General features: G+C 38.2%; 3 protein-coding genes across 7 annotated transcripts; 1 reads left to right on the top strand and 2 right to left on the bottom strand.

The window, feature by feature from the left end:
* The first annotated feature begins 9,531 nt into the window (after window positions 1–9,531).
* On the top strand, window positions 9,532–12,472 carry LOC137744663 (two-component response regulator ARR17). 3 transcript variants are annotated; one of them, XM_068484434.2, is made up of 6 exons: window positions 9,532–9,670; window positions 9,925–10,112; window positions 10,518–10,636; window positions 11,298–11,378; window positions 11,652–11,719; window positions 11,915–12,472. In XM_068484434.2, the coding sequence occupies exons 1-6, from the start codon at window positions 9,588–9,590 to the stop codon at window positions 12,243–12,245; spliced, it is 870 nt and encodes a 289-aa protein (XP_068340535.2). In that variant the 5' UTR covers window positions 9,532–9,587; the 3' UTR covers window positions 12,246–12,472. The 3 variants fall into 3 exon arrangements, with proteins under 3 accessions (XP_068340535.2, XP_088542247.1, XP_068340542.2); XM_088686121.1 differs by having other exon boundaries at window positions 9,667–9,795; XM_068484441.2 differs by lacking the exon at window positions 9,532–9,670 and having other exon boundaries at window positions 9,727–10,112.
* Window positions 12,473–12,607: 135 nt separating this feature from the next.
* Window positions 12,608–16,985, bottom strand: LOC137744652 (protein disulfide-isomerase). Its single transcript, XM_068484426.2, has 11 exons — window positions 16,381–16,985; window positions 15,879–15,909; window positions 15,480–15,767; window positions 15,199–15,387; window positions 14,976–15,101; window positions 14,496–14,633; window positions 14,264–14,383; window positions 14,053–14,167; window positions 13,408–13,520; window positions 13,088–13,298; window positions 12,608–12,951 (listed from the first exon to the last, which is right to left on the bottom strand). Exons 1-10 carry the CDS (start codon window positions 16,554–16,556, stop codon window positions 13,092–13,094), a joined length of 1,503 nt encoding a protein of 500 aa, XP_068340527.2. The 5' UTR covers window positions 16,557–16,985; the 3' UTR covers window positions 12,608–12,951; window positions 13,088–13,091.
* A 46,799-nt stretch (window positions 16,986–63,784) lies between these two features.
* LOC137716457 (uncharacterized) lies at window positions 63,785–69,817 on the bottom strand. 3 transcript variants are annotated; one of them, XM_068455921.2, is made up of 5 exons: window positions 69,441–69,817; window positions 67,552–69,179; window positions 66,446–66,657; window positions 65,897–66,120; window positions 63,785–65,170 (listed from the first exon to the last, which is right to left on the bottom strand). In XM_068455921.2, exons 2-5 carry the CDS (start codon window positions 69,005–69,007, stop codon window positions 64,375–64,377), a joined length of 2,688 nt encoding a protein of 895 aa, XP_068312022.2. In that variant the 5' UTR covers window positions 69,008–69,179; window positions 69,441–69,817; the 3' UTR covers window positions 63,785–64,374. The 3 variants fall into 3 exon arrangements, with proteins under 3 accessions (XP_068312022.2, XP_068312028.2, XP_088542228.1); XM_068455927.2 differs by having other exon boundaries at window positions 67,552–69,127; window positions 69,441–69,774; XM_088686102.1 differs by having other exon boundaries at window positions 67,552–69,127; window positions 69,347–69,549.
* Between the last annotated feature and the right edge of the window lie 2,272 nt (window positions 69,818–72,089).

Below are 72,089 nucleotides of genomic sequence, written 5' to 3' on the forward strand. Positions count from 1 at the left end.
ACATGTGCAAACGTAAGAGTGAAAAACAATATTTAGAGCACAGAAGACCTAGTGCAGTCCGGGGGAAACAAACACTAAATAAACACACCCAAAGGTGGTCATACTCTGGTGATAATCTATCAGATATGCCAAATTTACCTCAAGAGCCACCAACAAAGCTATCCAAACAAGAACCTGGAGGGGCGCAAAACAGAAAAAGTGAGTGGGCAAAATCAAAGCTTTTCGAAATCATTTCAATTTCAATAGTACTAACCCCTTGCCGTAAAACCCGTATAGTTTCCCAGAAAATAGAGTATGCACATATATATATATATCATATATATATATATATATATAAACATGCTCAGAAATATGCCATGTCGAATGCCTCTAAACAAAATGCAAGTACTCAGGTAATGTCAATCAATGCTATGTAATCTGTCAGCCGGAATCACCTAACATGACCTGTACAGTTGAATCTAGAGCTCAAATCCCCAACTCACTAACTATACCTACACACGAGTCGGAACCACCTAAGTGGTCTGTACGATAGGACTGGGTGTAAATAAATACGCTCGAGTGCTACGATCACGTGAAGACTGGGCGAATAATCGCAGGTCACCGACGAGTCGGAACCACCTATAGTGGCCTGTACGACAATACTGTGCACCTAACTTGGATCCAAGATGAGCGTGTGGTGTGGGAGGTGAACATCACGTCAAGGACTGTGCCCTACTCTGGGCGGGAGTACTAACACCGGGGGTGCAGGTTATGAGCTCTCTATGCATCTCAAATCACTACTAAACATAAATATAAACCATAACTTACCTAGCACCTACCTATGCGTCCGCATCACCAAACATATATATATATATATATATATATATATATATATATATATATATATATATGCAACTAATAATGCATAATTAAACGAGAAAACATAATGCATGGCATATAAAACATATAAATGTTTAATTTCATTTTCTGGGAAAATCACAAGTATATAGGTATATACGGAAAACCAAAAGCCCACTCACTGGTATATAGAAGGGTCGTAACCCCCTTGCCTTGAGTGACTGCGCTCGTCTTCGGGATAGGTCTCACCTATATGCGAAACAACTATAAAAACGTTAATTTTAAAGCACATAACCCAAACTAGGTAAAAACTTCACATACAATGCTCAAATGGGGTGTGTGAATACACCAACGTGATCTACTCAACCTCACGAACATCCCCATATTTTTAAAATAATTTTCTGACACCTCACGCGCCCCCACGCGCTGGCCAAGGCACGGCCACACACGCCGCCCACGCGCAAGCACGTGCCTGGCACACTAACGACGTCAGGAATATTCCGTTAAATCTGACAGATTCTGTTAACGCCATTAGGAATATTCCGTCCAAACTGACGGAATATTCCTTCATCTTCTCTGGCCAATCTCAGGCGCCGTCGCCGTCGCCGGAAAACTGGGAAAATTTCTACACTTAATCACTCACTCGTTTTTCACCCAAATTTCACGAAATTGGTACCAAAATGAAGCTTACAACTAGATGAATAAATCCTTACCACTTTCAAGCACTAAAACCAACGGAATCTCGCCAGGAAAACTCCACCAAAACCAGCCAAACCTGTAACTCACGATCCCGACGTCCAAAACTTTCAAACGAACCACCCCGAGCCTCCTAAGGACCTCACCAAGCTTCCTACAAACTTGAAATTCCTAAAAACACATGAATTTACGTGTGTATGAACAGTACCCCGAGTTGAACATCTCGGGTTCGATGTGAAAATGAAGGTTCCCTTACCTGAAATGGGTATGGTTGAACTCATAAGGACCTCACGAGCACAAATATGTAGTTTGCTTCCTCGATCTACCACGTTTTCGAACACTTTGGTTCTTGTCCGTACAAGGAAGAAAGGAAAGGGAGAGAGAAACAGATACAGGACAGGGAAATGGTGAGGATGAGTGTGGGTGTGTGTGTGTGTGTGTGGTCCAAAACAGCCAACCAAAAATAACCACACAACGAAACAAAAATACTAGGGGCAAAACCGTCATTTTACCCTACAGTACGAAAAATCCAGGACGGGCTGTCACAATTTACCTACAAAATAAATAAATATTTTTTATTCAAAATTAATTAAATACAATATTTTGAAATATATATATATATATATAAAACAATTTACCTACATGAAAAATAATTTACCTACAAAATAAAAGAATGTTGATTGATTGCACACTCTATATAATAATAACAAAATGTGGCTAGTATATATGTAATATCACATGAAAAATAATTTACCTACAAAATAAATAAATGTTTTTAGCCAATTGATTCAAGATTAATTAATTACATATTATTTTACATAAAAATATAGATAAATTATTTGCACGCATATATATAATTTTAACAAAATATGCCTAATACATATATGCAAAATAATTTACCTACAATGATCGTCAAACAAATTAAAGAAATGAAACATATGATGGTAAGAGAAGTATAAATTAGATAATTTTATAATAATAAGGCACTTATTTCCCACAATTATGGTGGATAATTAAATTCATTAACATAATTAGAGTGTTGTGGCATAATTGTAAATAGTTTGAAAATAATAGGTATTTATTTGTTTACATGGCAGTCTACTTCAAATTTAGGTTTTATTTAGATGTTTAAAATGAAATGGATTTTTATCAAGGAAATAAGTGTTGCATGGGCTTATATCTAAAGAATCCTAAAATTTAATGGTTGATGATACCAGTTTATTATTATGCTTTTTAGTGTAAATATATCTTTGTATTAAATTTGCGTGGTGGGTTTTTCGTCATCCATTGTATTAAGAATAGGCCATTTCCAATCGAAAGAGAGCCAAAGGGCCATTTTTAACGAAAATTTGGTCACCGCATATAATGGGAATTGGGAGTTGACTCATGCTAACACACTCAGTAGAATCTGAGACAATTGACTCATGAAACAGATTTGACATGATTTATCACAGCATACTCCAGAAATCATCTCCTTGTCGACATAACAATCTCACACAGCCGAGAGATCCTAGGTCGTATCCCACTTTGCTTTTGCTTGCCTCCGTTCTGCACTGATGAAGTTCCGGCGCCGTCAGAGAACCGTAGGTCGCGAGAATGAAAGTTTTGCGTTCTTTCCTATCGCGTGTGTGGAGCGCGTTCCACCTAGTTTCATCAAAAGATTAATTGTTGCATCACTAAAACACACAAAGGAATCAAGCCACTCTGGTTTATGTGTGTGATCGGTCATGAAGCCACATTATGTTAATATGTGTTATAAGTAACATGGTTTGTTAGAGTTTTAGAATTGGTCTAGCAACTCACTACTAATCAATATAGAAAGTACGCTCACCTTAGTCGGATGGTTCAAGAGAAATGTCTGAATTTCGTGTTTTTTTGAGAAAAAACTAACATCTAAATCCTAAAAAGTTGCGGATATTCACTTGTTCAATTTGTGGGTAGTTTGAAAAACTATATTGTCCCCAGTATAATCGATTGTTCGGTCTAATGGGCATGGGTATATACAAAATACCATGATGAAACTTTTTGAAAGTCCAATCAACTATTCAATACATTGGAGCTAGCACTGTTTTTTGAAAGTCCAATTTAAGGAAGTGAATTCAAGCCTAGTCAATCAAGTCGAGACGTGTCAAAGAAATAACCTGCTCTAGACCAAGTTAAACCATATTCTAGAGATTTCTGAATATTCTAGACCAAGTTAATCACGCACTCCATATTCAACGTGGCTTTTAATTTGCTACACCTTCTTCTCTTCTTATGGGAGACTTATGAAACAACGTGATTTATGCTTTACAGGAAATACTTGATGTTTGCACAACAGAAGTGAAAAGAACCATTTTTTGTTTTCCATTCTGGTCCCAGAAAAAAATATTCAGCATGCTGCATGCATGTTTTCTTGGGTTGGAAAAGAAGATGAGGAAGGGTGATTCGAAGCTTTGAATGGAGAAGGAAGATAAGGGCAGCGTGAATCTGATTGAGACAAAGAGAACAAGAAGAAGAAGAAGAAGAACGACGGCAACAAGAACACAGACCAGGCTAGATTCGTGAGAGAAGGGCGGAGATAGCAAGCATATTTTTCCCACCCAACTATTAATACATAAGTTTTGGGGTGTATAAGTTCTACAACGTAAGCCATATAAAATAGGTGAGCCAGCTTAATAATCTGGGTACTATTTAGTATATAACTGCACCGAACAATTGGATTCATATTAGATATTCTATCCAATCCATATATAAGCCGCCAAACGAGGCCTAAATATTGGTTGGACCATTTAACACAAAAGAAAACACACATTTTCAGCACATTGGCCTATTACATTATAATAGCTCTTGGACCAAAATCATTTTTCGGAGGCCCCTGATATTCTGGGGCTTGTGCATGCACACACCTCGCACTGTCCATGGTCGGCATTGCTCATGTCAAACTATACACCAAAACAGAGTCGATAACTTCAACAAATATATACATGGGAGTTCGAACAGAGATTCGGAGCTCCACCTTTGTGCTCGCTTGCCAATAGCCCGGTTTTTGACGTATGCATGCTATAGAAGTTAGAACTGTGTATTCTCGCATGCAGAGAAGTGCATCCGTGTACGAGAATTTTTATTGAGAAGTGCAAGTGGGACCCACGTCATGACAAACGTAGGATCATAAGATCATGCGTGAAGTGTTACGGGATCATATCAGATCATGCGTAAGTTGGTAAAAGCATATATGCTGTCTAAAGAGAAGTTTCAAAATCTGATTTGAAATAAAGTCACTCTTCCACACGAACATTCATGCAATTGCAAGCTGTTTTTTTCTTCTCTTGACCATGTTTCCGACATGGCTCAAGGATTTTCTAAGCAGTGGGGGATCCATAAAAAATATTTGAAAGGTCATTAAAAGTTCATAAACATTTATTAGAAATATAATAACTTTAAAAATTAAACCAGAATTCTATTGTTCATAATTTATAGAATAAAGAACAATACAAGTTATAATTGTCCGCGACACTTTTTCATATTTTCAAAACGTTGCATTATAACTTCATTATCAATTAAAGAAAAAACATTGCTTTCAGTACAAACAATCATGTTGTCACTCAACTATTGATCTCTCATTCAGTTACGCAATAAGTTTTTCACAATATTCATATCGTAAAGGCTCTTTCCACTAAAACAGTAGCAACCAGTAAAATCAAAGCCAATGTAAGTAGCAAATACACAGAGTTATATACTTTGTTCTTCCCCGTTTCTCCACCATTTTTTTTTGCAAGACTATCAATTCCTTTCAATGAGAAGATTCACTACTTGAACGCATATCAATAATATAATGGCCAAGTTAATGTTTTTAATAAAATAAAAAGAACGGTAACTCCTCTTTGAGGCATTTTACCAAGTTGTTGGATGACATGTATGAAAGACAACTCCAACCTTCAAAAGGTCAGCACCATGTCATCCATGGAGATTCACCGAAGTTTGGGAGGTCACATGACCCCCCTTGCCCCTCAATGGATCCGTGAGTGTTCATAACAATTCGTAATTAGGCCAAGTTTTATTTTATATATCGTATGTATATGATCATTAACAATTTGATAACATAACATGTTAAACTCTTTTAAGTTTGATTCGAATTTAATTTTTTTTTGTTTTCCTTTCCATTGCGATCATCTTAAATTGGCACATTCATTTTATTCAATTGTAATATGTTACATACATTTGGTATTATATATCCATTACTGCAATATTATGTCCTATAGATATCACTTAATTTTCATATATAAATATGACATTCTTAGCTTGTGTTATATTTTATTTGTTTGTTTGACTAAGAACCCAAGGGTAGTCCCAACTCCCAAGTGAAAGTTGTAAAACTATAATGCTGCCTTGCATGTATGCGTGTGCGCGTGTGTGTGTAATGGAGGCTTTTAAGGGAAGAAATTTTTATTTTTTTTTAATTTATAAAAATAGTGATTAGTTGTAGAGTTCAAGCCACATTAAATTTCAACGATCTAAATCGTTTTTTTTTTTTTTCAAGTTGCACCCATAGATCATCTTTGCAATATATTAGCCAAATTGAAAATAATTAAAGCGTCTAATTGAGTTTAAAGGAATCGATGCACACTTTGTTTTCTAAGAAATATTGAAATTTCATCGTGATAATTAAGTAGGCAAACAGTTTCAGATTGAATTGAATTTTTGCAAAGATGATCTATGAATCGAGACTAACGAAATAGATGTTTTAGATAATTGAAATTCAACGTGTAGTTGGCACTATAACTAATCGCTATTTTTATCCAAAAATAAAAATTTATTTGAATAAAGAGCCTGCGTATGTGGGTCCATCACTCCATATTCCTATAGGAAATATCTTTACTTTGAATACAAAAGTAAACACATTTTTGTGTCCTTTGAAGCAAGATCTAGTGAAAATCTCACATGATTTCTGATGAAGGAAAATACTGGAACGATGGTCAATAACATCGCATCCTCTTAGTCAAAGCAAGTAAAAGACACTTTAAGAACAGTATATATATATGGACACAATCAAATCTTAGGACGACGAATTTCTAAGTTGAAAGACAGAAAAAGATGGCCAACAAACACGCTTTGCTTTTTTATAAATAAGAGAGTGGGATTTAGGATTTCTAGTTTTCTAACATGTATACATAGGGCTGCATTTAACCGTTTGACAATGGTATCTTTGACACAAAAGAACGTGACCAAAAGTTGATGATTAGGGTATTTGTGACAGAAAATTTTGGCTAATACACTAATCGTGACCTTTTTTATGGATATTTATGAGATGGACCCACATATGCCAGTTAGACGTTCATACAAATAAGCGTTGGAAATTGAATAGTTCTTGGCATTGCTATTGAAATTAGAGCGATTAATGCAAAACAAATTGTCAACAGCAAACATGTGCTCGTGACACAAACGTAGTACTACAAGTTGAGGTTTTCATGGCCAACAAACCATGCTCGCTGCTTTGGTTGCTTCTTTGGTGATGAGTTGTCTAGTTGCAAACATCAATAATCAAGAGTGCCTTGTGGATATCTAGCTTAAATATGTAGTGCATGTCATGTTTCACTTTTGTCGTTTAGTTTTCTATTTTTTCCAATTTTATATTTCTTAAATTGCGTTACCAATCTATCTGAAGGCTAAATTTTTTTGATAAAATGGCGAGCAATGTATTTCACTTTGGTCGTCTAATGTTCAATTGTTAAATTATATGCTACTCCAACTGCATCATCACTCACCAATCTCAGTTTATCCTTCCTCAACACTTCCATTTATCTGCAAATTAATTTGAGGTATAATTATCAATGCATATGTGCTAAATTAGCCAAAATCTAAGAAAAAATGGATACGTAATTAAATCTTATGGGATATACAATAATAAAAAAAATGTTTACAAAACTAAAAAATAAAAAAAATAAAACAAACGGTTAAACGACCAAAAGGGAAAATTTAGAGTGAAGCAAAGTCACACAATTAAAACGAAAAACGTTTTAATCGACAAATTTGTAAATTAAAAATTTGGAAGATGCATGAAAAAGGAGCAAAAAATTTAAAAACTTACGGGTTCAGACAGCCTCCAACAATTGACGAATTTGTAAATTAAAACCTAAATCTTCAACGATCCAAGTGCGCATAAAAACAACATGTCTTTCCGGCCATGGTTGCGCAGCGATTAATTCAGTGCCTATATGAAACGTACGACAAGGGGAAGCACATGGCGAGACCAAAGACTAACACTTGGAATTGGCAGACAAGGTTTGGGGAGGTGGGGCCCACACTCAAGCGTGAAAAAGTTCAAAAATCTTGAGCAATAAAGATAAATTAAACTTTCTGCTTTGGACACCCTCGATGGAAACAGATTCGAAATTTGGAAGATATTACCACACAAGGGAAAATTGGACCCCACAAAAGATTATATTTTCAGGCCCACATAAGATCTCCCAAAATTTTCTCTGTGGGCCCCACCCACCCATAAAAGCCATTTTAAATTTCACGTCCTGGCAGGCTGGCCCCCACCCTCTGCCCTCCTCTCTGGTGTATTGCGCAAGCTTTCATTATTCCAGTCCCATTTTCATGCCTCTGTAGCTACATAGGCATGAAAATTAATCTCATAGGAAATTTATATGTTATTTTTGTTTCCTCAGTTCGGATTGTAGACCGCAACTCGTCTACTTAAAGTCGAAATTGCTAGTAATCGTCAATCATCCATATAGCGGTGAATTCGTTCTCATTACGGGAGTTTATATTGCTTTACAACTCGTAATCAGATTGTTTTTATTTTCTTAATTATTTATGCAATTCGAATTATGTTATGCACGAAACGTTTGACTGGAGAATCTGACTCTTTATCTTTAATTACAAATTTCTCACAAAGAACTTGTAATAAATGGTTAAGAACATTTACTCCGACTTCAAGATTTTGTTTTTAAATTAACCTCTCCTTGCATATCATTTTCTTTAACTTAATGAGGTTAGAAATGTAACCAACACTTAGTATATATCATGAATTTAATAATTGACCAAGAACTTGCAAGTGGTCCTTTATAAGCGTACAGCATACTATTAATTGATTCATTTACTAAAATTGCAAATTAAGTTGTACAAATTAATAAAGTAATTAACTACGTTTAGGGTTAGGGTTTGCAATGACTCTGCTATGTGGTTGAATATCTCTATCCTCGATCTATTTTAGTATTATGTGGTCCCTTAATCCTTACATACGCATAATTTTATAGCAAGGTCGGATTTTGTGCAATCTCTTTTTGCCCTTAAACTTGAGTCTCAAGTATAGTGACACAGCAAACTGATCCGATTTGAGGATCCACATCTTCTCCCATGATCCTACCAAATTATTTGGCACACTAAATGTACATAAACTGCAGAAAAAGAAATTCAAACTCGAATACAACTGATGGATCACACTGTTTTTAGCCAACTTAGTTAAATATAAATGTGTTTCGTGAATCACATCCTATTTTTCCTACGCAAATAACTAGGCATGCATGCAGGATGGATAATAACTTATAAGTAACTTACCAACTGTTAGTTGAAAACAAAACCCTTTCCACAATTTTTTTAGCAACCTGGATGTTGCGAGGGATACTTTATTTATAATTAAAGAAAAAAAAACATGAGTATGAGTGAATACATGCCCCAATTACATTTATCATAAAAAAAATAAATAAATAAAACATCCTGAGTAATATCAGGCGACTCAGCACACGACTTCTCAAACCGTTGCAAATACTTCTCAAGATTTATAATTAGAAAGAAGAAAGAAAAGAGAAAAGCCAAATATAGCAACTTAACAAGCAAAGCTAACCACATTTGTCTTAAGTCCCTAATTCAATCCAATTTTCACCCAAAATCAACTCCTTTTCATCATTATCTTGACCAAATGGGAAAAAGGATCTCCGGATTTCCCTTGGCAATCAAACAAAATCTCAACAAAGAAAATAAAGAAGATCTTGGAGAGAGAAATATGAGTGGTTGTACCAACGCGGTGTAGAGAATCTAGTGAGAGATCACAACAAGAGTAGTACACATGCATGATACATCATACAATATCAACGACATCTCTCTCTCTCTCTCTCTCTCTCTCTCTCTCTCTCTCACTATCTTGCAAAAACAGGTTTGGTCGCTCATTCTCTTCTCATCTAATATATAAACTCATGCACCTAATTGCTTAGAACACCTTGCACCTGTGGAATAATCACACATCACCTCACACTCATCCATTCATTCATTTCCCCTAAGGCACGCCTATCTCTCTCTCTCTCTCTCTCTCTCTCTCTCTCTCTCAAAAATATAAAAGGTGCACATTGACATTGGTACAAAGAATATACAGCAGCAGCAGCAGCTCACAGAGATTTCTGTGTTCATCAGGCACTTGAAAAGGGTAAATTTTGAGTCATCCGTTAGTTTAACAATGGAGGTGGTAGTGAAGTCAGATGTTGCAGACTTCAAACAACAGCAGCAGCAGCCACAACAACATTTCCATGTATTGGCAGTGGATGATAGCATTTTGGACAGGAAGCTCTTGGAGAGGCTCCTCAGAGGCTCTTCTTATGAAGGTAAACCACTCCTAAGCTCCTTAATTAATTAATACAGACATGAGCGTAGCTAATTTGATTAGAGCAATATGTCTCTCTCTACCCCAGGTTCGACTTCCCCTCCCGTAATTTAGATGAATTCAGTGTATTCGTATAAAAGTTATTTAATTAATTGATTAATGACCTTCCTCTCCACACTCACATATTTTTGGGTTCTTAATTTTCTTTTTCATATAATTTTAAATATAATCAAAATTAAACAGATAGATAGGTGTATATATATACATATATATATATATATAGAGCCCATTTGTTTTTTGGTTTCTTGGATGAACTTGCATCTAATTATTTGCTAGCTTGCTTTCTGGTAGTCTTATATTTTTAATCATCTGTGTTTTCATTTGTATATATTTTCTGTGGTAGCAGTGACTTGTGTGGACTCTGGGGATGAAGCACTAAAATATCTGGGTTTGCATGATGACCTAAACCAAAGTAGTACAATTTCCTCCTCATCCACTTCCCCTCAGTCATCAGATGTACTGGAGGTGAGATTTCATGATTATCCTTCCACACATAGCAAAAATATATTATTACATTGTCCAGAATTTAGCCAAGTTGCAACTTAGAGTGGAATATCATGTATAGGATATATAATCTACTGTAGAATTTTTAGAAAGACAAACCAAAGATCCACTTCCAACAACACCGATATTGTCTATTTGTCCCCAACTTTTTTTTTTTTTCAAAAATATTGTCTTTAACTTGATAATTACATCCTACACAATCCGTCAGATGTGAGGCTTTATCACAAAATACCTTAGTGTTAGTTAAAGTGGGGTTACAGTGTTTAAATTCTTTTTTTTTTTCATAAATAGAGTCGATGTGGGATATTTCAACCGCTAGTACTGAATTTTGTGCATTAGGGCCTTTGAAATTAGGCCAAGTGGTAAGACAGAGCAGTAGAGAAATGAATTAAAATTAGGTTAAGTCAAAAGTTGAAATTTGTTTAAACTGCACACAATATTGAAGAAGAGTTTACTAGTTCCCAAAATATAACAGACAGATAGATATAATATTGATTTTAGGTTTTAGAATTAAAGTTTAACATTTTCTTACGTTGATGAAGGTTTTTGTACTGATTTTTTAGGTTATTATCTATGTGGAAAATAAGGTTTTTAATTAATTTCTCAATTGAATGGAATGCAGGGAGCAAAAGTCATCAATTTGATCATGACAGACTTCTGTATGCCCGGAATGAGCGGCTATGATTTGCTGAAACGCGTCAAGGTCTTCCACCATTACCGACTTAATTACCATATATATACTTTCTTGTACTATTTTAAATTTTTTGTGAAAAGAAACCACTTGCACATGCTCAAGATCAAATAGAAAAGTTTTGAAGAAGAGTAATACAACGTGACCTGATCTTAGCCGTCCAAATTTTGTGATTCTAACAAATATATATAGCATTTTAAATTAACTCTAGCGTATGCACGATTAATGTTATCAATGTAAATTGAAATAGTCATTATTTATTAATTAATTCCTAAATGTATGCAGGGATCTTCTTGGAAAGATGTACCGGTGGTGGTCATGTCATCAGAGAATGTTCCTTCTAGAATCAACATGTGAGCCAATTGCTGTAATCATTTTCCTTTCTTTGTTATTATATATGGGAGCCTTTAAATGAAAGGATTTCAACTTGTCAAAAATATGAGAATTAATTGTGGAGTCCACGTCACATTGAATGAGCTCGCAGATCATACATATGTAATTGTTTTGTTTGGAAATAATGTGAGTGTGCATTAAATTATTAATTGCAGGTGCTTGGAAGAAGGGGCAGAGGAGTTTCTGTTGAAGCCACTCCAGTTTTCAGATTTGAAGAAGCTTCAGCCTTACCTGCTCAAATCCCTCCGTCACTATTCTTCAATCGACAGCATTGACAACGGCGACGACAACGACAATGCCTCGGTGAAGGAGGAGGTTGGTGGTGGTGAGAATGACCAAACTGACCAAACCAAAAGCACTACTGAGACTAATCATGCCAGGGGTAATACCGTCAACAACAATATTGTTGGTATTAGCAAGAGGAAGGCCCAAACAATACCAGAGAGATCAAGGCCCACGATGAAGGGATTAACTGTTCTAGTATAATTAATCAAGATTAATCAGTTCTAAGTCAATACACATTTAATTTATTACTAGCGGTGAGTATGCTATACATACTGTAATCAGATTTTCCAAGGATTGAGTGTTTTACGACGCTCCCTCTTTTGAAGATGTGGTTTGGTTTTGGCAAAAGAGGGGCGTCGATTCGGTTATCTCGAGTTTCAATCCCATAAACTCTCGGAAGGGTTGTCCGAGCGTGTTTTGGTTTCAAACGTTTCGCATCTATAAAGATCATCTCTATAAAAAATAATTAATTAAAACTAAGGTTGTTTAGCATTGGTTCTGTGTGTCTAAATAGAAAGCAACCACAAGAAGGCAAGAAAGCATACACAATTGACTGGGAGAGATGATGAAAAATTACGGTAACTGGGATTCAGAGATATATAATTAACTTGAGCATTTGTAAATTAAACTCCTTCCGAGGGTTTCTTCTACATTAACAAAACTGCACATTGTAACACTTACTGCTATCCCTGAAACTAGTGTGCCGGACGACGAAAACACCTCCTGCTTTATTCAAAGGGAAACCCAAAAACTAGGGAAGACATAACTACTGATAGGGAAGGAGGGATATGGGAGGTACGTCAGACATTGCTTCCCTTTATGCTCTACCGTTCTCAAAGAAAAGAGTGTATCTCGGCCACCATAATATCCAACTAGTCGCCTCAATGTCTCTCTTCTCCTTGTACAGCTGGTTCAGGAAAAGAACATTTTGAGACCCAAGTCCGGACTAACAACTTCATTCAATTTTTGAAGAATGTAACTATGCTTCAAGAACTTTGTCAAGCTGCGTAAACTAAATACAAAGCTATGGAACAGGCATTTACCTATTTAGAGCTCATCTTTTCCGGATTCTTGTTTCTCGGCCTCTACTTGTTTCTCAATTTTGTCCCGGTTCTTTTCAATGAAAGCAGCGATGGCTTCCTTAGTTCTATCTTCCTCATCATATGACAAGACCTTTCCACTTGCCGTCTTGAAGTACAGAGTCGGGTAGTATTTGACATCGAAGTCACTTGGTACATCATTTGCAGTGGCATCCTAAAAATGATAGCAATGAAGAACAATTAAGAAAAACTCCTTACAAACTAGAATGAACAGCATCTGTAGAAAAGGCTGATAAAGCAACTAGCAGGGTAATAAATCTTACAAATTTTGCAATAACGACATCGGAATCCTTTTCGTATGAGACTGCAACTTCATCCAAAATTGGAGCAAGCTTCTTGCAGTGTCCACACCAAGGAGCATAGAACTCCAGCAACACTGCAGAGTTAACAAAATCACATTATACAAACCAGTCCTGAGAGCAACCATGTGAAGACAACAGCGGAAAACATAAAAGTAGACGCTGAGTGGCTATGTGAATTAAATATGTATCAAGTTTAATGGTCTGGCCCAAACAACCATCTGCCTTATTTGAATTTATATGATAACAGACCCTACCATTGCATACAATAACAACAAATAACTGAAGAGGGTGATGACAGAACGAAACACTTGGGATACCAGAAAGATGTGTGGTATAATTAACTCAAAAGCAACTTGTGGAATGCATCGAACCATAGATGATCCCAGCTTAACACTTCAATATAATAGGCAGTTTTTATGTTCTAATGTACATTAAACAATTTGCCCTTGGTCATAGAATAAGATCGTATTTGGAGAAAGTGCTTGTTCTGATCAAGGTATTGAGACTCAAAGGTCTTAAGAAAATCAAATAATTAACAGATAAGCAAAGAAATACTAGTAAGAAAAGACACTTAATAATACAATGCAAGAGTTTCTGTTTGCGCACCATTTTTCCCAGACTTGATGTACTCCTGGATGTTGTCAGCGACTACGACCTTGACAGGCTCATTGTTTGGCTCGGGAATAGGTTCAGACTTCTTGTATGGTGATACTTTCCCATCCTGAGGTTATGTAATTTAGTCAGTAAGTGTCAACAAATATAGCTTTAATCAAACTTCACTGCAATCAGGTTATAAAGAAAGAGGCAGAAGCCTCACCTTATATTCCATCACCCATGATGTGATGTGATCTGGCTGCAAATTTGGTTTCAAAAACTTTTGGCCATCAGGGGTCTGGATGATGATGAGAGGCACCTGGTCTTCTTTAAGTCCAAAATACTGTTCACAAAAACCAATAGAACATTTAACATGGCGTAAAATATAAATGATAAAACGAATCTGGGAACATGAAGACAATTGCAAAGGGTAGTCCAAATGAGAACATTCTAACCTGGAAGGCGCCCTGACTAGCCTCAAGATCTCCAATGAGAAAGCTTATGCCTTCTTTCTTATATTTCTCAGCAACTTCACGATATGTTGATTTAAAAGCATCAGAAGACTCGCCGCTGAAGTTCAGAAACAACATGGCCTACCAAGTTCAAAACCGGTGCATTAGAAGACTGCATCACTTATTTTGGGAAGAGAAAAAAGATTGAGATAGAGCATTAGGCTACAACAGAATTATAAGTGAACATGTCATGACTTAACAGGACATACCAAAAGGAAAACAAAAACAAGCTACGATAGAGCATTAGTCTACAATAAATATTTTTTAAAAAATACAGGAACATGTGGATAGAACTTGAGCAACATTGAAAGGGAGATCTGATAATGTAAAGAAAAAACATGATTTTTCCAACACGAATCAACAAGAAGCATCAACTTAATAATAAATAGATAAATAAATCCAAATCATGTCCATAGGATATACCTTCTCATTTGGATTGTTAAAGAATTTGACAACAAAAGGGTGATTGGTTGGGTCATTGTTGAATTCTGTAATAACTGGCAAACTAGATTCTTCAACAAACTTCTCTAGAGCATCCACATGAAAATCCTGCAAGCATGATCACTTCGGTATTACATTTACTGTCCATAATACCTCAAAACAAAGCATGACAAACTGAATCCAAACAGGAAAAAGCCGAATATACCTCAAAATCAACAAAAAGTTCATCAAATGGCTTGAACAGCCTAACTACGGGTCCAGACACTGATGAATCACCACGAGGAAGGAGTTTAGCATCGAGAGTGTGACCAAATTCATAATCAGAACGCAATTTCTCAGCCAGAGCTGAGAAGTTATTATACACCTCTCCAGAGAACTCCTTGAACACACCAACCTACAAATATACGAAATGAGTAGTTATGCCATCTGATACTCTTCAAAAGATTACATCGAGCTAGGAAACATAAACAGACATTGAACACTTACAATAACGATCTTCTTGTCGCCAACAAGAGTAGTTGCCTCATCAGTTGTCTTGATTTCGGCAGAAGCCGGACCACTCTGCTTCTTCAAATATTCAACAATACCCTCAGCTTCACGAGGACCCTTGTATTCTTGGATGGTCTTCCCACCATTTCTTAGAATCTTAATTGTGGGAAATCCCTTCACCTCGTAATCAGATGCAAGTCCTTTGTTTGCCTCTTCATTGGCATCAACCTTTGCTAGAATGACTGGTGGGTCATTTTTACTCAAAATCGACGCAGCTTTTTCAAACTACCCAAACATTAAGCAAACCAAAATGTCAGAATAAGCAGAAGATACATGGTTTCTTAATTGAAATGCAGAATTGGTGACAAATAAACATTCAACAGCTTAATTTCGTACCTCGGGAGCGAGCTTCTTGCAGTGGCCACACCTATAAGAAACATAGACAGCAAAATTAACACAACAATCTATCAGAAAAGTACCAATACAAAAAAAAAAATCAAATCGAAAACTGAAAAGCATATCGGTATCTCATTTCTTCAGCACAGATAAGCACTTTCCGCATGCATGTTGCTCCGATATAATTTTCGCAATTATAATTCGAAAATTAAATAATAAAACGCTAAATCGACCATTAAACCACTGCATGCAGATGCAATAAGCTCCAAATTCACCAGCATAAACAAGAATTCACTTATATAACATCAATTTCAACCGTGAAATCAAATCCATAGCAATTCCTCATAAATCGCCTAATCAAAAAAGTCGAAAACATGAATTCGGAAAAATTTCAGATCCAATCACAAAACGCCAAACACAAATCAAACGAAGCAAGAGAAACAACGAAGATCGATCAAATCATAATCAACGGTGAAAACTGAGCGCGATGCGAATTGCATACCAGGGGGCGTAGAACTCGACGACGATGAAGTCGTGCTTGCTGACAGTGTCATCGAAGTTGGAGCTGTCGAGAGTGAGGACGTACTCATTCGATTCCGCCTCCTCGGCGCGGATCGCGGTGGCGAACACGGCGAGGAGCAGAAAGAAGCAGAGCGAAACCCTAGAAGACGACGCCATTTCCGTTTAGCCTTTTCTGAGAGCTGCTTTGGTCTATGGAGGTCTCTGAGAGTCACTTTCTGGGCGGAGGGGGATTAGATGGGGCGTGAAGTGAGAGAGACAGAGAGAGAAAACGTGAGATCTCGGGTTAGAGAGAGAACGAGACAAACATGGTAGTCACACGTGACAGTCTCTTGGATATTTTCCTTCTCTGTACTCACGCGTGTGGGTATATGGAGTATGCTCGCACTACATGCCGTCAACTTAACACGTGGAGGACACTGACTGGTTAGACATTGTCACAGGGAATACTAATTGGAATTTGCCTCGCAAAGATGGCAACTACATCTCCTTTTTCAACCGGATTTGGTACGGAATTAAATGGTAAAGATGAAGAAGAATTTGAAACCTCAGAATCATTTAATTCTTGATGGAAAAGATTCGGAGCATAAGGATGCAGCCAGGTATACTGTAGTGACAAGATTCGACTAATAGAAATGGCACACGTCAGAGAGAATTCTAGGTCACGTGAGAACAATGGACATCTTAAGTATTAAATCTGGGGAAGAGATTTCATCCAGATCTCTCGTATCAAATCCTAGGAATTTGGAGATCCAAATCCTTGAAATTTGATCCAACAATTAAAATTATTATAACTTTTAAAAGGATCCCTACTTATAACCGTTTAATCAAATTTTAAGGATCCCAATCTTTTGATCTCTAGAATTTGGTAGGAAAGATCCGGATCGCTTCCCTTAAATCTGCGGGCTCGTTCGTATACGATAGAAAATGGTATCTGATTAGGCACTGCTTTAATTGAATTTTTCCTGATTTTTAAGTTTTTATTTTTTATTTTATTTTATTTTATTTATAACAAACAGTTTAGTTGACACACCCCGTCCCGAAGGAGGGCATGCTGGCCGTCACGTGAGAGTGACGTAACCATTTGCACAGTTCGGAAGCTTTAAAGATATACAACTTCTAAAATTAAACACCCGAAGGTGAGTCCTTATTTGGTCCATTCTGTCAGAACACCGTTGAACTTCCTCGTAGTCACCACACCTTTGCATTTCCTTAAACCTGGAGGGGCGCAAAACAAAATTGAGTGGGTCAGCAAAACGAACGTATTCAAAACCTTCTTTTCTCTTTTGCATATACTAACCCCTCGCTGTAAAACAAGTATAGTTTCCCAGAAAATAACATATATACGTATGTACAAATATGCCAAACATGCTCCAAAATATGCTATTCATGCTTGAGAATATGCCATTCATGCTTGAGAATATGCCATTCATGCTTGAGAATATGCCACATTAGAATCTCATAATAAATGTAAATGCTCAAGCATAATTCACATCAATAACATATAATCTGGCAGCCGGGAGTCACCTAACGTGACATGTACCGCTGCATATAGAGCTCCAATCTCAACTCAACATCTGAATCTGCACACAAGTCGGAGCCACCTAACGTGGTCTGTACGACAGGACTGGGTGTAATATATACGCTCTAGTGCTACGATCACGTGAAGACTGTGCGAATAATCGCGGGTCACCTACGAGTCGGAACCACCTAATGTGGTCTGCACGACAAGGCTTGCACCTAACTTGGATCCAAGGCGAGCGTGTGGTGCTGGTGAACATACACGTGAAGGACTCTGCCCCTCTCTGGGCGGGAGCACTAACACCGGGGGTGCAGATTATGAGCTCTCTAAGCATCTCAAACTACTAATGAAATACAACCATGAATACCACTTACCTGGTACTTACCTGTGCGTCCACAGCACCAAATACACATATATATAAATGTATGCCACTACCAATGCATGCGATGATAGTAGTTCAATCGTAGCTTACCTGGGCCTCCTCAGCACCATGCAACAGTATGCATAATTATGGTAATGCACATATTAAAATATGATGCATATATGACAGGATAATTAATTCGTATTTCTTTTAAAATACGTTTCTGGGAAATACGTCAAGCATACGTATATATATATACTGAAAAAAATAACTGCCCACTCACTGATCACATCGACGTCTCATAGGTCCCTGAACCTCCCCTAGCTTGGTTACATTCTTCCTCTGCATAATTTTCACCTATACAAAAAGTAACCAAATTGACGTTATTTAACGCGCATACACCAAACATTTGTCCATAACTTTCTCATACGTTGCTCAATTTGGGTGTATGAATATACCACGGTGATCTACACGACGTCACGAACGCGTGACAATTTTCAGAACTCAATTTGGAGCTCTCACGCGCCCCCACGCGCACTGTTCACGCGCTGCCCACGCGCGCGTCTTCTTCCTCGCGTCGCCGGACTGGTTTCGCCGGCGGTGGGTGTTTTGCCGGAATTTCTGGGTAAACTTTAAAGTGTCATAACTTCTTCATTTCTTAACCATTTTCGACGTACTATATATCAAAATGAAGGTATTGACGAGACGAACACATCCATACTTGTCTCGACCCCTGACTCGCCGTGGTTTCGCCGGAAAACCCCTCGAAAGTTCCGGCCAACTTTGACCACGATGATCCCGACGTCCAAACTTCTCCAACGAAGTACTCCGAGCTTCCTTAGGACCTCACTAAGACATCTACAAGCTTCAAAATCCCAAAAACATGCTAGTTTAAGTTTGCATGAACAGTACCTAAATCGGGATGTCACATTAGTGCATTATTATTGTTTTTACCTTTTAGCTAAAATAGTATTTGAAATTATCATAATTTCTCACTTTAGTCTTTAAGATTTAAAATCGATAGAACCGGTTCCTAAGTTTGTCCACCGTTAATCATTTTATTCATTATGTTTAAACAAGGAAAAAGACAAAAATAGCTTCAATTTTAGTCAAATTATATTGATCCATTATTTATTATATTGAGGGTAAATTTGCCGATTTGGTCCTTTTTTAATAGAGATTTTTCACGAAATGACCAAAATAATAGTGGACAAACTCAGGAACCATTAATATAGATTTCAAATCTTAACGACCAAAGTGAAGAATTATGTCAATCTCATAGACCATTTTGGCAAAAATGCTTTTTTTTTTTTTTTTTTGAACATACAATATCGTTTACACTAAAGGGAGGGCCTCACAATGGGTTAGCAATAATGTGGTTCAAATTCCTTGTGGATTTGGATTGTGCAAAGTCTTTTCAGAAATTAATTAGGTTTTGACCCTTTTCTTGAGGCCCAAGCCTTGTGCTGCACCCTAGTCCTTCTCCCACTTGATTTCTACCAAACCCTATAACTAATTCCGATTTTCCTAGGGTTTTGCCGTGCATCATACATATATATACAATTATGCCACACCAAATATGGGGAGAACTTAGAGAGAAAATCAGAAAATTCAATATGTGCCGCAGCAAGGAGAAAGAAGGGAAAGATGAGCCTTTGTGCCGTGCCTATGCCCAAGCTTTGGGGAGTGTTGGAGCGTCTTTGGGGTGTCTTCTATACTTGTTTTAGTTTTACAATTACGTTGATTTCGTTGTTAATTTTTGCAATCATGTGGAACTAATTTCTTTATAATTGGAGGTGAATTCGAAGCCATGATTATAAGTTTTATATGAAATTGATTACATCCAGTTATTGTTTCTTGAGTCTTGAATATGATTTGCTTATCTGAGTTATCAAAACTTGTTTATGTATGTTGATTAAGGATCGATACTTGCTTTGCATGCATGAATTTGATGCTAGAATATAAGGGAGTTTCACATAATAGTTATTCGCTTATATTCACATGTAGTGGAAGTCACTAGTCATGATTGTGTTAAGTGAATCCTTGGCAGGAATCTTATGCATTTGATAGTGATGAATGCCTTGTCAATGCTTATGATTTTCATAGAACTTAATGACTTTTGATATGTATCTCTGTCATGCGTTTCATATAGAGAACTTGAGAAAGATAATTTGATTGTAATGCGTATTCATTATATTCAATGAAATAAGGAAAATCTGATGGTTGGTTGTGCGATGCAATTAACTTGGGGCATTGTCATTCATAGTCCAAAGAAATAATAACTGGAAATTGGTTTGTATGCATATATCATGTGTGGAGAAGAACCCTCTAACTAGCCTTTCACCCATTCAATTCACCTAATTTCGTGTCTAACCTGTTTAGTTTGCAATTTGATTAGTTTAATTAATTCCGTCCAAAGCAATCCCCCCCCCTTTTTTTTATTAAGTGTGTTAGATTAGTTAGAAAAGTGTTTGAATATGTCCAATTTAGTGTTTTGAGTCTTACTAGTCTAAAATTCATCCAAATAACTCCTTAGAATATGTTTTGAGTCTATTTGCTAGTACTGTGTTGTTTAGAGTCTGGTTAGTGTGTTTTGAGTTTTTAGTGTCTAGTTGAGTGTTTCTAAGTCTAGTTTAGTGTTATTGAGTCTAATTTGAGTAGATTAGCATCCCTAGTTAATCCCCAGTCTAGAATGATCCCTACTTACATATATACTACAATTGTCAACAATAGGGTTTAATTTGTGTGTCAAGTTAATTTTCACATCAAATTTTGGCGCCGTTGCCGGGGATTAGCAAAATTGATAATCTTTCCCTAGTTAGTGTCGTGTGTTTCTCTTTGTTTCTGTCCGTGTGTTTTTGTTTTCTTTTCTAATTTTATTTTGTTTTGTTTGCTTTGTTTTAGGTACTAGTTTATGACTCATAGTTCTCAACCTGTTCGTGAGCATATATTGGAGTTTGACGACGATTTTGATTGAACGTTGAGAAGAAAGAGGAAGCGTCCAGAACCTAGTCCACCTAGTTCTGAAGCCGAATCTGAAGAAGAAGAAGTGGAAGAGGAAGAACAAGTCATGGCTGCAGATAATCGAACAATCAAGGAACTTTCAGCCTCGGGATTAGACAATGCCGTGCCTTTATGCATTCAATATCCTAGGGCAGCTCCAGGCAAGACCGATGAGTTCGAATTGAAGTCTAGCTTGTTGCACCACATTCCGAAATACCATGGGCTGTCCATGGAAGATCCAAACAAGCATCTTAAGGAATTCGAAGTGGTTTGTTCAAGTATGACACTCATCAATGTAGATGGCAATATTCTGAAGATGAAAGTCTTTCCATTCTCTCTTTTGGAAAAGGCTAAGGATTAGCTCTACAAATTGGCACCCGGAACCGTTACTTCTTGGGAAAGTATGAAACGAGCGTTCTTGGAGAAATTCTTCCCAAATTCAAGAGTAATTCTTTTGACGAAGAAGATTAGCGGAATTCAACAAAACCAAGGAGAATCATTTCTAGCATATTATGAGCATTTCAAGACTCTAGTTGTATCATGCCCTCAACATCAAATGAAGGAAGAGCTTTTAATTCAATATTTCTACGAGGGACTCCTTCCAATTGAAAGACAAATGCTAGATGCCTCGGTGGGTTGAGCTTTGGTGGACAAAACCCCAGTTGCTGCAAAGATTCTAATTGCGAATCGAGCCTTAAATGCACAACAATACGAAGGGGTTGGACAAAGGGACCCCCCACGGAAACACCAAGTGAATGAGGTAAGTTCCATGTCTGAGATTTAATCACAATTAGCTAATCTTACTCTCCTTATGTCACAGTTTGTTAAAGGAAACAAAGTGCAAGGAATTACACCAAGTGTGTGTGGCGTGTGCTCCATGCAAGGGCACCTCAATGATCACTGCCCGCAATTGATAGAGAATGGAGAATGGGAAAGTACCAATGCAATAGGTTTTCAAGGCCAAAATCAACCGAGGCATGACCTCTACTCAAACACATATAATCCGGGCTAGAGAGATCATCTAAACTTCAAATTGAGGGAGCCTCAACAAAATCAACAAGGAGGATTTAGACAGCCACCCCCTTAGATGTTTCCAAAGCCATTTTCACTAATCCACAACCTACCCAACAAAATTCAGGTTTGTCAATGAATAATGATAATGTTCTTTAATTACTAACTACTTTGTCACAAGGCTTTCAAAATCAAGCCAATGAGATGGGAGAATTGAAGAAGCAAGTGGGGCAAATGGCGGAATTCATGGGTCAATTCAGAGAGAAAGGTAAATTGCCTAGTTCATCACTTGTCAATCCGAATGGAGGCTTTAAAACCGCTAATGATATCACCTTAAGAAGTGGCAAGGAAGTTGGAACCACTCCACAACCACCCAAATCAAGCCAAAAAGAGGATGAAAAACTGCTCAAGAGGAAGAGAACAAAGACAAAGCCACGGCAAGGGTGGAGCAACCCTTGCCGCAACCACTTAAAGCCCCTATGTCGTCCAACAAGGGTAAGGTAGGTCCAAATTCAATTGTTTCTAATGTGATTCCACCAAATGTGCCATTTCCTAGCAGGTTTAGGCAATCCAAGAAAGAAGAAAATGAGAAAGACATTCTGGAAACCTTTAGAAAAGTTCAAGTCAATATCTCTCTCCTTGATACAATCAAACAAGTTCCAAAGTATGCCAAATTCTTGAAAGAACTTTGCACAACAAGGAAAAGGATTTCGAACAAGGAAGTGGTGCATGTAAGTGAAAATGTCTCTGCAATATTGCAAAGGAAATTGCCTCCTAAATGCAAAGATTCAGGTAGTTTCATTATCCCTTGTGCAATTGGTAATACAAGGTTTGAACATGCTATGTTAGACTTAGGTGCATCCATTAATATCATGCCATACTCTATTTATGCATCTATGAATTTAGGAGAGCTTAAAAATGATGTAGTTATTATCCAATTAGCCGATCGTTCTAATGCATATCCAAAAAGAGTTTTGGAAGATGTTTTGGTGCAGGTTGATCATTTAATCTTTCCGGCTGATTTTTATGTGCTTGAAATGGAAGATTAGGCCCATTCTCCACCATTGCCACTCCTACTTGATAGACCATTCATGAAAACAGCCCAAACCAAGATTGATGTGGCCAAGGGAGCATTAACAATGGAGTTTGGTGGTGATATAATTAAATTCAATGTTTCTGAATCTATTAAGAATCCTAATGATGTTCGTCCTTGTTTTGTCATTGATGTGAATAAAAATATAGGGCAGGAACATTCAACACCTATCAAGAATGATGCATCTAGAACCACCATCGAAGAGGGAATTTGAGTGGCTGCCCTTAAAACACCCAATCTGGCCGAAAGCAGCCATAGTGAAATTGTTGACATTGCTACCACTTTTAAGCCTCCATCACAATATGTTTGTAAGTCTTCAATCCTAATTCCAATTCCCATTTCAACTAAGAGGTTGTTACCTTCTTTGATGCAGGTTCCCAATCGAAATCAAGGTGGTGAGAAAGTTCACATTGACTTTAGGAAGCTCAACACCACAATCAGGGAGGATCATTATCCCCTTCCATTCATAGAGTCATACTATGAGCACTTTGAGGAGCATGTCTTGGAGGATATACCCCTCCATGCCGTGGGCTCCAACAAAGCCTAAAAGGAGGTATCGTCTGGCTGGAAGACGTTAAAGCAAGCGCTTCTTGGGAGGCAATTCACGCAAATAAAGAAGACCTAGGAATCTCCAACACTCCACAACCAGATTTGCGTTCCTAAACCCTACTCTTTATTGCTTTTACTTTGCCATAATTGTCATGTTTGTTAGTTATGTTTGTTTGATTGTTTGTTTGTGAGTCTATGTTTGAAACATTCAGGACAACGTTTGGTTTAAGTGTTGGGGGGGTAAACAAGTTGTTTTTGCATGATTTTCGTGGGATTTTATCACCTATCACTTCTAAATTTGTTACTCACTGTTTTTAAATGTTTTTAGTGTGTTTTGAAGTGTTTTTATGTGTCTTAAACAGAAAATCTGAAAATTTGAGAAAAAATAAAAAAAGAGTGTTTGAAAAACCAAAAAAGAGTTGTTTTTAGAGTCGTTTTTGTTTTTGTGTTTGTTTGTGCCTTGGGATACCTTCCAACACAATGATGAGGATTTGGTTTTTAAGTGCATGACTGTTAAAGAAAGTGAAAAACATGGATGGAAGTTTGATATGCTCTTTGGTTTATGCTTAGTTGTAGTTGTCGTTTACGAATTCACATGTAATCACAAAAGAAAAAATCAATTTTTGTAACATGCTTGAAGGAAGGAACTCAAACTAACGCTACAACCCTGAGAGATTTGAGCCTAAACGTTCTTTGGAGAGTTATTAATCTGTGAATTCTTGTTTTCTAAAGTCGTTGCATTATCTCATTATTTCTTTGCTTGGTTGCTACTTAGAATGCGTTTCATCACTATAGTTCCAAATACTATAACTCATGCCCATTTCATTCAAAGCATAAAATTGAGTGCATAACATAAAACAAGATGAAGTTGTTTAGTTTAAGCCCAGAGCCAAAAAGCCTTACCCTTTGCATTGTATTGTAGGATTAACCCCTTTGAGCCTTATTTAGCCTATTTTCTTTGTTAGCCACATTATCCTTACCTAGCCTAGATTATGACTATCCATACCTTTGTTCTTAAAAAATAGTAGAGCATGACTTAGAAGGAGTTCCTTTTGATCTACAATATGCAGAAGAACAAGTGTGGGGGAAAGGGTTTTTCGTTTTGAAATCTATGAAGTTGTGTTTAGTGTGCCAAAAGAAAGAAAGGGCACGAAAGAAAAAAAGAAAGAAAAAAAAACATGAAAAGGAAGAAAAAGTTGAAGAAAAGAAAGAAAAAGAGTGGAAAATAAGTGAGAATGAACTCACAAGTATTGGTTGTTGAAGAAAGGGTCCAAAAGTTTGAATCTGGCCCTAAGTGTTGTTTGAAGTTTCCCTTTGTGTTCAAAGTTGATTTCTGCATTCAAAAGGGAATTTCAAGTGTTTATTTCATTACTTTGCTTACTGTTTCTTTAAGAACTTTTGTTTATCCTTAATCTTTCTTTGTTAGCCAATACATTAGCCCCGTTACAACCCTTTGACTTCTATCTTGATTGTTATGTGTTTCAATATGTGGAGTTTAAAATTGGTATGAGCATATGGAATCCCTAGTTCCCGCGTCTAAGTAGTGGCATTCCATTCATGAGATCATATCATATACATGTTAATAATTCCAGAAGGTGTCTTCTTTGATTATACATATGTGAGTGTTAGTCTACATGTTTACATCTATCTTCTCACATATACCTAGTGTAGGGAGTATAGTCAAAAAATCTGTGTGAAAATAGATAGTATATCCAGTGAGGAATTGAGGGAATTATCTAAGGCATGTTACTACGTTCAAAATGTTGTTTTAATTAATTAAATGCAAGCTAGTGAGTGGTGACTATTGTTAAGTATATGCTTGAGGGTAGGGATAGCTAAAATTTGTGGGAGTAGTGATTTTTAACATGTCATGTTGCATTGGAAATCCTTGAGGTAAATGTTGGAAGGTTTGAGTTGTGTTTTGTTTGTTTTGTTTTGCTCGAGGACTAGCAAAAGCTAAGTGTGGGGGAATTTGATAGGAGCATATTTATGTGACATAATTAGCTTGTTTTCTTGCATTTACATAGTTAGTTTCAATTTATTATAGTGTTTTAAGCTATTTTTGTGTGTTTGTAGCTCCTAATGGCAAAAGGAGCAAGAAAGTGCATTTTGAAGCTATTTGGAGTAGTTTTGGGGATGGAATGGATAACTTGCATATGGAGCAAGGTGGATGGACGAAATTGAAGTTAAAAGAGGTTAGGAATATGCTACAAATCTGGAAAAACAAGTTTGAGACAATGAAGATAAAGAAAGATCAAGAAATATGGAACATTATCCAAACAACCTTAGCTTATCCAAACCTTATGCTATCTTATCCTATCATAATCTTGTTCCACCTTAATTTCACTGCAAAGAGGACTTAAATTCAGATTTATACACCTAAATATATGCTTCTAGGAGGTCCTATATGTTCCTACAAAGGTGCCGCACCCTTTCATCCCTTTTCTTCTAGAAATCTGCCACAATACCCTTTCTAGAAGGACTATTCCTAATTCCCAGCTTTGTGCCGCACCTTATGGCCCTTTACCCTCTTGGATTTTGAATTGAATTAGCCTTATTCCTTGTGGATTTGGATTCTGCAAAGCCTTTTCAGAAATTAATTAGGTTTTGAACCTTTTCTTGATGCCCAAGCCTTATGCTGCACCCTAGTCCTTCTCCCACCTGATTTCTACCAAACCCTAGACCTAATTCTGATTTCCCTAGGGTTTTGCCGTGCATCATACATATATATACAATTATGCCGCACCAAATAAGGGGAGAACTTAGAGAGAAAATCAGAAAATTCAATTTGTGCCGCAGCAAGGAGAAAGAAGGAATGGATGAGCCTTTGTGCCGTGCCTATGCCCAAGCTTTTGGGAGTGTTAGAGCATCTCTAGGGTGTCTTCTATCCTTGTTTTAGTTTTACAATTATGTTGATTTCGTTGTTAATTTCTGCAATCATGTGGAATTAATTTCTTTATAGTTGGAGGTGAATTGGAACCCATGATTATATGTTTTATATGAATTGATTACATCCAGCTATTGTTTCTTGAGTCTTGAATGTGATTTGCATATCTGAGTTATCAAAACTTGTTTATGTATGTTGATTAAGGATCGATACTTGCTTTGCATGCATGAATTTGATACTAGAATATAAGGGAGTTTCACGTAATAGTTATTCGCTTATATTCACAAGTAGTGGAAGTCACTAGTCATGATTGTGTTAAGTGAATCCTTGGCAGGAATCTCATGCATTTCATAGTGATGAATGTCTTGTCAATGCTTATGATTTTCATAGAACTTAATGACTTTTGATATGTATCTCTGTCATGCGTTTCATAGAGAGAACTTGAGAAAGATAATTTGATTGTAATGCGTATTCATTCAATTCAATGAAATAAGGAAAATCTGATGGTTGGTTGTGCAATGCAATTAACTTAGGGTGTTGTCATTCATAGTCTAAAGAAATAATAACTGGAAATTGGTTTGTATGCATATATCATGTGTGGAGAAGAACCCTCTAACTAGCCTTTCACCCATTCAATTCACCTAATTTCGTGTCTAACCTGTTTAGTTTGCAATTTGATTAGTTTAATTAATTTCGTCCAAAGCAATCCACCCCCCCCCCCCTTTTTATTAAGTATGTTAGATTAGTTAGAAAAGTGTTTGAATATGTCCAATTTAGTGTTTTGAGTCTTACTAGTCTAAAATTCGTCCAAATAACTGCTTAGAGTATGTTTTGAGTCTATTTGCTAGTATTGTGCTATTTAGAGTCTGTTTAGTGTGTTTTGAGTTTTTAGTGTCTAGTTGAGTGTTTCTAAGTCTAGTTTAGTGTTATTGTGTCTAATTTGAGTAGATTAGCATCCCTAGTTAATCCTCGGTCTAGAACGATCTCTACTTACATATATACTACAATTGTCAACAATAGGGTTTAATTTGTGTGTCAAGTTAATTTTCACATCAATAAGCTTCTAAGCTTCTACTCCAATCCAATTTCCTTCCCCACACCGAATCTTATGTGACACACCCCAACCGAGTTGAGGCATGTTGGTTGACACCCTAAGGTGACGTAACCAAAAAGGAAAATGATGCATAAGAAAAATATGGATAAATTTAAAACCAAAGTTAACATTTATTTAATCTAAAGAAGATAGTGCACAGTAGTGGGAAGAACCTATAAAACACAATTGTTCAGAGCATAGATGGCAGTACGACATAAGTAGTGCAGTCGAAACTAGTTAAAGTACTTATTACACAACCGAGAAAAGCTCCTACATTTATTTAGGGATAAGTCAAAGCCATCGGAGATTCCTTGTATCCCACAAAGAATTCATCTATCTAAGTCCTGGAAGGGCAAAAAACAAAAAGGTGAGTGGGCAAAAACAAAGCTTTATAAAACACATTTATTTTCTGAACATACTAACCTCTCGCCGTAAAACCTGTATAGTTTCTAGAAAATCATACTACAATAAGTATGAAATCAACTATAAATCAACAATAAATCCATAAATACGCCAAATCACAACATCTCAACAGTAGCATAATAAAATCAGGTGCTCATCAACCTATGCTAACACATGAGTTCATGTAGATAAGTTATGCCATGAACAGAACTGTGTGTAATCATAATATACGCTCTAGTACTACAATCAAGCGAAGACTAGCGCTAGGCGCATCACATACAAGTTGGAGTTGCCTATTGCAACCTGTACAACAACACTGGCACCTAAAATGGATCCAAGGTAAGGGTACGGTGCGATGTGAACATACACGTGATGCTTGGCCCTGGTCCAGGCAAGTACTACACCGGTGCAAGCATGCATGATGAGCAAGTAATATGTATAAGAACATGCCATGACAATATATTAAAAATTAAATAAACCATGGCATATCGGCATAATATTAGTCTCAAAGCATTTGCAAAAACTATAAAGCTTTATATATATATATATATATATATATATATATAAACAAATACCCACTCACTAATATGTCGACGGATCGCAGCCTCCTAGCCTTATTTGTCCTCGTAACTCCTCGGGGTAAGTCTCACCTATATGTGAAATAACTTTACTAATTAATTAATTAGGACATAAACTAAAAAGCTAGGAAAATCCCCCATAGTTTGCTTAAACAGAGGGTTAAAGTATACGAAAACATTCTACTTAATGTCACGGACCCGTACATGTCAAGCACATGCCACCACGCGCCGCTAGGTCGCGCCCACATGCTGGCAGATGATAGAGGAATATTCCGTCAGATTTGATGGAATATTCCATTAAATATTAACGGCGTTAGAATATTTTGTTAACTTTAACATAATAATATTCTTCTTCTTCAGTTGTCCTCCACCGTCTGGTTCACCGAAAACTGGAGAATTTTCACCTGATTCTAGAAAATTTTAGAACTTCATATCTTCTTCATTTCTCAACCATTTTTGACGTACTTTATATGGAAATGAAGCTTATGAAGAGTAGAACAAGTTTATACATTTTAAAAGTCCAAAAAGTGGACGGACTTGGACTCAAAAAGCTCAAAAGTCTCAGACCTATTTTCATCGTCTCAAACCCGTGTGTTCTCACGTTGGCTCCCTATCAAACCTAGGCTAGTGGCCATGGGGAGTTGCCTAGATGTCTCCAAACCTTCCAAAATCGTGCAAACGGAAAAGCCATGAAAGAATGTACACCCGAGTCAGAGCTCCGAGTTAGAGGTTCAAAACTCGATCATTTCATGATTAGTTCGTACAGATGGGTTCATGGGTTTGAGAAGAGTGTGATAGTGGTGGTTGGAGGTTCGATCTGTGAAGTTTGATGATGGTGTATGGTTGTTACAGAGATGAGAGAGCTACGGGTGAGGGAGAGAAGAAGAAGAAGAAAGAGAGTGAGTTTGATTGGACAAAAAAGAGAAGGAAGCTGTCTAATTGGTGAAAGAAATGATGGGAGTGATTGATTGGTTGGTGAGGGGGAATAGGGCACGAGACAGATTTAAAGAAAGAAAGGTATAAGACTTGTACAATATAAAATGCACATAAAATCTGTAAAAATCTAACTCACCTTTTCTAAAACAGTGTTTCCAACACTGAATAATTAGCACACGTATGTACAAATCTACCAGTTGTTAACGCACTTTAAGTAAACGTAACTTTTTTGTTACAACTCCGATTCAAGTCTAACTCGCACTCACGCATTCGTAACAACAATTACTAATTAATCATGATATCGAGAAAAATAATTTAAAAGCTGAATAACTACGTCCACATCACTTTGCCAACAAGGACATAAACGTCATTTTACATACTCGGGAAGAAAATTACATGGAAAATTAAGGAAGGGTCGTCACAACTTAACCCCTTAAGAAAATTTTGTCCTTGAAATTTCAACACCACTAAAGATCATAGTTAAAGAACAAATGTGGATAAAGATCTCACATACGCTCATCTGTCTCTCAGATAGCTTCCTCAACATAGTGGTTTCTCCATAAGACTTTCACCATACAAACGATTTTGTTCCTAAGAACTTTGTCTTTCCAGTCAAGAATCGTCACTGGAACCTCATCATAAGTCAAATCTGGGTTAATCTCTAACAGCTGAGGATGAATCACATGTGACAGATCAAAGATGTATCTCCGTAGCATGGATACATGGAACACATTATGCACTCTTGACAATTCTGAAGGTAGATCAAGTCGATAGGCAACTTCACCAACTTGCTCAATGAACTGATACAGTCCGATGTAACAAGGACTTAGCTTTCCTTTCTTTCCCGAAACGTACAACGCCTTTCCATGTTGACACCTTTAAGAATACCCAATCTCCAACCTTATATACTTTGTCTGTTGGATGTTTGTCTACTATACTCTTTTATCGATCATGTGCTGCCTTTAGATTGCCCTTTATCACTTGAATATTCTGTGTCGTCTCATTTACAGTTTCACGGCCCACCAAAACTCTTTCGCCTACCTCGAACCAACACAACGATGTAGGACAAGGTTTCCCATAAAGCGCCTCAAATGGTTGCATACCAATGTTGGAGTGAAAGCTGTTGTTGTAGACGAATTCTATCAAAGGTAAGCGTTTGTGCCATGAGTCTCTGAACTGCAGGACTGAAGACCTCAGCATGTCTTCCAACGTCTGAATAGTTCTTTCTGATTGTCCATCGGTCTAAGAATGATAGGCGGTGCTGTAGAGTAATTTTGAACCTAGCTCTTCTTGAAAAACTACCCAAATTTTCTAAATAAATTTCGAATTCCGATCAGAAATAATACTAACTAGAACACCATAATACTTAACAATTTCATTAACGAAAAGTTAGGCCAATCGACTCAACGAGTAGTTCTCACGAGCAGGTAGAAATGTGCTGACTTGGTAAGCCGATCTACAATCACCCAGATACTGTCATAGCCATTACGTGTACAAGGCAACTTGTACATGAAATCCATTTGAGATATCTTCCCATTTCCACTTGGGTATAGAAAGTGATTGTATCAACCCGAATGGTTTCTTTCTTTTTGCTTTGACCTCAACGACTCACGTACTCCGCAATTTCTCTTTTCATTCCCAGCCAAAAGTAGAAAGGTTGGATAGTATGATACATCTTAGTACTCCCATGATGCATCGCATAAGCTGAGATATGCGTCTCATCGAGTATTTCTTTCTTCAGTTCTTCCACCTTCAGTACATACATTCGATTGCCTTAGATGAGCATACCATCAGGTCTTCGAATCCTAAGATCTGCCCTATTGCCATTCAACAGTGCTTGCTTTAACTCCTGGGATTCTGAGTCATTCATCTGAGCCTCAAGAGCACAATCTAATAAAACTGGTCTGACTTGAAAGTTGGCAAGCAGAACTCCCTGGTGATCCACTCCCAAAACTGTTCCAATAGATTTTAGGTCAGTAAAAAGAGGAACATGACACGCATAAAGAGCATTAAGTCAACCGTGAGATTTCCTGCTGAAAGCATCTGCTACAGTATTCGCACGACCAAGGTGATATTCAATAGTGCAGTCACAATCGCTGATCAATTATCTCTATTTACGCTACCGAAGATTAAGTTCTTTCTGAGTAAAGATATACTTGAGGCTTTTATGGTTAGTGAAGATTCAACATGTTTCCCTATAAAAATAGTGCCATCAAATTTCAAAGCGAAAACAATAGCTGCCAATTCAAGATCATGAGTAGGGTAATTCATCTCATGAGGCTTTAATTGTCGTGAAGCATACGCGATCACCTTTCCATGCTGCATCAATACACAACCTAGACTATTCAGATAGGCGTCACTATAAATCTTGAAATTCCCACCGTCATTAGGAAGTGCCAGAACATGCTCATAAGTGAGACAATACTTTTAACTATTGAAAACTCTGTTCACAATCATCATTCCATTCAAAATTAACTCTTTTCTTGTCAACCTTGTTAGATGCAGTGTTATAGTCGAGAAGTCTTTCACAAAGCATCGATATTAGTCCGCAAGACCAAGAAAACTCCTTACTTCAGTAATAGTCTGAGGTTGCTACCAATTTTTCGCTGCTATTACTTTCTAAGGATCCTTGAGAACACCCTGAGCTGATATCATGTGTCCTAAGAATGACACCTAATCCAGCCAAAATTGGCATTTACTGAATTTAGCATACAGTTGATTCTCCCTTAGCTTCTTTAAAACCAAAGGCAAATGTCTAGCATGGTCAGCCTCGTTCTTAAAATACACTAGAATGTCATCGATGAAGACAATTACCAACCTGTCAAGGTACAGATGGAATACCCAATGCATCAGGTCCATAAAAGTTGTTGGAGCATTAGTTAACCTGAATGGCATCACGAGAAACTCATAATGACCATATCGAGTTCGGAATGTTGTTTTCGGAACATCATCACTTATGATCTTCAAATGATAATAACCGGACCTTAGATCGATTTTCGAGAAAACACAAGCACCACAAAGTTGATAAAAAAAATATCAATACGAGGCAACGAATAACGGTGTTTAATCGACATTCGATTTAGCTGTCTATAATCGATACATAGCCTCAAAGTTCCGTCTTTCTTCCTCACAAACAAGACTAGAGCTCTTCAAAGGGAAATGCTCAGTTGAATAAACCCCTTATCAATAAGTTCTTGCAACTGATTTTTAATTCCCTTAGGAGCCATACGATAAGGAGTTAGAGAAATAGGGTCGGTACCTGGAATTAGGTCGATAATGAACTCCACTTCATAATCCGGTGGTAAGCCAAGTAAATCATCAGGACAAACATTAGGAAAATGTCTAACTACCCGAACGTCTTCCACACAAGTAGGAGTCTCCTCAGTCATCATTACACGAGCTAAGTAGCCTTGACAACCCTTCCTTAACATCCCTTTCACCCTCATGGCAGACATAACTCCATGTTTCAGACCACTATGTTCGTCGACAAAAGCTACAATAGGCATGCTCAGTCGATGGAAAGTAACAATTTTCTGATGACAATTCAACATGGCACGATTGTAATCTAACCAATCCATGCCCAAGATAACATCGAAATCAACGATGTCCAAGGGAACAAGATTAGCTAGCATTACGACACCCTCGATAAAAATGGGACATCCTCGATACTCCCAACTAACATAGCAAATTTCACCCCTAGGCATCAAGAACTCCAACTCATAACCAAGGGAAGTAGGGTGAGGTTAAGTCTTTTGAGCAAACATATGGGAAATAACTGAATCAATAGCCCAAATCAATTAAAATTCTAGCAAAATGGCCAAGCACATCCAACGTACCCATGATCAAGTCGGGGTTACTCTGAGCATCCTGCACGGTGACGTTGTTGACGCGACCTTGCACTTGTTTTCTGTCTCCACAACCTATGTTTCCCTGGTTCTGATTGCCACGTCCTTGATTTCCTCGACCCTTATTAGTTTGATTAGTCTGCCTAGCCGAGCCGCCACTACTAGAAACTACATTAAGATTTTGGTATTGTCCTCTAGGATACCACTGGGTTCCGCCATCCTGATATGGTGTATAACCCCCTGGTACTGTGGATAACCGCCTTGGTAATATGGAACATTAGGTGAATACTGATATACTTCTCCTAAATACTAGGATATGTCGCCCTAGTAGTGGAAAGCACCACCATAATTGTCTACAGGTAGGTACCAGAACCTAGAATCTGCTGGAGATGAAAGTAGGAGGTTGAGTTTTCTGATTATGAGGGCATTGATTAGCTATGTGCCCCATCTGACCGCACATGTAGCATCCACTACTTCCCCTCTTACATTCACCATAATGACGACTGTTGCACCTATGGCAGAACTGAGCACCAGAATTATTAGGGTTCCTTTGACTCTAAAAACATGAACTGCTAGTGGACTTGCCACCCCTTTGAGGCATATTGGAACTTGAACCACCGCTCGAAGATCCAAAACTGTTACTGTTTTTCTTGAAATTTTGAGTCTTTCAAGGGCCAAATGATGACTACCCCCTGTTATTATTCTTCTGAGTATTACTATTATCCTCTTCATCATCGTCATCATCAGGACCATTCTCGAAATCTTCAACATGAAGCAGAACCTCAAAGAATTCTTGGTAGGTAAAGCATGGAGTAAAAGTCATCAAAGAATGCAGTCGCTTACGAGTCCCCTTCTTAAAATGACAAAGTATGTCTCTGGCATTCTCAGTGATGAAGGAACAATAACGGGATAAGTCAATGAACTTCCGGTGGTACTCTGTGACTGACATTTTACCTTGCTTCAACTCTGTGAATTTGTTTCTCTTCCGATCCTTGTATTCTGAAGGTGTGAATCTAGCCTCAAATAGGCGAAATAACCAAGTCGTTGTCTCGACCCATCTCTTCGCTGGAAGATTCCCATGTCGCTGCATAATGCGAAAAGTCTTATCGGGTCCCTCATTGCCAAAGAAATTATTTATTTGAAGATGGGATACGGTCTCTAAGGTAGTCATTTAGGGAGGATGAAGTGTAGACTGAATGGCACTGGTGATAGCCTCATCGAGTTGCCCAAAATCAGGAAAGTTAGTCTCAGAATAGACATATGGCGCTCTACGAGGTAGCATGATTCTGACATAAAAGATCAAAAATTATTAGAACCTATAACACATACGAGGAATGCAGGACTACCAAACCTATGCTCTGATACCAAACTAACACACCCCAACCGAAGTCGAGGTATGCTGGCCAACACCCGAATATGACATAACCAAAAAAGAAAATGATGCATAAGAAAAATATGAATAAATTTAAAACCAAAGCTAACATTTATTTAATCTAAAGTAGAGAGTGCATAATAGTGGGAATAACCTATAAAACACAACTATTCAAAGCATAGATGACAGTACGACATAAGTAGTGCAGTCGAAACTAGTTAAAGTACTTATTACACAACTGGGAAAAGCTACTACATTTATTTAGGGATAAGTCAGAACCGCCAAAGATTCCTCGTATGCCACAGAGAATTCAACTATCTAAGTCCTGGAAGGGCAAAAAACAGAAGGGTGAGTGGGCAAAAACAAACCTTTATAAAACACATTCATTTTCTGAACATATTAACCCCTCGCCGTAAAACATGTATTGTTTCCAGAAAATCATACTACAATAAGTATGAAATCAACTGTAAATCAACAATAAATCTAAAAATACGCCAAATCACAATATCTCAACAGTGGCATAATTAAATCAGGTGCTCATCAACCTATGCTAACACACGAGTTCATGCAGACAAATTCTGCCATGAACATGACTAGGTATAATCATAATATACGCTTTAGTACTACAATCACATGAAGACTGGTGCAAGGTGCATCACATATGAGTCGGAGTTGCCTATTACAACCTATACGACAGGACTGGCACCTACAATGGATCCAAAGTGAGCGTGCGGTGCGATGTGAACATACACGTGAAGCCTGGCCCTGGCCCGAGCGAATACTACACCAATGCAAGCATGCATGATGAACAAGTAATATGTATAAGAACATGCCATGACAATATATAAATCTCAACATCATAATATCATTTTTTAAATTAAATAAACCATGGCGTATCGGCATAATATAAGTCTCAAAGCATTTGCAGAAACTATAAAGCTTTATAATATATATATATATATATATATATATATATATATATATATATAAACAAATGCCCACTCACTGATACGTCAATATTAACGGTGTTAGAATATTCCGTTAACTTTAATGAAATATTCTCCTTCTTCTCTGGTTGTTCTCCGCCGTCCGCTGCCATATGGTTCCCCGGAAATTGGAGAATTTTCACCGGATTCTAGAAAAATTTTAAAACTTCATATCTTCTTCATTTCTCAACCATTTTTAACGTACTTTGTATGGAAATGAAGCTTATGAAGAGTAGAACAAGTCTTTGCCTTTTAAAAGTCCAAAAAGTGGATGAAATTAGACTGAAAAACTCAAAGTTCTCAGACCTATTTTCGTCGTCTCAAACCCTTGTGTTCTCACATTGGCTTCACTTCAAACCTAGGCTAATGGCCACAAGGAGTTGCCTGTCTCCAAACCTTCCAAAACCATGCAATTCAAACGGAAAAGCCGTGGAGGAATGTACACCCGAGTCAAAGCTCCAAGTTGGAGGTTTAAAACTCGATCATTTCATGATTGGTTCGTGGGTTTGAGAGGAGTGTGATGGTGGCCGTTGGAGGTTTGATATGTGAAGTTTAATGATGGTGTATAGTTGTTGCATAGATGAGAGAGCTACGGGTGAGGGAGAGAAGAAGAAGAGAGAGAGAGAGAAAGAAAATGAGTTTGATTGGACAAAAGAGAGAGGGAAGCTGTTTGATTAGTGAGAGAAATGGGGAAAGTGATTGATTGGTTGGTAAGGGAGAATAGGGCACGAGACAGATTTAAAGAGAGAAAGGGGTAAGATTTGTACAATATAAAATGCACATAAAATTTGTAAAAATCTAGCTCACCCTATCTAAAATAGTGTTTCCAACATTGAATAATTAGCACACACGTGTACAAATCTACCCGTTGTTAACGCACTTTAACTAAACGTAACTTTTTCTTTACAACTCCGATTCAGGTCTAACTCGCGCTCATGTATTCGAAACAAATACTAATTAATTACGATATCGAGAAAAATAATTTAAAAGCCAAATAACTACGTCCACGTCACTTTGCCAACAAGGGCATAAATGTTCATTTTACATATTACATGGAAAATTAGGGATGGGTCATCACATTATGAGTGACTTCGTTCGAGTTGTTCTAATTCAGTTTCATTTTCCTCATCTTTTGCATACTGAAGTCCATATAACATCCTCTCCTTAGAACCTACAAGCTCAATTCAGATAATTTCACCGACGATCTGTATCAAGCTTGGTTTCAAACGATTGCTCATCACCTCATGTAATCCTAGTATGAGTAAGTAGAGATCGTTCTATTCTGGGGATTAGAAAGGATGCTAATCAACACAAATTAAACTTATAAACTGAAAACTAAGTTAAACTAAAAAGAAAACAATGAGGGGGAGATTTTGGACGAATTTAATTAAAACAAAAGTAAAGTGCAACAAGTAAATTAAGTTGTGAATGAAATATGGATGAAATGATAGCTAAAGGATTCTTCTCCACACATGAAACATATGCATACAAATCAATTTCCAGTTATTCTTTCTATAAACCATGAATACAATGCGCCAAATTAATTGTGAAAAGCACTAATTAACTCTCAGATTTTCCTAAGTTCATTGAATTGGACTCAACGACGCAACCAAATTATTCTTTTCAAGTTCTCTAACTATGAAAAGCATGATAGAGATACATCTGAAAGATCATTAAGTTCTATGAAAATCATAAGCATTTGACAAAGCATTCATAACTATGAAAAGCATGATACTCCTGCCAAGAATTTACTTAACTCAATCATGACTAGTGACTTTTACTACTTGTAAATATAAGTTCATAACGATTAGGTGAAATTCCCTTATATTCTAGCATCAAATCCCTGCATGCAAACTAAGTGTGCACCCTTAATAAACATACAAGAATAAGTTCTCTATAAAGCAGATAAGTAAAGCGCATTCATGTTTTATGAAACAATAACTGGATGTAATCAATTTATATAAAACATATGATCATGGCTTCGAATTCACCTCTAGCTAAAAAGAAATTTAGTTACACATGTTCATCATAACTGAAAAACAATCTAAATTAAACATTGAAAATTAAAACAAAGAGAGAAAAAACCCAGAAAACTCTAGCAACTTCAATGGATGAATGGTAGGCACACTCCCTAAATCTCTGCAAGAATTTCATAAATATATATAGGGGAAAATGGCTGAATCCAAGGAGGAAAGGGTTTTGGCGTTTTTAAGTTATTTTAGGACTTTAAAAATCAGGTAGAAAGTGTTGGAATGTGACTAGGATTCCTTTTTCATGTGTAATTCCTTGCCTTCCAAGCCTCAACTTTAATTTCTCCAGCTTTTAGCATATGTCTAACACCATTTAAATACCAAAAACGTACAGCACATATGCTATCCACGCATGTTATCCAATCCAAGTCCAAAACTGCTCCAAACTGCTCCATTTTGCCATTTTTTGTCATCTTTACCAACTAGACCTACAATAATACGAAAATAACATAAACTATCAAAAGAAATGGAAATTAACAAAGTAAATGCAAAGAAATAAGATAACAAAGTCGCATAAATATGCTCCTATCACTGGGATATGTCAAATCTACGAAAAATTGGGGTGGAAATACTCTTGGTTTAATCATCGGTCCAGAAATTTGAAGCCGGGATGGATGTGTGAACATGAATATTCCTGCGATGAATGAAACAAGAACATGTGTACAAAATAATATTTTGTATTGATTTTGGGGTTACAATCTCTTTTACAATTTGATCATCTGATTATATCTTCGTAATGTATCTTCGTAATGTGTAGATTTGTTGATGGGTTGTTTATCCAAAGGGCAGTCGAGGCTTGGTCTAGGAATGAACAGTTATGCGGATTTGTTGATGTTGTTGATCCAAAAGGGTTGTCGGGGCTTGATCTAGGGATGATCAATGGTGCAGATTTGTTGATGTTGTTGATCCAAATGGCCTTCAGGGCTTGATCTTAGGATGAACAAATCTTCAAGGCCTTCGGGGCTTGATCTTGAATTGGTGGAAGTTCTTCAAGGGCCGTCGGGGCTTGATCTAGAAGAAAGATTTGACGAAGAACGAAGAAGGCTTTCTTGATCCTTCGGGATTTGCTTGAGAGCTTTAGAGTTTCAAAGTTTCAAGGTTTTGGTGTGATGTGAATTGGTGAAGTGAAATGAATGAAATTGGCTTCTATTTATAGAATTTTTCAAGGCCAAATTTTGAATATAATATTCAGAAGAAATAAATCATTTCTGCCAGGTGTTGACACATGTCTTATTTGATGACTTTTCTAATTTTGTTTGATTTTTTGTTGAGTTACATGATACGTGTAAAATTTATGTGATACATGAAAGTTGAAATTTTAATTATTAGTCAACATTTATTTCACTGAAATTTCCATGTCTACAAATGCCCCCACTTTAAGGCACGTCGTATACATGTGTTTGTCATGTGTAGGAGATGCGTTTTGAAGTCCCTTAATGTAGATGCCGTTCCAAGCGCCTTCAAGGCTTGATCTTGAAATGGACTAGAAATTTCTTCAAGGATCGCCGAGACTTCATCTTGAATTGGGATGAAAGTTTTCTTCAAGTGTCATTGAGGCTTGTTCTTGAATTTTGTTTGAAATTTCTTCAAGGGCCGTCGAGGCTTGCTCTTGAATGAAATTAAACCACAAGGAGCTTCACGTGGTAGATGATCTTTGGCTTTGGTAGTGGATGAATCGACACGTATTTTGTCACACTTGTTGACTTTCCACAACTTTGATCTTGAACTGGGTTAGAGGATTTTTTGGTTTCCTCCAATTGTTGACTTTCCACAAGCTTATTCTTGAACTTGGCCGAGGGGTTTCTTCTGCTAGACTTGCACCAAATGTCAGAATTTACTCCTTTTATTTGGACTATGTAGTTCTGCAGGGAAGGGTGTCGTGCTACAATGATTGGTTCCAGCTCATCATCCTGCATTCTTCTCTGCTTGTTTCTTTTGCATAGTAGAAATGGTGCGCAACCATTTACCTTTAAATGGTCCTTCAGAGCATCATCTTTCCGCGACTCATCCATGCTTGGCAGCTTCAATGTAAAAAGCCAACATCATATCAATTGTCCTTGGAGTATTCACTGAGGAAATTCGAGACCCACCAATAGTTGAAGACGAGCACTCGAGGGCAATGCTAGATAAGCAACCAGGCAAAGGTTCTGGGCAATCAGTTCTAGATCGGAAGTTTGATTTCAGGTTCTGACTGATTTCTTTCTTTCTCCTTGTCTTGCAAGCAAGAGCAAGGGCAAAAGAAAAGACAGGGAAAAAGCATGATATGAGATACCTTTGCTTTCGACCCTGATGATATGAGATACTTTTTCTTTTGAAGAAGTAGCGGATGAATCAGCACATGTATTTGTTGCGTTTGTCTCCACATGATTCGATGTATCATTTTTGCTTGTCTTATCTGTTCTCCAGGCATCTGGTATCTTCTTTAGAAGTACATCAACAGTTGAAGATAAGTACTTAAAAGCAGTGCTAGGTAAGCAATCAGGGAAGGGATTCCAGGCAGTTGGTTCCAAATCAGAAGGTTGATTCCAAGTGCCAGCTAATTGTTCTCTTTCTCCTTGTCCTACAAGGAAGAACAAGAACAACGAAAAGGATAGGGAGAAAGCAAGTTATGAGATACTTTTGCTTTCGACCCTAATGATATGAGATACTTTTGCTCTGGTGTAACCTGGTTGAAGAGGTGTTTTCAAGAGGGAAGAAAACTGAGTATGTTGAGAGGTTTGGTTGCAGATGCATTATTGGTAAGGAAGAATAGTCAGGCGTTTTGGAATTGTGTCTTGCTATGGAGGATGAAGGTCGACATATATAGGGATTTTCCAATAGCAGATAGTGGTGCGGGTGCGGCCTTGTCACCCACGCTTATAGGCAAAAGTATGTTAGTTGGAATAGTGAACTTCATACTTTTTCAACTTTGTCAGAGATCTTTGACAAAGTTGCACATGTTATCCAAGAAGCTGAGGTCGTGTCTGAAAAGTGTTCACGGATTTTATGCAGGAAAATCCGACTTTTGAAATTCGTAGAGTGGTGTCTCTTTGATTTTTGAATTGGTGGCTGCGTTGCCTCTCCTTTTATAGAGGTATCGATCACATCCAACATGCACACTTTGAAGATTGCCCGCTCGTGAAAATTGTCTCTGGTGTATTTTTGAGATTTTACTCCATACAACCCTTTTCTTTTACCATTTTTTTTTTAAATGGCCTACCTGTCTAACATTTGCTTAAATTTGAGTCTCGGGGGTGATACAACTTGTGAAAATTGTCTCTGGTGTATTTCTAAGATTTTACTCCATACGACCCTTTTCTTTTACCATTTTTTTTTAAATGGCCTACCTGTCTAACATTTGCTTAAATTTGAGTCTCGGGGGTGATACAGGCGCACCGCATCAGGGTAATATATGGGGCCCATTTTTCTTATCTTCGAATGGCCCTCTTACAGTTAAATACTCCATGATGAGGGATGCAATAACGGCTATAGTAGTAGCTAGGAACCTCCTTACTCCTAGAGATAATAGGCTACTTTCAAGACGGTTCGATGAGTTGGTTGTCCAAGACTCCCTGGCTTTCAGTGTTCAGTGCGCGGACTCTGTGTCTAATATGGGCCAACGTCTACTTGCTCGAACTCACCAAGTTGAATCATTGACGGTCGAGGTGGCAAATCTTAAACAAAAGATCAAACAGCTCAAGTGCAAGAATAAAGATTGGCACATGCTTGCAAATAATTATTTGACGAGCATGAAGAGGAAGCTTGATCAACTGCAGGACTCCGAAGGTCGGATTCAAAATGACCATCAGAGGTTTATGGATGTACTCAAGAGGCACTTTTTGGCTTTGTCATCTGGAGCTTGACCAAGTATTGAGGCTCCGAATAATCAACCTCTGGTGCCTCTTCTCCCTGGAGTTCCGCCAAGTACTATGGCGGCACGTGAGTAACCTCCCTTATTTGTAATTTCTAGATATGTCAATATACGGGCTTTATTTTATTCAATGTATTATGCTAAATACAAATGAAACATATATCTCACTAAGATGTGTTACTTTCCTTATTATTATTATCATATTTTCAAAATGATGCCGTGCACCATACCATAACCTTTCTCTTTTTTTATTTTTTTTTTCTATTTTTTTTAGATGGTGTTTGATGCACCATCATCCTTATTTTTGTTTCTATCTTTCAATGATTTTGTCGCCACCACCTTTTTTCTTTTGACTTGCTAATAGTAGCGTGCATCTTCTTTTTGTGTGTGTGTGTGTGTATGTTTCGATGATGAGTATGGTAGATTGACAATGTTGGGTTCCTCGATGGGTTTCTTTACTGCACCGCATACGGACCATTTTTCTACTTGCACAGTCATCGCACTGCATTCTTATTTGCATGCGGATCATTGTTTGTACAATCATCGCCTTGCATTCTTCTCCACACGCGGACCATTTTTTACTTGCACAATCACCGCACTGCATCCTTCTCTGCATGCGGATCATTGTTTGCACAGTCACCGTCCCTTTTTTTTTTTTACGGGTCAATAACACTTGGGAGATCATTATGCATATATAGATCTGCACAATCACTGCACTACATGTAGACTAGTTTCATTTGCAACTGTTGAGACCATTATATATACATGCATATACACATACATATAGGGCATCGCGTGGCCACTGCACCTGCTTGCCATCTCGCATTCAGACTGCACTGTCTTGCAATCCTGCGCTGCTACTGACTGTAATCGCGACTACACCGTACTGCTCATTCGCTGCATTGCGTTCTCCGCGTCTGCCACCTACTGAACTTGGTGCTGGACAAAAATAATGGTTGCGCGTGCAGGTTTGAACCGCAAGGGTGAATTGCTTTCCACCTCTTTAACCTCTGTAGTTCTCCGTGCTATTTGTGGGAGTTCGGTTAAGGTGGAGACGAGGCACAAGTCATCACAAGTGAGTTGTTTGCAGAGAAGTGAAAGCCATTGCTGCGGATGGGAAGAATAGAAGGCAGGACTGCCTAGGAAATTCCTTCGTACAACCTTTATTCTGTGAGGCCTATTCGCTTTAAAGAGGGGACGACTTTGATCTTTTGGGCCATATATATAAATGTGTAACGTGATTGTCCATTGTCCCATCACCGTGTATATATATAATGTAATATAATGTGACTATTTATATATAATATTTGTACCCTATTGATGGATTTCTTTGTTGTAATGCTAGAAATCTTTAACTTTGAGAAGAGAGAGCATGATGTCGGGGTCCTCACGAAGCTTTCAGAGATGTGGTAATTGGTGGTGGAGTGAGCAAGACATGGGTGTACCTATGCCTTTTGCTACCTAGTGCTTGACATGGAGGACTCAGCCTACTCTCCACCATCGCCAATCTTACTTGGACGACCTTTCATGAAAACAGCCCATACCAAGATTGACGTGGCCAAGGGAGCCTTAACTATGGAGTTTGGTGGCGATATGATTAACTTTAAAGTTTCTGAATCTATTGAGAATCCTAATGATGTTCGTTCTTGTTTTGCCATTGATATAATTAAAAATATAGGGCAAGAACGTTCAACACCAATTAAGAAGGATACATTTCGAACCACCAATGAAGAGGGAATTAGAAAAAAAAAAAAAAACACAAGGGACACACCATTGCCATCAAGAAACCCAATCTGGCTGAGAGCATCCATAGTGATTTTGTGGACTGTGATGCAACTTTTGAGTCTTCATTGCAATACATTGGTGAGCCACTTATTCTAATTCCAATTCCCATTTCAACTAATAGGTTGTTACCTTATTTGGTGCAGGTTCCCAATCAAATCCAAGGTGGTGAGAGAGTTTACATAGACTTTAGGAAGCTCAACGCCACAATCAGGAAGGATCAATATCCCCTCCCATTCATTGAGCCTTATTATGAGTATTTTGAGGAGCATGTCGTGGAGGATGTACCCATCCATGCCATGGGCTACAATGAAGCTTAAAAGGAGGTATCGTCTGGCTGAAAGACGTTAAAGCAAGCGCTTCTTAGGAGGCAACTCATGCATTCAAATAAAGAAGACCTAGGAATCTCCAACAATCCACAACCAGATTTGCGTTCCTAACCCTACTCTTTATTGCTTTTACTTTGCCATAATTGTCATATTTGTTCGTTGTGTTGTTTGATTGTTTGAGTATGAGTCTATGTTTGAAACATTGAGGACAATGTTTAGTTTAAGTGTGTGTGGGGGGGGGGGGAGTAAACAAAGTGTTTTTCATGAAATTTCGTCAGATTTTATCACCTATCACTTCTAAAGTTGTTACTCAATGTTTTTAAGTGTTTTTAGTGTGTTTTGAAGTGTTTTTATGTGTCTTATAACAAAAAGTCTGAAAATTTGAAAAACAAATCGAAAAAGAGTATTTGAAAAAAACCCAAAAAAAGTTGTTTTTGTGTGTTTGTTTGTGTCTTAGGGTACCTTCCAACACAATGATGAGGATTTGGTTTTTAATTGCATGACTATTAAAGAGAGTTACAAACATGGGTGGAAGTTTGATATGCTCTTTGGTTTATGCTTAGTTGTAGTTATCATTTACGAATTCACATGTAATCACAAAAGGAAAAAGTTAGTTTTGTAACATGCTTGAAGGAAGGAACTCAAACTAACGCTACAACCCTGAGAAACTTGAGCCTAAACTTTATTTGGAGAGCTATTAATCTGTGAATTCTTGTTTTCTAAAGTCGTTGCATGATTGCATTATTTCTTTGCTTGGTTGCTACTTAGAATGCGTTTCATCACTGTAGTTCCAAATACTAGAACTCATGCCCGTTTCATTCAAATCATAAAATTGATTGCATAACATACAATAAGATGAAGTTGTTTAGTTAAACCAGAGCCAAAAAGCCTTGCCCTTTGCATATGTATCGTAGGTTTAACCCTTTTGAGCCTTATTTAGCCTATTTTCTTTGTTAGCCACACTATCCTTACCTGGCCTAGAATACGATTATCCATACCCTTGTTCTTAAAGGATAGTGAAGCATTACTTAGAGGGAATTCCTTTTAATCTACAATTTGTAGAAAAACAAGTGTGGGGGAAGGTGTTTCTTTGGAATTCTATGAGCTTGTACATTTTGTGTGCCAAAGAAAGAGATAGGGCACGGAAGAAAAAAAACAAAAAACAAAAACATGAAAAAGAAAGAAAAAAAAAAGAAGAAGAAGTTGAGAAAAGAAAAAAAAAAGTTGAAAATAAGTGAGAATGAACTCACAAGTATTGGTTGTTGAAGAAAGGGTCCAAAAGTTTGAATCTGGCCCTAAGTGTTGTGTGAATCTTCCTTTTGTGTTTAAAGTTGGTTTATGCATTCAAAAGTGAATTCTAAGTGTTTATTTCATTACTTTGCTTACTATTGCTTTAAGAACTTTTGTTTATCCTTACCTTTCTTTGTTAGCCAATACCCTAACCCCGTTACAACCCTTAGACTTCTATATTGATTGTTATGTATTTCAATATGTGGAGTTTAAAATTGGTACAAGCATATGGTATCCCTGGTTCTCGCGTCTAAGTAGTGGCATTCCATTCATGAGATCATATACATATATATGTTAATAATTCCAAAAAGTGCCTTTTTTGATTATACATATGTGAGTGCTAGACTACATGTTTATATCAATCTTCTCACATATACCTAGTGTAGGGAGTGTAGTCAGAAAATCTGTGTGAAAATAAAGAGTAGTGAGGAATTGAGAGAATTCTCTAAGGCATGTTACTACATTCAAAATGTTGTTTTAATTAATTAAATGTGAGTAGTGAGTGGTAACTGCGATTAAGTATATGCCCGAGGGTAAGGATAGCTAAAATTTGTGGTAGTAGTGATTTTTAACATGTCATGTTGCATTGGAAATTCCTGAGGCAATTGTTGGAAGGTTTAGGCTGTGTTTTGTTTTCTTTGTTTTGCTCGAGGACTAGCAAAACCTGAGTGTGGGGGAATTTGATAGGAGCATATTTATGCGACTTAGTTAGCTTGTTTTCTTGCATTTACATAGTTAGTTTCTATATATTATAGTGATTTAAGCTATTTTGTGTGTTTGTAGGTTTAAATGGCAAAAGAGGCAAGAAAGTGCATTTTGGTGCATTTTAGAGCAATTTTGGGCTAGAATTGACAGCTTGCATATGGAGCAAGGTGGATGGACGAAATTGAAGATCAAAAGAGACTAGCAATGTGCTTAACATCTAGAAGAATTAAATCAAAGACTTGGAAGATAAGGAATCAGCTAAGAAGAAGGAAACCCTATCCAAATAACCTTATCTTATCCAACCTTATCTTATCTTATCCTAACCTAATCTTATTCCACTTAATTCCAGCTGCAAAGAGAACTTAATTTCATATTAATTCACCTAATATATGGTTCTAGAAGGTCCTATCTGTCCCTAGATTGGTGTTGCACCTATTCCCTTCTAGAAGGCCCAAATCCTTGCCGTGTACACCCTATTCCTAATCCTAGAAGAATGCCACAACCTCCTTTCTAGAAGTTTTAATTCCTTGCCGCAGGTTCCTAACCTTTTCCCCCTTGGTTTCTACCAAACCCTAGTCCTTTTCCCATAGGATTGTGCACTTCTTTTCCCTTCATAAATTATGTGAACCCTAGCCTATAAATACCTCATTATGCCGCACAAATCAGACCACCACATCCCATACATTCACACCATAATTCGCACCACACACAAGAGCCATAAACTCAAAAAATCCCCATTGTGCCACAACTGCGCAAGGAAGGAGAAGAAGAACCACCTAGAGCCGTGCTTGCCATTTAAGACGTTAGATTGTTGGAGCGTTTCTAGGTGTATTCTATCTTAGTTTTCAATGTTTAAATTTGATTGTCTTTGTTTAATTACGAGCATGAGGAACTAATTTCTTTTTAGCTAGAGGTGGATTCAAAGCCATAAACATATATGTGATATGAATTGATTTCCTCCGGTTATTGTTTCATAAAACATGAATGCGATTTACTTATCTGTTTGATTGATAACTTATTCTTGTATGTTGATTAAGGGTGCACACTTAGTTTGCATGCATGAATTTGATGCTAAAATATAAGGGAATTTCACCTAATAGTTATGAACTTATATTTACAAGTAATGGAGGTTGCTAGTCACAATCGTGTTAAGTAAATCCATGGCAGGAATATCATGCAGTTCATAGTTACAAATGTCATGTCAATGCTTATGATTTTCACAAAACTTAATGATCTTTGATTGTATCTCTATTATACTGTTCATGTAGGGAACTATTGAAGAATAATTTGGTTGCCGATGTGTTGTCCATCTAATTCAATGAAATTAGGAAAATCTGAGAGTTAATTTGTGCAGTTCACGGTTAATTTGGGGCATTTTCATTCATGGTTTATAGGAATAATAACTGGAAATCAATTTATATACATATGTGTCATATGTGGAGAATGACCCTCTAGCTAGCCTTTTACCCTTAAAACACCCAATTTCGTGTCTAACCTGTTTAGTTTATGCAATCTGTTTAGTTTAATTAGTTTCGTCCAAATCAATTCCCCCCTTTAATTAAGTGTGTTAGATTAGTTAGAAACGTGTTCAAATCTGTTGCAGCTATCTGTTACATTTTCCATTGTCAGTGATAATGTAACGAGGCACACCGTATCGGTGGATGATATGCTCCTTGATGAAACGAACGACAGTTTCCTTCTTGACTTCCCTTAGGGGTATGGCCTCAGCCCACTTAGAGAAGTAATTTGTTGCAGCTAAGATGTAAGCTTCGCCTACAGATGACTTTGGCGTAATTGGTCCTACGACGTCCAATCCCCATGCGTCAAACGGCCATGAAGTAACTATAAGGTGTAATGGTTCAGGCGGTTGATGTATAAAGTTGGCGTGGAATTGGCAGGCTTGGCACCTTTTGGCGTGTTCCAGGCAGTCCTTCACCATGCTTGGCCAATAGCAGCCTATTCTTTTGAGCTAGAAATGTAGCTTTAGTCCATACTGATGCGCTCCACACACACCTGAGTATGCTTCTTCCATAGCTTGATTGGCTTCTTCCTCATTTAGGCATCTCAGGAGCACTCCTTCAAAAGAGCGTCGGTAAAGTGTTCCTTTGTAGTAAAGGAAGCGAGATGCTCGTCAACATATTTCGGAGCGGTGTCTAGGATCATCTGGAAGCTTTCCACGTGATAGGAGCATATTTAGGCGACTTACTTAGCTTGTTTTCGTGCATTTATATTGTTAATTCATAGTTGTTTTTGGCGTTTAAGCCATTTTCGTGTGTTTTTAGGTTCATGTGGCTAAGGAAGCAAAAAGATGCATTTTGGAGCATTTTGGAGCAAAATTGGACTTGGAAGGGATAACTTATACTTGGAGCAAAAGGAATGGACGAAATTGAAGAGTTGATGTCACAAGGATTCCTACTTGAAGTAGCCACACACCTTCCACATTTCAGCCACATGCACTTGTTCCTCCATCATTGCACCAACAACAACATTGCACATGCACTCCCTTTAATTAATTAACCCACATGCACCCTTTATTCTTTCATCATTCCAGCCACTCCACATCCCTCACCAAGAAATCATTCAACACATGCATCCATAATCATTTCTCCACACCAAAACCTTGCACATGCATTCCCCTTGTGCAATTCCATCATTCCACACCTCCATGGCAGCCACCAACCAACCTAGCTGTCATGTTTCCCCTTTAATCATTCAAACATTCACCCACATGCATTTCTAACCCACATGCACCCTAGATTCTAATCAGCCATTCACATTTAATCATTCATTCCCATCAGATTTCTAGCATATTCACATGCATTCCATCCTTTAAAACATTACACATGCACTCCACATGCATTCATCCTAGCTGTCATGTTTCCCCTTTCATCATTCCCTCACATTCTTTAAATCAGCCAACACATGCATCCACCTTTCTCCCATCAGATTTCCAACATTGCACATGCATTCCCCTTACAATTTCAGCCATCCTAGCTGTTTTGCACATGCATTCACTTAACCTAGCTGTCATGTTCCCTCTCCCATCCATTCATCTCCCTATAAAAACCATACACACTTCACACAACATTCATACACACCTCAATTCATCCCACACTTCCATTTCAGAAATTCATCCATTGTATATACCACAAACACTTCCCCTTTTGTGTCGTGTCCTCCCTTACAATCCAAACACCATCCTTCCATTTCCACCACTACCCAAACCATTCACACCATCAAACTATCCTTAGACCTTGTGCTACAACGAAGAGGAAGAGAAGAGTGCCTAAACGTTCATACAATTCAAGTTTGAGTTGTTGGAATGTTTAGGTGTTTCTTTGATTTCAATGTTTAATTTCATTACTCTTTGTTTTGTACGAATGAGGAATGGAAGAGAAGAGGGCCTAAACGTTCATACAATTCAAGTTTGAGTTGTTGGAATGTTTAGGTGTTTCTTTGATTCTCTTTGTTTTGTACCATGAGGAACTAAATCCCCCTTGGTTAGGGGGTAATTCGAAATATATGTTTATGCTTGCATTTTGATTTGATTACTTCTAATTGCGTTTCATAAGTTGTGGATTCAATTTGTTTAACTGTTTGATTGATAACTTATTTATGTATGTTTATTGAGAGTGCACGCTTAATTTTCATGCATGAATATGACGCTAGAATATAAGTGAGTTTCACCTAATAGTTACGAACTTATATTCACAAGTAGTGGAGGTTGCTTATAAACAATCGCGTTAAACGAATTCTTGGCATAAGTTTCATGCAATCATAGTAACGAATGCCCCGTCAACACTTATAATTTTCATAGAGCGTAATGATTCTTGCTTGTATCTCTATTATGCAATCATGTAGGGGACTTGTGGGGAATGTTTTGGGTTGTCGTATGCAATCGTCCAATTCAATAACGTTAGGAAGATTTGAAGGTTAATTAGTGCATCACGGTTAACTTGGGGTGTTGAGAATTAATGATTTGTTGAAATGCAATTGGAAATCGTTTATTATGCAAGTATAACATGTATGGAGATGAACCCCTTAGCCATTCTATCATCCATTCATTCCATTCCATCAAATTCGTTTTACAATCTGTTTAGTTTATTAACTTGTTTTGTTATTTCAATTTTCGTATAAATCTAAATCCCCCTTTACTTTATTGTCCAATTTAGTTAGAAAGTGTCTTAGTTTATGTTTCTAAGTGTTTTGATTAAATTTGTTACATAAATTCGTCCAAATTCACCAAAGTGCTCAAAACTGCCCAGAAAGTGATTTTAAGGCAGTTTTGAGTGTTTTGGGTGATGTTTGAGTCTTTTCGTTTGTTTTAGTGTTTTAAAGTTTAGTTTTGCATTCTTTGAGTCTAGTATAGTGTTTCATATTGTTATTTTACGTTTTTGAGTTAAATCCAAGTGGTTAACAATCCCTCCTAATCCCCGGTCTAGAACGATCCCTACTTATACATATACTACAATTTGACGAAAAGAGGGTTTAATTTGTGTGCATATAATTCTCGCATCACCATGCTCCAAGTAGTTGATCAGCGACTGTCTCGTCTCTTCAGCGTCCAATGGAAGTACTGAGATGACATTTGAGTAACAAGCGGGATCACCTATCTTTGGCAAACTGGCACTTCTGCAGCTTCATATTCTCCTAGTGTCATACTCGAGGCTAAATTGGCGAGAGCGTCTGCCATTTGATTTTCCTTTCTTGGCACATGTTCTAGTGTCATGGCCTCAAACCTTTGTAGCAGTTGAGTTGCCAGCCAAAAGTATGGGACGAGATCATCTTTCCTCATCTCATATTCAGTTAAGAGTTGATTGATTATGAGCTTGGAGTCGCCATATACCTCAAGAGCTATGATTTCCATGTTGATCGCCATTTGGAGCCCAATGATCAGTGTTTGGTACTCAACGACATTATTGGAGCATAGCTTACTTAGTTGGAAGGAGTAAGGTAGTATTTGCCTTTGTGGCAACATGAATACTACTCCTGCCCCTGCTCTATCTGCTCGTGTGAATCTGTCGAAAAACATCATCCATGTCGGGAAGATGTCGATGTAGAACACCTCCTCGTCAAGCAAGTCGTCTGAGATTTTCCAATCAGCTGGGATTAGGTGATCGGCAAGGAAGTCTGCTAACGCTTGTCCTTTGACGATTTTAGCTGGGACGTAGATGATCTCATACTGATTCAGAAGCAACGCCTATTTAGCGAGTCATCTTGTCAAGATTGGTTTAGACATGACATATTTGACTGGGTCAGCTTTAGCAACCAAGTGGATGGTGTAAGCATACATGTAATGTCTAAGTTTCTGAATGGCAAACACCAAGGCAAGGCACATCATTCTATTGGGGAGTAATTCAACTCAGCACCAATGAGAGTTTGACTGAGTTAGTATAGTGCTCCTTTTTTCTGGGATTCATTTTCTTGTGCCAGGAGTGCTCCAACAGAACCTTCCTGAGCAGCGATGTACAATATGAGCAACTTCCCAAGCATATGCACCCCCAGGACAGGTGAACTTGATAAATATTTTTTTATGCTTTCAACAGCATTGTGGCATGCTTCATCCCATACGAACGGAACATCCTTCTTTATGAGTCAATTGAACGGTTGACAACACCCTGCAAGGTTGAAGATGAAGCATCTGATGAAGGCTAGTCGTCCTTGTAGACTTTTTAGCACGTGCAGGTTTCTTGGTTCAGGCATGCTTTGAATGGCCTTGATCTTTGATTGGTCCACTTCAATGCCACGGTGCTTAACAATGAAGCCGAGGAACTTTGCAGAGGTGACGCCAAATGCAAACTTTAACGAGTTCATCTTAAGGTCGTATTTTCGCAGCCTTTCAAACACTATTCGCAAATCTTTCAAGTGATCAGATATTTTCTTTTTCTTGACCACCACATCGTCTACGTAACACTCTACGTTTTTGTGTACCATGTCATTGAAGATTTTCTGCATTGCGCGTTGATATATAGCTCTAGCATTCTTTAGACCAAAGGGCATCACCTTGTAGCAGTAGATACCTTTTGGCATGCGGAAGGCTGTTAGTTCCTCATCTTCAAGAGCCATGTGAATTTGATTGTATCCAGAAGAACCGTCCATGAATAATAGTGCCTCATGGCCAGTGGTTGCGTCCACCATGATTTCGATGATTGGCAAGAGGAAGTCGTCCTTTGGGCAAGCCTCATTAAGGTCCCGGAAGTCTACGCAAACATGTATTTGTCCAGATTTCTTAAAGACAATGACGATGTTTAAGATCCACTTGAGGCATTGCATCTCTAGAATAAAGCTTTCTTCGATTAGCTTGTCAATCTTGGCCTCAATTTGTGGGATGAGCTCGAATCGATAGCGCCTTTGAGTTTGCTTTATCAATCACGTTCCAGGCTTGACTGTAAGATAATGCACAATGATGACAGGGTCAAGGCCAAGCATTTCCTTCTAAGTCCAAGCAAAGATGTCTTTGTACTCTGATAATAGTTGGTAATACTCCTCTATCTCGTCCGCACTTAGCAGCGCACTTATGAAGATAGGTTTCGGCTCCTTTTTTGTGCCTAAGTTGAGCTCTTTGAGATCATCAATCGTGGCTTACCCCTCATCCTCAAGTTATGGTGGTCCGGCAGTGACGTCTTCCTCGGGGATTTCATCTTCTTTGCCTTCCGGGATCGTGATATGGAAGACGTCTTAGACCTCCTCTTCAACGTCATCCTTTCGAGCTTGTTGGTGTGAGGATTAGCCAGTATGGATGATGGTGCGCCTTTTCACTTTCAGTGATCTAATTGTGTCAACCTCCAAGATGCTTGGTGCTTTATCCTTAAAGGAATAGAGCTTCAAACATCATATTTTCCTGCCAGACCATCGAGCTTTTCTTCTTTTAGCATTGTTTCCTTCTTTCTAGAAGGCTTCTTGTTGTCTTCAAGTCTTTCCAAAGCTGACCATCGCAGAGGAGAGCTAACCGTGTTGCTTTGTTTCTTAGGTTTTGATAACCTTTCAAAAACAGAGCTTTGGGATGTTGGCGTGTTAAGCCTCTTGAAAATGGAGGTTTGTTCTTGACCACTAATGCGATCAAGTGCCGAAATTTTGGGCCTTAAACGATTCATCCTATCGAAGACTAACGTCCGAGGGGCAGACTTAAGCTCCTCTTGATCTTGTCCAACACTCACGCTGATGTGTTGAGTGCTAGCGTTTTTCGCTTTGCTTAAAATCTTCACGGGTATATTTGGTGTGAACCCGAGTCCAGCTTTGTTGTTGTCAACTCCGTAACCATGCTCTTTCAACTTCTTTTGAGTCTTGGTGAGGTTATGTTCTTTGTCATTGACAGTGTTTAAAACTTTTTTTCCAGGATTCGAAGAGGAAGCGAAGTCGTACCCAGCCTTCAACATAAGTTTGTAGGTGTTTGGATCAAAACATTCTTCGGTCTTATTGGTTGGAAGAAAGCTTGGTTCCACCCCCTTTGGCAAAGGTTTTATGAAGCTTTGCGATAATCCTACAACCTTAACATCACCTAGCTGTGTCAGAGGCAAAACTGCATTCGTCTTGAGTAACTTCACATTATCCTTGTGCCACTGTGTGTCGGCTTTGCTTGCTCCAATTTCAAATGGGGATTGACCATTTTTTCTTATTGACATTGGGATGTATCGGAATATTGGTGTGTTTGGTGATAGGAGCATATTCATGCAACTTAAATGGCTTGTTCTCGTGCATTTACGTTATGTTTCTTTAGTTATTTTAGTCCTTTAAGCTATTTTCGTGTGTTTGTAGGTCCAAAGGGCTAAAGGAGCAAAAAGATGCATTTTGGAGACTTTTGGAGCACTTTTGGGCTAAGGATGGATAGTTTATGCTTGGCGCCAAAATGTTGGACGAAATTGAAGACCAAAGTGTTGGAACCTTGTTCCCTTTAGTTTTAGGACATTTAAACCTTTCCAATTCCCTTATCACATGCATTCATTATTCATTCCCTCACATGCTTCCATTACTTATCATCACCACTTATCACTTATCATAACCACTTATCATCATCACCTATCACTTATCACTTATCACTTATCACATATCATTCACCACATATCATTCACCACTTATCTTATCAACCACTTATCATATCATTCACTTATCTTATCAATCACTTATCATATCATACACTTAATTAATTAACCCACATGCATCCATCACCCAACACTTCCCTTGTGCCGTGCATACCCTCATTCTTTCATCATTTCAGCCACTTCATCATTCCATCAGATTTCACAACCTAAGTCACATGTGCATTCATCCACCTTTCTCCCAAAAAGCTTTGCACATGCATTCACTCACCACAAACAAGTCACATGCATTCATCATCAACATATCTAGCTGTCATTCACATGCATTCCATCTTTTAATTTAATCACATGCACATTCACCTTGCATTTGCAGAAAATCCACTTCATAACACATGCATCTTGGCAGATTTCACATGCACTCATGCACATTCACCTTAATCATTCACATAGCTTTAGTCCACATGCATTTCCACCTAGATTTCCACCTCACAACCACCAGAAATCAACCAAAACCGTGCATTCCCTTTCATTTCTGTCAAAGCACATGCATTTCCACCCTTTAATCACATGCACAAACAGCCACATGCATCTCCCATCACCATTTCAGATTTCCACCAAGTTCCTAGCTGTCATGTTCCCCCCATTTCACCTATAAATACTCATTCATTCATTCTCATTCATACACAATCCATTCACCACAGAAATAAGGCCTTTGTGCCAGAAATTCATCCATTCCAAACACTCTTCCATAAACTCATCCATTGCAGAAATGTAGACCATCAAACCGCCCCCTTTGTGCCGTGAGTCTTCCCTACAAATCCAAACACCATCCTTCCATTCCTCCACCACTCCCCAAACCATTTACACCATCAAACTATCCTTAGACCTTGTGCTACAACGAAGAGGAAGAGAAGAGTGCCTAAACGTTCATACAATTCAAGTTTGAGTTGTTGGAATGTTTAGGTGTTTCTTTGATTTCAATGTTTAATTTCAATGCTCTTTGTTTTGTACGAATGAGGAATGGATGATAAGAGGGCCTAAACGTTCATACAATTCAAGTTTGAGTTGTTGGAATGTTTAGGTGTTTCTTTGATTCTCTTTGTTTTGTACCATGAGGAACTAAACTCCCCCTTGGTTGGGGGGTGATTCAAATATATGTTTATGCTTGCATTTTGATTTGATTACTTCTAATTGCGTTTCATAAGTTGTGATTCAATTTGTTTAACCGTTTTATTGATAACTTATTTATGTATGTTTATTGAGAGTGCACGCTTAATTTTCATGCATGAATATGACGCTAGAATATAAGTGAGTTTCACCTAATAGTTACGAACTTATATTCATAAGTAGTGGAGGTTGCTTATAAACAATCGCGTTAAACGAATTCTTGGCAAGAGTTTCATGCATTCATAGTAACGAATGCCTCGTCAACACTTATAATTTTCATAGAGCGTAATGATTCTTGCTTGTACCTCTTCTATGCATTCATGTTGAGGACTTGTGGGGAATGTTTTGAATTGTCGCATGCATCATCCAATTCAATAACGTTAGGAAGATTTGAAGGTTAATTAGTGCATCACGGTTAACTTGGGGTGTTGAGAATTCATGGTTTATTGAAATGCAATTGGAAATCATTTTATTATGCAAGTATAACATGTATGGAGATGAACCCCTTGGCTAGCATCCATCCATTCATTCCATTTCATCACATTCATATATACTATCTGTCTTAATTCGAATCTGTACATTTTATTTAATTTCGTATAAAACTCAATCCCCCTTTACTTTATTGTCCAATTTAGTAGAAAGTGTTTTAGTTTATGTTTATAAGTGTTTTGATTCATTTTGTTACATAATTTCGTCCAAATTCACCAAAGTGCTCAAAACTGCCCAGAAAGTGATTTTAAGGCAGTTTTGAGTGTTTTGGGTGATGTTTGAGTCTTTTGGTTTGTTTTAATGTTTTAAGTGTATAGTTTTACATTCTTTGAGTTAGTTTAGTGTTTTATATTGTGTTTTTACGTTCTTGAGTCAAGTTATTACTTAATTTCGTCCAAATTTGTGGTTTTGCTCAAATCTGCCCAGAAAGTGGTTTTTAGGCAGATTTGAGTGTGTTTGTGTTGTTTTGAGTCTTTTGGTTTGTCTTAGTGTTTTAAAGTTTAGTTTTGCATTCTTTGAGTCTAGTATAGTGTTTCATATTGTTATTTTACGTTTTTGAGTCAAATCCAAGTGGTTAACAATCCCTCCTAATCCCCGGTCCAGAACGATCCCTACTTATACATATACTACAATTTGTCGAAAAGAGGGTTTAATTTGTGTGCGTATAAATCTCGCATCATTTGGTCATTTTGAAGGCATCCTACTCCCTTTGGTTATTGCAGGTCTGGCAGGCTCGTCATCATTTTTGCTTGAAGATGGCACGGCTTGCCCTTTTTGTTTCTTGGGCATGGCTTGCCATTCCTGCTTTTTAGGTGCTGCTTTGCCCGTGGATTTAATCTCTTCTGGAAGAGCTTCGGCCACCATGTCTTCATCCATATAGAACTTGGCATCTGCAAAGTGTGATTCAGCTTCGGTGAATGGCTTAGTATCACCTTTACTCCTTCCCGGTAGAATTTTAAGCATTGGTGGAGGGTGGATGGCACTACTCCATTCCCATGGATCCAAGGCCTTCCTAGGAGCAAGCTGTAGGAAGTTATTGTATCAATCACATGGAATATCATGCTTGATTTAAGTTCACCAATGGTCATCTCCACTCGGGTCATGCCCATCGTCCTTTGTCTTCCTTGGTTAAAACCCTGGATCAGTAGACAAGTTAGAGATAGTTCATCCACCTTGATGTCAATTGTGGTCATTGTTGACTTTGGCATGATGTTAATGGTCGACCCACCATCTACAAGCATGCGATTGACTTTGTGTTTCCTTACGTACCTTGAGACGAAGAGATGATGATTGTGAGGCTTTGATCCCAGCAGTAAGTCTTCGTCAGTGAAGTTGATTACATCATAGGCGAAACAACATGTGGCATATTCATGTGGCCGAAGTTTCAAGCCTTCGTCCTTGCTTTCTTGCACTTCATGGTTGCCAGGATTTACCAAGACTACTGCTAGTGCTCTTCGCATCTTCTTTGTAAATTGTAGCACTTCCTCGATGCTAAAGTGTGTTGGCAGACCTTCTTTGGGCGTGGGGGTCTTTACTCCCTCAATGGCAATAGCTTTGCCTTTTAAAGGCTCTTCCATCTCTACTTCAACATGTGACAGGCGATGGTAGTGCACTGTTAGAAAAAGTCCTTCGGGAAATACTTGTGCAAGGAGACAGGAATGTGTGGCTCTTGCTCAATAGGTTCCCCAGCATATGTTGGCTTATTAGCTCTTATGTTTCTTTTAGGCTTCCTATTGTTGTGGCGGTGGTGATTTCCTCCTTGTTCCACCCTTAGCTGTGTGACTAATGGTTTTGGCTTCCTTGTCTTTTTGTAGGTCACCAATGTCCATCCTTCTTCATCATCGGTATGTGCATCTTGGTCGCTTACCCCCAATGATGGTTGTGCAGAAGGTGTCGTGCAGCTTGAGAATTGACAGGAATGGTCAGTAGGCCTGGCAAACGGGTCGTGTCTGTCGTTTTCGTGTAACACATGTTATCTTAATGGATCGTGTCATGTCACACTTGTTATCTTTACGGGTCCTTAAGGTAAAGTGATCCGACCCGTTATAACCCGTTAAGAAAAAAAAAATTTCTTAAATTTGCACATACCACACATTGCCACATAAATATTACTTCAAAACATTAAAACACATTTGTCATTTAAGTACTACTTCTACACTCGAAAATAAGAGTCTAATAAACAAACATCCATACACTACTAGCCTATTACAAAATATTAAATGTGCAAGGATATGCAAAATGAAAGAGTTTTTGTTTTCAAGGTTGTGAAGCCTTTCTCAAAAGTTTAAACCTTTGCCAATGGAACTCAAAACTTGCACGTTATTCCTTTTACAAAATCCTTAATTTTCATCGATCATCATGGCATAAAATTTTGTGGTATCCATTAATGTCAATATTTTAAATTGAAGATCGAATTCGTTCATTGTATTCATATAGGGTCAAGGAGTGTAGCTGTAAAAAAATCATCAAAATCGGAGTTAAAATAACCGTTAAATCATGATTTTTTGTTGAAAACTGTCGAAAAGTTTTGTCCTGTTACTTTATCTCTGAATGTTTGCTTTTTGCAATTTTTGGTGTATGCAATCTCAAAGTATATACAAACATGTTTGACGGTTGGATCGTTGAAACTAGTTTTGTAGAATGCGTATCCCATCAAAACAATAGATTCACTAACACTTAAGAGGTTATTCATACTTTCATTAAGTATAACATAAGATTTTGTGGTATCCACTAGTGTAAATATTTTAAATTGAAGATCGAGTTCATTCACTGTATTCATATAGGGTCAAGGAGTGTAGCTGTAAAAAATCAACAAAATCGGAGTTAAAATAACCGTTATATTGTGATTTTTGGTTGATAACCGCCGAAAAGTTTTGTCCCATTATTTGATCTCTGAATGTTTGTTTTTTACGATTTTTAGCGTATGCAATCTCGAAGCATATACAAACAAGTTTGATAGTTGGATCGTTGAAACTAGTTTCGTAGAATGCGTATTCCATCAAAATAATAGATTCACTAACACTTAAGAGTTTATTCATACTTTCATTAAATATAACATAAGATTTTATGGTATCCACTAGTGTAAATATTTTAAATTGAAAATCGAGTTCATTCATTGTATTCGTATAGGGTCAAGGAGTGTAGCTGTAAAAAATCATCAAAATCAGAGTTAAAATAACTGTTAAATCGTGATTTTTGGTTGATAACCATCGAAAAGTTTTGTCCAGTTACTTGATCTTTGAATGTTTGTTTTTTGCAATTTTTGGCGTATGTGATATTGAAGTATATACAAACATGTTTGACGGTTGGATCATTGAAACTTGTTTCGTAGAATGTGTATCCCATCAAAACAACGGATTCACAAACACTCAAGAGTTTATTCATACTTTCATTAAGTATAACATAAGATTTTGTGGTATCCACTAGTGTAAATATTTTAAATTGAAGATCGAGTTCATTCATTGTATTCCTATAGGGTCAAGGAGTGTAGCCGTAAAAAATCATCAAAATTGGAGTTAAAATAACCGTTAAATCGTGATTTTTGGTTGATAACCGTCGAAAAGTTTTGTCCCGTTACTTGATCTCTGAATGTTTATTTTTTGCGATTTCTTACTGATGCGATCTCGAGGCATACACAAACAAGTTTGACGGTTAGATCATTGAAATTAGTTTCGTAGAATTCGTATCTCATCAAGTTCAATAGTATATATATATTTATTAAGTAGATTTAAATTTATTTATTTTGTACGTATAACACTTAAGAAATTGAATGGTATGTATATTTAAGCCGATCCAATGGTTACCAATTTTTAATATTTAATTTAATATATATAATTATTATTTTTTGGGGTATAAAATTGTTAAATTAATATATATAATTATTATAGTATTTTTTTAGGGTTATAAAATTATAAAATTAATATTTTGCTTATCGTGTATCATGTTACCCATGTGTATACTCGAACCAACCCATTATCTTAACAGTTGCTTATTGGGTTACCCAATAACGACCTGATTCGTTATCGTGTTGACACGAACACCTGTTAATTTCATGTCGGGTTATCGGGTCGTGTCAGGAATTGCCAGGCCTAATGGTCAGGTGTCACTTGGAGAGGCACGGGATCGAATGATCTAAACGTAATTGTAGTAGTATGTGTTGCGGCCGTGTCTTCAAGGTCAAGCTCGATTTGCCCTTGTTGTGCTAGCTTCATGATGAGTTCTTTAAGGACAAAGCACTTGTCAACAAGATGGCTCACAATACAATGGTAATTGCAGTACTTAGGATCGTTTACGCGATTCATCTCTTCGGGACGCTTGCATTCGGGTAGCTCGATCACTTTCTTTTCCAACAAGTCGTCTAACATTGCAGCCATATCTGAGTCAAGAAAAGGGTACGTCTTTTGCTCCAGCTCCCTCAAGGTGTTTTTGTACCTATCTTGGGTGCGAGAAGGCTCATCTCTCTTTATCTCCTTTGCTTTGTTCTTAGAGAAGATCTTGATGGGCGCAGTGGAAGTTTTAATAGAGGTAGTGTTGATAGTAAAAGCTTCCTTGGCGGGCTTCTTCCCATGATTGTCCACCTTCGGAGCAAATACCTTATCCTTCTTGAAATCAGTGATTGGCTCATTTTTTCCATGATGGGCGATGCTTAACTCCATGTCGTGGGCACGGGTAGCTAACTCTTCAAAAGTCTGTGGTTTGATGCCTTGAAGGATGTAGTTTAACCCCCATTGCATGCCTTGGACGCATATCTTGATCGAGGAGATCTCTGAGAGCCTGTCTTTGTAATCGAGGCTTAGAGTGCACCATCGGTTGATGTAGTCCACGATTAGCTCGTCCTTCCATTGCTTTGTGCTTGTCAACTCCAGCATGCTTACAGTGCAGCGGGTCCTGTAGAAACGGTTGAGGAATTGCTGCTCCAAATGCTCCCAGTTGTTGATGGATTCAAGCTCTAAGTTCGTGTACCAATCGAATGCATTCCCCTTCAGAGAGTGAACAAACCGCTTCGTGAAGTAGTCTCTTTCCGTCCTCGCGTTGTTGCAAGTTTCAACGAAATGGGCGACGTACTGTTTTGGGTTTCCCTTTCCATCAAACTGCATGAACTTTGGTGGTTGATAACGCCTCGGCATCTTCAGGGCGTCAATCTTCTTGGAGTATGGATTTGAGTACAACACGGAGGTATGTAAGCTCCCTTCGTACTATGCATTTGATGGTGCTGGCGATCATCTCTTGTAGCTGTTGGATAGAGAAAAATCCCATAAGCACCGCTGCTTGGTCCAGCTCTAGCTTCTCTTCGACTTTCTCCACTAGAGGCTCCTCATCCTCGTTGTTTTCCTTCTTTAGTGGATCAACCTTTAGGTCGACTTTCACATTGGGATACGCATCCAGTTGGTTGATGAGTGCAACAATTTGCAAGTCTTTCTCCTCCACAGTCCGTGTGAGTTTTGCGATTGCTTCATTCATTTGAGCTAGCTAATCCTCGATCGAAGTTGCTCCGGTGGTCATAACTTGTATGGCTGTGCTGCCGCTCGAGTCGGCATCGAAGAGTAGGGACTCGGAGTACTTCTTCAGAATTTCCTCCCTTGGTGCTTTTATCGAGGCCAGGGTGATCACAGGTTTGTGTCTCGGGTGCTTTTATTCCTTCAGCAAAGTTGATGTAGGGGTGGAAGAAGCGATGGAAAAAGCTATTGCCTTACTTCGAGTTATGATGCCCAAAGTGTCACCACTTGTGGCGAGGACGTTCTTGTCCTTCACCTTGGTTGCGGGAACAGCTTGAACCTTCCTTGACGCCATTTGTGCCCTTTTGTGGATTTGAAGATAAAGATGAGAGGTAGAGATAGTTCCACTGGGCGTGCCAAATTTATGAACATGAATATCCCTGCAATGAATAAAACAAGAACACGTGTACAAAATAATATTTTGTATTGATTTTGGGGTTACAATCTCTTTTACAATTTGATCTTCTAATTCTATCTTCGTAATGTGTAGATTTGTTGATGGGTTGTTTATCCAAAGGGCCATCGAGGCTTGGTCTAGGAATGAACAATTGTGCAGATTTGTTGATGTTGTTGATCCAAAAGGGTCGTCAGGGCTTGATCTAGGGATGAACAATGGTGCATATTTGTTGATGTTGTTGATCCATAGGGCCTTCGGGGCTTGATCTTAGGATGAACGGATCTTCAATGCCTTCGGCGCTTGATCTTAATGAACAGTTAATGAATGATGAACATTTTCTTCAAGGGCCATCGAGGCTTGATCTTGAATTGGTGGAAGTTCTTCAAGGGTTGTCGGGGCTTAATCTTGAAGGAGGATTTTAATAAAGAACGAAAATGACTTTCTTGATCCTTCGGGATTTTCTTGAGAGCTTTAGAGTTTCAAAGCTTCAAGGTTTTGGTGTGATGTGAATTGGTGAAGTGAAATAAATGAAATTGGCTTCTATTTATAGAATTTTTCAAGGCCAAATTTTGAATATAATATTCAGATGAAATAAATCATTTCTGCCAAGTGTTGACACATGTCCTATTTGATGACTTTTCTGATTTTGTTCGATTTTTTGTTAAGTTACATGATACGTGTAAAATTTATGTGATACGTGAACGTTGAAATTTTAATTATTGGTCAACATTTATTTCACTGAAATTTCGATGTTTACAGGATGAACTGGTCAGGATTGCTAGGTGAACCGTGGGAGCACGTGGGGCCGCATAAATGGATCGAGCCATGTGCAAGGCGTGTAGGCGCAGTGCAGCGCTAAAAGTGCGTTGGATCTGGGCCAAAAGGACCATCGACGTGGCTTGGTCCGAGTTGGCCTAGCCCACTTGGCTTGGAGGCACGTTGGGTTCACGTTGGCCTTGGCCCTGCGAGTGCTGGGCTTCCTCCATGGTTGCAACTGTAGTTGTCTGGGTTTAGATAGCTTAGGTCGTGAGCTGGGTTCGCGCTAGCTAGGCCTAGGCTTACGTTGCTAGAGCAACGGCTTGGGCTACCTCTGGCGCCTGGGCCTGGGCCTGGGCTTATGGCTGCCTACTCACCATGGCCTCACTGCTATAAAGTTGTCCCACTGCCATGGCAGTTGCCGTGGTTGCTATGGTGGTGGTGCTCCATGCTGGCAAAGTTACTCCTCTTGCCGCCGAGTTGAGTCTCATGGATCGACGTTGTGGGGCTATATCGCAATCTCCATCATTTGATCCGGATCTTTGAACGTAGAAAGTTTCATTCGTCGTGGTTTCCGAATTTCCCTACCATTGTACTTTCCTCATACATCTATTCAAAGAATAAAAAAAATCTAGGAATAAGAACATACAAAAAAAATTTTAGAATGAACAAGAAATGAGAAACTTTGAATGCAAAAGTCTTCTTTGAGCGTATGAATCAATCTCCCAATGAAAACACCAATTTGTGGATGCAAATTTCCTCCATCTCTTCCTTTGACAAAAAATACATTTGCAAAATAATTACACATTTGATTAAGGTCAAAAATCTCACGTGCCAAATTTAGAATTCTGAAAATAATGTATTCAAGAGTACGTGGATAGCAAATGACTTAGCATTTTAATGAGATAAATAAGGTATTTATAGGAGGGTGGCCGGCCATTTATGGTGATGATGGGGGATAATTGCAAGATATTATGTGAAATAATATCTTGCAATTAACATGATAATTATTCCTACTTAAAATAGGTAGTTTTGGCTCTTTGAATAAAATCAACAAGGGATTGATGAGGAGTGATGAAAGGAATTTGAATAAATTCCCTAAATACCACCTTTGACTCTTCCTTGATTGAGCCGTAATTGTCAAGTGTTGTTAACGCAACATGTCAAAATAGGTCTAGCATGCATTACATCAAACATCTAGTAAGCACAAAAACAACCCGTACCAAATATTCAAAGAGTCGCTGAAAAACCTTTACATGTATATTTAGATGATCCTAGGACCACCTTGGTCCCTACTTCCATCCGCCCTTGTCCACATGCATCGATAGTCAGAAATCGCTCACGTTCAGACACAATGCAACTCTAACGGGCACCATGCACTTTAATTAATGCAAGGGGATGAAGCATAAGAGAGATCCAGACGGTACAAGAAAAGACAAACCATTTCGGTAATGGAATAAAGACTCGCAGTTTCTCTAAGCTGACATCCTACACATTCCAACAACAGGCAATACATCCACCTAAAAACCAATAAACCCAATAAATGAATTTTCTGTACAAATTTGCCATCTGTTAAGAGGGGTTGTGCAGTACAAGATATCAAGTTAAGGAGGCATTCTTGGCTTTCTGCCTTTGGACCACGTCACCAGCCAGACCACCCAGACACAAAGAACGGAACCCTCAGGTATTAAGGTCCTCACCCCCAATGTTTGTGTGGAGGCGACGCAGGTGACACAGTACATCCGCCAGACCAAAAAATATCTCCTAGTCGAGATGAGAATGCATCAACTTCCAGACCAAAAAGGGATCAACTCTACTGTCTATCAACCTTTCTAAATACCTTCTCGAGGCTCTCTGTCATGTCTAAAGTTTCATATAGTTCCCTTTTCTTTTTCTGCTAACCTACCATTTCTAAATGTATGCGATCTCAAGAAACAACTCTACATATACAGACGGGCTCTAGCTACTCCACAGATCACACGTCCGACTTGTATAAATATATTTTTACATTCGCTATGAGCCTCTGGCATCTTGAAGTCTGACTTGCTCGTGAACTTTCAGAGCCTCTGAAGTGAAACTATCTAAAGTTCCAAAAATTGGGACCAAACCACCTTGCAAACTATTGGAAGCTGCGTGATTAACTAATTTGATGGCCTCCTTATGCCTCGCTCTCTCCTCGGCTAATCTCTTCTTCATTGAATCCAAATCCACCTTCAGATCATCTAGTGGTGAAACTCCACTATCGGAAGGAGACTTTGACAGAGCACTTTTGTCTGTTGATGCATCATGGTCATGGTCTCTTTTTGCTCTCTCCATACGCAATTTTCTGAGTTGGCTCTCCAAATTCTTGGAGACATACTCAGCTTTGATCCTCTGACGTTGCTCCTCGTCCTGCCTTTCCCATAACTGGTGTAAGGTTGAAGCAAAATCTTGCATCGCACCTGCCACCCCCTTTTCGGAAATTCTTTCCATTGCTTGGCACCAATCATTACAAACTACAAAAATGGGTGGAGCTCCCATCCGGCCTGGGGAGAAAGGGGCAACTCCATCGGTAGTTTCTTCAGGTTCCTGATTAATGCACCTTGAAAGCCACCCATTTAAGGACTCCACATAGGACTTTTGGGTGCTGACCCAATTGTTAAAGGAGGCGCACCAGCTCAGAAGCTCCATTTCAAGTTCAAGAGTAGCTTTCAAACCAGAATCTTTTCGAAGGCCAGTGCTCACCTTAAGAGATCGAATTTTGCTCTCCATAATAGCTTGGAACTGTTTCTTGTGGCATTTAAGCATGGATTTCCACATTCTTATCAATCTGCAGATAAAAAGATCCTAATATTAACAAAAGATACCCGGTGAGTTAAAAAAAATAAACTTAGACATAAAAATATTAACATATAAAGTCAAGTCCCTGCAAGTAATAGATAGAACATATAATTAACAAAAGATCCCCGGTGAGTTTAAAAAATAAACTTAGAACGTAAAAATATCAACATATAAAGTCAAGTCCCTGCAAGTAATAGATATTCCATCACCAGTAAATAACCTATGTTTGGCAGGAGGGCAAAAATAATGGAAAGAAAATGTAAAAGGGCTAGGATTCCCTGTAGCACACCATAATCTATCCCTCGATGTACGGATGGATTGTTGGTAGGAAAGTTTAAGCATCTTTACATGCAAGTTCAGGAATCATACTTTTTACGAATCCCCCTACCAAAATTGTCACCAATAGTCTTAAAGCATCATGCATGAGGGAAAGTGACCCAATAGAAAGCAAAAGTCATCACCGTTGAGTTGGTGGGGGGCTCAATACGAACCACTACCAACTTATTGATTTAACTATTGGGAAATAATCTCCAACACAATCACCTTAACCTCATATATACAAATTCTACACAAATAAAAAAGCAATGAAATGAAAGAAAAAAAGGCAGGACATAATTCAGATTAATTCATCCAACAATAAAAGTGAACCAATGCAAATATTGTTGTGACCCAAAGTGATAAGCTGTTGCTGAAAGAAGTTGAAGAGATTTGTTACCCATGAATCAATTCCGTGACTTGGGGAAGCAATTCTTCATCCCTCAACTTATGTATCCTCCTCGATATGGTATCAGCAGCTCTGATACAAACATTAATTTTGGTTAATAACTTCCGTACAGAAGCCTGTGCGGCATCAATCTTAGCAGACTCAGCTCCATGATTATCTAGATTTTTCAATTTCTTGCACTTCTTTTCATAGTCAACCCGTAGCTTTTCTTCGTCCTAAAATTAGTGCAACACGAATACATATTAAACAGATGTCAACAGGAGCAAGCTCCAAGCCACTTGAAGAACAAAAAAAAGTGATGTTTGACACATCAAATCGAAGCTTGTACAGGTAAAAAAAAAAACTATAATATAGAAATTCAGGTCCTTCTATGAGTGCAAATGCATTGTACTTGTTAAATCAGAGGGAATGAAATAATTTTTGCAACCTGCTGCAATAAAAGGATTTGGTGACTGTGAGCTAACAAGGACTTTAGTCTTTTAAGTGTCATCATAGTAGTAATTATGAGCTGCATGACGTCCATAATTTTGATTCTCTCACCTTAACTTCCTTGTACAATTTTTTCTCCCATGCATAAAGTTTCTCCAAAGTCGATGAGAGGTTTCCAGGCTTCTTGATATCTTTTCCCGGTTCTCCCTGGTAAGCTTTTGCCAATTTCACGGTCTTAGAACTTAATTTTACTGGTGGCCTGGATGAAGGGGGTGAAGACAGCATGGAAGGTGCTACAAGGTAAAGGATCCTTGAGAAGACCACTGCATAGACATGCATAAGTTTTAATGAAACAGAGCAATAATGCTTCTTCATAAAGACCCCAATAAAAAGTATTAGACTATAACAGAATTTGATTATCGATCCTACAAGCATTCTACGGTCGAAACAGTGAGATTTATATTTTTTTTTTTTTTTTTTTTTCAAAACATTCAGGTGTAACTTGGACTTTTAAGTTTTTGGTCATTGCAGTATGATGAAGCCTTGCAATGTGTAAAAGGAATCCGGAGCCAAGTAATTATCAACACAAATTCAAGCATGAGAAGGTCCTCAGAAGTAAAACCTGAGAAGGTCCTCCAGTGACAAATGTTTCACAGCTATCTCCAAAAAATTTATTGCGTAACATGCTGGTTTCTAATTTAAAGCAAACATGAACAAGGGAGGTACTAATACTTTTTTTCAGTGTCAAGACTTGGACAAGTTCAATTGCAAAGCCATATCTAATGCCTAACAACTGAGTATACGGAAAAAGGAAATGCAAGAAAAAGTAAAGCAATATTGTATCCACATTGCTCAACCAGAGCTTCTAACAAAAACACGAAAGAAAAATAATTCTGAAATCATCTTGTTAATTATGCGAACTTCTAAAATCCCAATTTCTCATCTACTCATGGCACATGGTTCATGTGAGTCTATAAGGCACAACACTTAAGTATTTTATGCTACTTGGGTCGATAAGTATGCATTTTAGTTCAGAGAAAGTAAGCCCTTGTTACAATGGAGCTGGGTTGTAATGCAAAGACAGCGCACAGCTTAGATTCCCAACAACAGACAAAAACTTCACCATTTAAATGCGGTCGAACAAGATGGTGGAAGCAATCTACAGAATGAGGATATGTATGATAAAGTACCAAGACGACTAGGGATTAGACTCCTACCTTTAAGTGCAGCACCTCTAGGCTGATAAGGCAACTTGCCCACTTCAAGCAGCATGGCAACCTCTTTCCCATAAGTAGACGCAGTCTCGAACTCATCCCTGATTTCCTTCACAACCTCCTGAAGATCCCTTGGACCGTGGACTGACAATGTAGTTAAGCTACTCCCTTTAGAAGATCCAACATCGTGCGTCGATGCAGCTTCAACCTCAACCTCAAACTCAAAACTCACCCTCTTTTTCTTCACAGATTCCTCTTCAGAGTTTTTGGATCCAATTGTATCAGGACTGCTCTTTATCTCCTTCCCACGCCCAGAGTGTGAACTTTCACTGCTATGCAATGGCACTGTCCCTGAACTCCCCTCACTGCTTGGCTGCTTCAATGGCACAGCCCTTGAAGTCCCTTCACCCGAATTTCGATTCCTATTCCTATTCACATTACCCTCTTCATTCGCCTTCCGCTTCTCCTTGTGAACCTCTTTCAACACTTCCTGCTCTGTCTCATCCTCCAAATCAGGAATTCCCTCTCTCTCCCTCACCTCCTTCGAGTCCGGACTGCTCGTCGTGGACCCGTACCCGTATCTAGCCTTCGGATAGGAACCCGGGTAACCAGTATTATCATAAGTTTCAAACACATTCAGGAAATCCCAAGTGGAGGTTGTCGGAGGCGAAGGCGGTGCAGGTGGAGGACGGGCCGGTGATGGTGGGCTCGGCGGCCGTCTATTGTAAGGATTTTCACTATTCACCGGTGACCCCATTGGGTACCCGAAAAACCCACCACCGCCATATGGCTGAAACCCCGAATAACCCGGATAAGGATCCAGGTAAGGACCATTTTGGGTCGGATATCTCTCCGGCTCTTCGTAATACACCGTCTGCATCGGCGTCTCTGTCCTTCTCATATAATACATCTGTGAATTCGGAGTGTAATTCGAAGGGTAATTCGGGGGGTAATTCGGAGGGTAATTCGAAGGGTAACTCGAAGGGTAACGATAGGAGGAAGAAGAAGAGGGTACCTCTTGCTCCGGGCTGTCCTCGATGTGAATGTGACCCGACGACAAGTCTAACTCGGATTCTGACTCGGACCCAGACGACAAATTTATGTGAGAGTCGTCAAAGTCGTCCACTTTCGGCGAATCAGCGGAAACAGAGTGCGAAATCGACGTAGACGACGAGTCGTTTGTATGGGGTTTCCTTTTCCTGGGCTTGCCTTCGTCGGAGGGTAACGTGAGAACTGGGGATCCCGGCGGCGAAGACGACCCGCCAGCGCCGGAGATAATAAGGTCTTCGTCGACGAACTTGCACAGGGCGTCGCCGATGTGCTGGAGGGATTGGAAGTAGGAGAGGTGGGCTGCGGCGAGAGCGTAGCGCTGGTCCAACGCCTTTTTGATGAAGTCCTTCCGCTCCCGGCAAAGCGTGACTAGCGGCAAGTCGTCGACCTTGGAGCCACCGCAGCCCATATCATCCGTCAAGTAACCCCTGGAGAGAGCCCAAAATTACAAGCCAATGCCACTCACCGCCACCGCCAACTCTGCGCCTAGCGGACCTGGCCTTCCTCCTCATGGCGTCCTCCTCCATGCCTGTCCGTACAAACGAAGCATCGTGAACAACCACCGCAGATCCCACTACGATCTAACCGGGTCACAGAGAGAGAAGGAAAAAATCGGATTCAGACGAAGATCAAAATTCCAGATTTTAACGGAACCCAAACGAAAATTCGAGATTTTAATGGAAACCCTAGAGCAGAAACTACAAGGTGAGCAGCACAAACATGCATTTACACACATACAAACACAGACCTATAGATATAGAAATAGAAACACATCTAGAGCCATGGGGGGTAGCGAGATCCGGTGCATGAAAATAAGTGAAGGGGTGGGAAGCAAATCCGACCGTTGATATCGATGGGGACGAGTAATGACTGTCCATGCGAGGAGGGGACAGAGGCTCAGAGAGACGAGTCTCTCTCTCTCCTCTCTGAGAGTTTGAGAGAAAAAGGAGCAGGCAGGCAGTCAGGCAGTCAGGCGGCAGATACAATACAAACAGATTTTTAATTTAATTTTCTTTAAATTTAAATTTTGATTAAATTAATTTTGTGCATAAGAAAACAAAATAGGGCGTGGAAATACGAGAGATTGGAGGTTGCGAAGAACGCAGGGTGCTTTTTCTCGTTTTGTTCGTGGAATTTCGGATTTTGATGAGAGAGAGAGGAGAGAGAGAGAGGGGAGAAAGAAAGTGTCTGAAAGGAAATAAATTTTAGAGAGGGAGGACCGAAGGTGGAACCCGCCACACTGGATACAGAACTTGACATTATTGCAGTTTACCGCAAGAAAGTGGGTATTTACTATTTTCTTTCTTTTCTTGGTAATTAACTATGGACAAGAATTGTATACCTTTTCATTTTCGGTATCGTTCCGTACCTTTCTGTTTTGTATGATCACCGTTAAACCATATTAATATTTTATATTATTTTTTTATAGAGATAATAAGATAAAATGAATAGTAATATAAAATGTTGATTTGGCTTAACCGTGACCACACAAACAGGAGAGCACGGAAAGTCACCGGAAGTGAGAGGGTAGACAATCCTTGTCCATTAACCATTCCAGTTTACCGTGTAGGTGTAGCAGTGATTTCATCCGTCAAGAAAGAATGAGCATCCTCTTCACATCTTTTTTGTGAAAATTCTGAGAATTTTAAAATTATGTCCGTTCATCATATATCGTGTAAACATAGCTCTAAAATATGAAATCGAAAGCAAAAATGTCTTCACTAATGTTTCTCAATCGCCAAGGAGTTGTAAAAAATCCTTTGATTGCATCTATAACAAGCTTCGAAGCACCTTCCGGCTTCCACACAGACTTTATATAACAATGTTGACATTCTCCAACAAAAATAGAAACACTATTATTAAGAAACAATTTAAGCATCTTTATTAATTCTCAATCGAAATCAAAATCAAGATTCCGATTTCAAATTCAGATTATTTAATTGATTACCATTCATATACATGTCAAAATCTCTCCAACCATTTCTAGTTAAAAAGATGTGAAAACGTCTCTCTTTACATATATAAGAGCAGTGCGTCCCCACAAGTGATGCAAACACAATATCATAAATTAAACTCCTGGTTTTAAGAAGAATTGGTTCTCTTTTTTTCTGTTCTTTTGATAAAAGACAATGCTAGTACGTTAAATTGTTAAATGTTAGAAGGAAGGAAGATCATTGAGGATAGAATCCGCATCAGAGTACATAAGTATTATTATTTCCGTCATTGCAATAAAGTATCATTTGCTAGAAGAATTGGTTTTTGACTGGATTGGTTTTCAGCTGGTGGAGAAACAACATAAAACAGCATATTCTAACAAACTATTGTCAATTTCGATTCAGATGGTTGGCAAACAACTGGTCATATGTCCAGACGCTATGCGTGAGTAATTACATTTGTAGGGGGAGACATGTCAAAAATTCTACGCGGGAATTGTGAAGCAAAAGTCCGTGTGATTTTCTTTTCATTTACACTGAAAATGACCAGGGATTTTGACCTTCGTGAACGCGCATTGCATCCGTATTGGTCAAATTTGCATAAAAAATCAAATCGTTAAAATGTGGAGGGAAAAGCCAAAAAGCAAATTTTGAGGGGTGAGAATTTGGGGTTTGTTTGGTGAGCAGAATGTTTCTAATCATCCCCTTTCCACCGGAACATGTTCAAAAGCAGCTAAAATTAAGGAAGTGGAGTAAAATAGACGCTAAATATGGAATAGGATCCTATTCAGATTCTTTTTGTGGTGATTCCAAGAATCATTTTATTGTGTCCATTCATTTGTTATTCTGCAGTTATAAATTATTTTGAATTTTTTTATTTAAAATTGAACACAAACTATACTTGACAAAAACTGACCACACAATTTATAATAAAATGATTCCTGAAATCCTTACAAAGAGAATTCAAGGAGGAACATCATCCGCTAAATATTACTACTTAAAGCTTTACCTATAACTTTACACCCATTCGGCTAATTTTGGAAACTCAAATTACCCTGTCATAATCCACACACATATAATAATCATTATAGCTTTCGGTAAATTACCCTGTCACACGACATGGTATCATCATAGGCTATGGATTTCATTAAGACCAAAAGCTAACCGACACACGACGCAACTTTTCACATAGTAAGTGGGGGTGAAATACAGTTGTTACAACGTGATGGTCAAATTCAAATTCAATTGACAAGGAGTGGAGAAACTCAAGATAATTAGTTTACGCATCTAAAGCGAGGGAGGATTCTTGTTGGATTCTCTTTGAGACGATCTCAATAATCCTCCAATTACATCCGTTTATCGTACATCGTGCAACCAGTTTTTACGAAGTATTATTTATATTCAATTTTAAATATAAAAATTTACAATAATTTTTTACCATACAATGTATTATAAATGAATGTGATTGGAGGATTTCTAGAATCCTCACAAAGAGAATCCGGCAAAGGTTCTCCTGAATCTAAAGCAACACTTCCATCTCTAAATGTAGAATACTCT

This window comes from Pyrus communis, chromosome 15 (genome assembly GCF_041283825.1).
Source record: "Pyrus communis isolate YQ-2024b chromosome 15, ASM4128382v1, whole genome shotgun sequence".
Lineage (NCBI taxonomy): Eukaryota > Viridiplantae > Streptophyta > Magnoliopsida > Rosales > Rosaceae > Pyrus > Pyrus communis.

Excerpts from the sequence above, each read along its gene's own strand:
- LOC137744663 (XM_068484434.2), top strand. The coding sequence starts at position 9,588 with ATGATACATCATACAATATCAACGACATCTCTCTCTCTCTCTCTCTCT. Across the intron at positions 10,113-10,517 it reads CAGAGGCTCTTCTTATGAAG|TGACTTGTGTGGACTCTGGG; the intron begins GTAAACCACTCC and ends CTGTGGTAGCAG. Across the intron at positions 11,379-11,651 it reads ATTTGCTGAAACGCGTCAAG|GGATCTTCTTGGAAAGATGT; the intron begins GTCTTCCACCAT and ends AAATGTATGCAG.
- LOC137744652 (XM_068484426.2), bottom strand. The coding sequence starts at position 16,556 with ATGGCGTCGTCTTCTAGGGTTTCGCTCTGCTTCTTTCTGCTCCTCGCC. Across the intron at positions 15,768-15,878 it reads GCAAGAAGCTCGCTCCCGAG|TTTGAAAAAGCTGCGTCGAT; the intron begins GTACGAAATTAA and ends ATGTTTGGGTAG. Across the intron at positions 15,388-15,479 it reads GCGACAAGAAGATCGTTATT|GTTGGTGTGTTCAAGGAGTT; the intron begins GTAAGTGTTCAA and ends GTATATTTGTAG.
- LOC137716457 (XM_068455921.2), bottom strand. The coding sequence starts at position 69,007 with ATGGGCTGCGGTGGCTCCAAGGTCGACGACTTGCCGCTAGTCACGCTT. Across the intron at positions 66,658-67,551 it reads TAGAGGTGCTGCACTTAAAG|TGGTCTTCTCAAGGATCCTT; the intron begins GTAGGAGTCTAA and ends ATGTCTATGCAG. Across the intron at positions 66,121-66,445 it reads AATTGTACAAGGAAGTTAAG|GACGAAGAAAAGCTACGGGT; the intron begins GTGAGAGAATCA and ends CACTAATTTTAG.